The sequence below is a fragment of the Arachis ipaensis genome, chromosome B1 (genome assembly GCF_059453495.1).
Source record: "Arachis ipaensis isolate K30076 ecotype BB chromosome B1, ASM5945349v1, whole genome shotgun sequence".
Taxonomy (NCBI): Eukaryota; Viridiplantae; Streptophyta; class Magnoliopsida; order Fabales; family Fabaceae; genus Arachis; species Arachis ipaensis.
In genome coordinates this window covers 15,864,750-15,936,838 of record NC_142436.1, presented here as the reverse complement: position 1 = coordinate 15,936,838, position 72,089 = coordinate 15,864,750, and the positions used below count along the sequence as shown (strand labels likewise).

Sequence of the window (72,089 nt, the reverse complement as noted above, 5' to 3'; positions counted from 1 at the left end):
AGCTAACAATGCATAACAAAAAATAGGACATTATTAGAATAACATATTTATCCTTTCTTCACCCTCCCTTCCTTACAAGGTTTGTATTTTCTTTAAAATTTGTAATTGTTTTTAAAAATATTCTTCACCTTTATTTTCGTTTAAATTTTGTGCTTAATGTTTTTTGTTTATGGTAAAATTATTCCTGAATATTAACTCCATTTAAAATGTTTAGAGACAAAATTAAAAACATTTAAACATTTATGGGTAATTTTAACACAAATTAAAAATATTAGAGACAAAATTAAATAAATCGAAAATATGAGAGATAATGAATAAAATTAAATGTTAGAAGTTTTTTTTTTTAAAAGATCACAGATATTATGGGGAAAAATAAAAGTAATGTTGAACATGCATGAATTAAACTCATGTAAGATCTAAAGAATTACTTGGTACAGATGAAATCATGTCAAATTATTATTTTAGGGATTTATAATTTATAAAATGGTTAATTAAGTTCTCTTACAGATTGGCTAGAACTACCTGGATCAATGATCCTTCTTTTGGTGGTGGCCCCTGACTTCTTTGCTATCAAGATGAGGAACAACTGGGTTGGGTTGGCTATTGATCTTGCTGTTGGTTGTTACCTACTGCAAGAACATATTAGAGCTTCTGGTGGATTCAGGAATTCTTTCACACAAAAACATGGAATATCAAATACTCTTGGAATCCTCCTACTCTTAGTCTACCCTACATGGGCTTTAGTTATCCTTTGAGTATGAAAGGATTATTGTAATACTTACACTAGGTAGCGATGATTTCTCATCTATTAGTAAAAATAAATTTAATGTGGGCATAATCTTAAATATTTGTATTTGCCTACTTGCCTATAATTAAGCTATGAGTACTAAAGAATTTTATTTCTACACATCTTTAGTGTAAAAGAATTTTATTTAAACAATCAATCATATATTATCATACTAATAAAAATAACTAATTTTTAAATTTATTACTCAAAAAATTATTTAAATATATGAATCTGATTGGATGACTGTATAAAATATTTTACATTATTATTGTATTAAAATTAAATTTTATATATAAAATATAAAGTTTCTTTTAAATAAATTGTGATAATCTCTTGATGTTTTATTGATATTAAAGTACAAACAAATTTTTTAAATTAAATAAAACATTTATTATAATTTTTGTATTAACAAATATAATATATACTATTTATAAACACATTTTAAGAATATAGATCAAGAATAAAAATAAACACGTCGACACATAATGATATTTAGGTATGTTTAAATATGTTCAAAAAATTACTTTTTACTTTTATTTTTTATTAAAATATACTTAGACACAAAAAATACACCTAGGAATAAATATCATGTCTAAAATAAATTCAACATGCCGATACTATGGCTTAACCGCCTTAAGCAAGTGTTTGTATCCAATAACCACTAAGCACTAAGAAATGAAATGCAACAACTAGGGGTATTCATGAGTCGGGTGAAACCGGGTTGGATGTGACCCAGATCCGGTGCGAAATATATACCGGGACTATTTGTTAGACTCGGACCCGATCCTACACCCGATGAAACCTACACACTTTCAGGCCACAATTATATCGGGTAAAATCGGGTGAAAATCGGGCCGTTAACATTACATTACCTTGATACCTTCTTGTAAACTAGTATGTGAAAATATCCAAATTTTCAAGACTCTAACTATTATTTGACATGGTAAAATTCACTAAAAAAAATATAACAAGAACTAACCCTTCTTCAAAATTAAAGCATAACCACAATCAATACTAATATTGCCTAATAATACCAAATATTTAAGTCAATACAAATAACACAATATTATGCATTAGTCTAAAGTCTTATGCATTCTAAACATAAAACATTAACTTATAGTCTTATAATGACTAATAACACAAAATATTAACGTTTACAATACTTAAATTCTGTATAAGAATAGCCATCATCCATTCTAAACATAAAATATTAACATAAGAATATTAATTGTGTATGATTACCGAACCGGGTTCTGGTGACCCGAGCTATGGTCCGGTCCCAGTTTCACTCACTTTCCAGATTTCATTTCTTCTTCCCGGGTCAACTCCGGATCACTTCGGGCCCAGATCTTCATTGTCCATGATGAGTTTGAAAAATTCCAAATTAATTTGATGATGATCAAACATTATTAAAATAATTAACTACAAAATTATTAATTTGAATTTCAATTCACACTTGTTAATTGATAATTTTGTTACATGCAGATTGTGGTCTGGGCCGAAAAATAGCAAGTCCAACGTGAAGCTAAAGTTCAGCCTTGTACAAAATTGTTTAAGAATGTGTGGCTGAGTTATTTTGTTAATTGGGCCAGATTTGGTTGAACAAGCCCAAAAATAATCTTTGTTACATGACCAATAAAGCTTGGTCCGAAATTGAAGAAAAAGAGAAAGCAAAGGTTGTATGCTTTCAACGGATCCCACTTTTATCATTTGATGGATTTCAAATTTTGATTAAATGAATTTAATACAGGCATTGGTAACATGAGAAAAAAATTTCAAAATTGATTTGATTGCTATCATTACTCTCACACGTTACAAGGAAAGGGGTTTTGGAAACTTAATGCATTTTATTTCCTTTCTTAATTTCCTTTGAAACCTTTTCTGCATTCTCTCTCTTCTCTTTCTTCTCTGTTCGATGGTCACTTCACATAAAATATGGAAGAAAGAACAAGCTATCAGAAGAAAGAAGAAGAAGTTAGAAGCAAGGAAGAGGCCATTGTGATGATGGCATTAGCTAAAGAAAGATCCACAGTAGGGTGTGGCTGAGATCTTTGCCACTTATGGTAAGAAGTGATGAGGAAGTATCAAGCTCTCCATACCCGAAAATAGAAGAAATCCAACTCGGTCAGAGAAGAAGATCCTGAAGCATGGCTCGTCTCTACTTTGTGGTCACCCATCACAGAAGGTAGCTAGAGAGGCTACGTGAAGGAGGAAGCAAAGGTGGAGCAGGAGAAGCTATCAAGCATCAAGGACTCATCAAGGGCCAAGAATCCTTCTTGGGGAGCAAGTCAAGATGGAAGGCCCGGATTGATGAACATTGGTGAGAAGGGATGACACAGAGGTAATTGCATGTTGGTTTTTAGCATTCAGTTTTCTCTTCTCTCTCTTTGGCCAAATCGGTCTCGTTTGAAGAATAAGAAGATTAGCTCGGTTGGACCGGTTTCAACCTTGGAGACTTTCTCTTCTATAATAAGGGTGGACAGCCAAGGCTTGAAGCAAGGAGAAAAGAGTGAAAGCACAGAGTTCTCATAGCTACCCAAGCTAACAGAAATTCTTCTCCTTCAATGTGTTTCATGTTGTATTTTTCTGTTTAGTTTTGTCAGTCTTGAGTCTCATGAAAAAAGACAAACAGTAAGGTTTGTATGAAAAAAGTCATAGAGCAGAAAAAGACAGAGTATACAAAATTAAAAGAAAAATCTATAGATGTCCTAGGGATCCTTTGTACATCTGTGTTGTGTTTTATGATTCTGTGGGAATCCCCTTACAAGTTGGGTTAGCACTTAGCAGTTGAAAGCTTGGTAGATGACCAAGTCAAGTTCAGGATTGGGGATAGATTCTGAACTTGTCCCGGATAGGAAGGGTAGTTCCTAGGGAGAATTGGTTTCTATAATCTGTTTGATTATAGTGAAATTCCATCATTGTTGTGATGGAGACTTGATGTAGGCTGCATTGCACTTAGCAGCTGAACCAGGATACTTCTGGGTGTGATTCTCTCTCTCTCTCTCTTCTACTCAATTTCTAGTTCTATTCGTAGGAGACAAAATGAAAAATATCTCCTCATTGGTTACGAGACAAAAAAAAATGCCTCTTGACTAGTGACGAGACAAAAAGCAGAAATATCTCCTAAAACATTTTAAAAAGGCAACAAGTGTTATACAGCAAAAAGGGGCTAAGATTCAACCCCCTTCTCTTAGCCACAGATAAACCATCATCCAAAATTCTTCAAACTCGAGCCGGGTCTTCGGGCCGTGCACACCCCTAGCAACAACATAGAGCACACAGTACATCAATGAAAAGTGAAAACACTATGTATGCAATAGTTGCATCATATGACACATTCACCGTGTTTTCATTCTTCTCAAAGAGATGAAGGGAAAATATTTTGAGTAAAGGACAAATAGGTCCCTGACCTTTTTTTCGTGGACATTTTCGTCCTCAAGGAGGGGAAAATACATTCAAGTCCCTTACCCCCGAAAAACGTGGACACTTCAACCCTTCCGTTGAATTCAGGCGTTTGGACTGGACAGAAAGGTCTGACCTGGCAAAGGTGGCACTGACTTGGCCGTTACGAAGCCCACGTGGCAGGGAGTTTTTCGAAACAGGACATATAAGTCCCCGGAGATGAAAACGACGCCGTTTCGTTACCTCCCCAATCTTTCAAATTTCTCTGCCCTAATCCCTCGTCTGCACAGAAATGGAAAAATGGGTGTTGTGGGGAGTGGAGGAAGAAAGAAAATTCTTCCTTCCATGGCATCTGAAGGAGTATCATCAAGCTGGAGAAGAAGTGGAGGTTAGTTCGGCTCGAGCTCGCATCCTAAGGGAAGGATGGCAAAGATGGCGTCTCACCAAAGTGCTTCTGTGGAGAAAACGCAATCCTTTTCATGTCGAAGACGCGAAGCAATCTGGAAAGATTGTTTCTGGGCTGTCCCTTTTACAAGGTATGGTAACCAACTGTATGGAAGGTGTGCTTGAAGATGTGTAAGGGTTACTTTTTTTATTTTTGAATTATGTGGATTGATTTGCTGCAGGCAAGACAACCGTATTACAAATTTTTTTTTGTGGCTTGATGAGCACGTTGCTGGACTTGGATTGACAGAAACAAAGTATATGGGAGAGAAAGAATTTGTGGATGTTGAAGATTATCACGGGAAGCAGGACATGGAAATGAAGAGCACATGCTTGGAGAAGAGGATAGTAGCTCTAGAGAAGAAAAAAAATCCAATAAGATGGTGTATTTGTGTTATTGTCATTGTGTTAAGTTTTGCTGTTCTAAGTTGTAAGAATTGATAAAGGAATAAAAAAGTGTGTTGTATTGTTGCACCAAAAAAAATTTCACAGTGTCATTTATATGAATGATTGCATTGTCCTGTACGTGTTTTGCGAGGTGTGTACGAAATTAAAGTTGGTTAAGTAATAGATAACATAGCATTACATTACTGACAAAAAAAATTGTCATAATTAACATCCATGTTCATCTGACCCACAACGGGTGTTCAAAAAGCATGTAACAAAAAGGCAAATTGTATCTACTACTTGTTATGAACCATTACATATCCAAAAAGTTATCACAAAAGCACATAATGACAGAAGTCTTCACTCATTCGAGTCCTTCGTTGTTGATGAAGTTGGCAAATTTGGGGGTGGAGCTTCCTGATTCGGTGCTGCAGATGGGATGGTAGATGGAGTTGGCTGTTGTGTGTTAGGTGGGATTGTGCAGGCAGCAATTGAAGCTGGCGGCCTGAAGATCTTCTGCTTTGGTCTGAACCTGGACTGTTGTGGGCGAGCTATGTCATTGGCTTTCCCTGAAGGTTTAAATGGACGGCCTGTAGTTGGGGCTGGTGGCCTGGCTTGAGTAGTTGTTGGCCTTGGAGGTGAAATGACAAGTGTGGATCTTGTCACCCTTGTTGGAGCTGGTGGCATAGGTGGATTGCTTGGGGCAGGTGATTCCACAACAGTGGGGTTTAGGGTCAGGCTTGTGGAGCTGCCTGGTTGGCTGCTGGATGCATCCTGAAAATATGCATGTAATATGTAAACAGTTTGATAATGGGACATAACAGCACCTCATGAATAGTTAAACTAAGACATATTTAGCCCTAATATTTTGTATACTAAGACAGATTAGTCCCTAACCATAATAGTACTAAGACAAAATAGTCCCTAAAAGACAATGATAACAGTAGGGATCTTACCTCTGGTAGGGGAGCAGATTGTGACAGAGGAAGCCCAATCAGTGACTGGGAGGAGCTAGTTGCTGTCTTCTTAGAGCGCCTTGTCTTCGGCTTCCAATTTGGGTTGGAAGGAGCTCCCTTACATGTTTTGTAGTTGTGGCCCTTCTCACCACACTTGCTGCAGGATACAATGAATGATCTCTTCAGTTTTCCCCTTGCATGAGGGGCTCAGCAGTATCTTTTTTCCTATTATGAATCTTTGGCCGTCTAATTGGCCTTTTGATAATGGGTGGGTCTGGCTTCGAGAACTCAGTTCTTGCCCAAAATTCTAGACTTGGAACAGGCTTAATGCAGTGTGCATATGTCCTCCTGATGGATTCCATGCACAGCCAAGGGTGAACATAGTCATGAGGTGTGTCATGTCTCTTCCTAATGGCAGCTAGTGCATGTAAACAGGACATGCCTGAGGTGATGCAGCAAAGGTGAGTAATGGACCCAAAAAAACAGTAAAGCAGATTCATTTCAAAATAACCAAAAACTGACTCAAGTGAGAACAATAGTTACCAGTCAATTTCCATCTGTGGTTGCTTTGCGAGAAACCTCAAATCTCTTTCGTTCATTGTCACCAACCCATTCAGCCGTTCACTTGGTGCTAAGATTTAATAACTTCTCCAGCCTCTTTTCCTGAACTGGTGCTAGCTTCCCTGAGTGATTGTCCAATACCCGTTTATGATTCACCATCCTCCTCATTAGGTAACACCTGATCTCTTCCCACATGGTTAGGATAGGCTTGCAGCGATAGTTTACTATTTTAACATTAAAAACCTCGCACATATTGTTTGTGAGGTTATCCACTTTTGGTCCATGAGAGAAGTAAGCCTTAACCCATGTTACTGGTTCAAATTTACTGAGGTACTCCCAAGCACCCGGTTAATTGTCTTCAACTTCTCCATGCATTCCTTGAATTCAACAACAGTCGTGCATCTAGCACACTCCCACACAACCTGTCTAATGTACAAGTCCTTGTAGCGGTTTATGAAGTTTTTCCATATATGCATGACGCAATTGCGGAGCTTAGCATGTGGCATGACCTCTTTCAGCGCAGGCAGCAGACCCTGCATTAAAATTAATCAAACAGACAATAATGAAATTAACCAAATAGATAGCAATGAAGATCACCAAACAGATAGAAATCATCTTAACCAAATACAGAGCATTGAAAATAACCATAAACTACTTTCACCTTCTGTTGGTCTGATATGAAGGTCCAGCCATGGTTTGCATCGTCTCCTATGTCCCCTTGCAGATTGGTCAGGAACCACTTCCAGACATCCTTGGTCTCAGCCTTGACAACCCCATATGCAACAACATAAAACTGGTTGTTTGCATCCTGAGCAACTGCTGCTAGAAGCCAACAACCATAATATGTTTTCAGAAAGCAACCATCCAAATGAAACAAAGGACGACATCCATCTTTGAAATCTTGTTTACAGGCATCTAGGCAAATGTACAGTTTATCAAAAACAGGGGGAGCCTCTGGAGTTGGCATGAGCTCAAGCCTGGCTGATGAGCCTGGATTGCTCCTCAGTATTTCCTCACAATAATCCCTCGTTCTCTTGTATTGTTCTCTTTCATTTCCCATGATCTTGTCCCTAACCTCCTTCACTGATCTATAAATCATCTTAGGATGGGGACAGAGAAAAAATTCCTCTTTAAGGAAATCAGTCACCTCCTTCGTATTCATGTGTAGTTGGGTTGACATCAGCTTCTCAATTTTCTTACTTAGCCAGTGCTGATCAGCAGCGTTACTGCCCAAATCCCTTGCACAAGTGTGTTCTGGATGGTAGGTCTTCACTTGATAACACTGCAAACTTTTGTTGTATGACAAGTGAACCAAGTAAGGACACTCCTGATCCCCACACCTCACTCTCACTCTCTCTTTGTCATTTTTTATCCACTTCAATTCCCGCCCTTCAGCAATGAACGAATCTTTAACTACCTCCTTGAACCTGTCCACAGTGGCAAACCTAGTTCTTAACTCAAACCTGCCCTCACCATGAGCATAATCATCATCAAACTCTGGAAATTTATTACCTCTACCTTTATCATCAGATGATATGGGAGTATGCAAGTCTTCAGACTCATACTCAAACATGATTTCCTCCACCTCCGTTGGGAGCTCACTAACATAAAACCCACCCCCCACTGCATAATCAGGTTGGACATCAGGCACCTGATCCCCAGCTTCACCACGTGCATCATTCCCATTCCCACTGCCTTCCCCTCTTTCCTTAACCCTTGTGCCAAATTGTCTCTTCCTCTTCCCTTACTTCTTCGGAGTAACTACCTTCTTTCTTGGAGTAACTACCTTCTTCTTCAGAGTAACTACCTTTTTTACTCTTGACACATCTTTTCCTCTTCCCAGCAGTAGCCCCACCATTGCTGTCACTTTTCAGTACTATCACTCTCAATTCCAGCCGGTGGAGGTTTGTACAACACGTCCTTCGTGCTCTCGTACCCGTCATCAGATGAAGAGGATGCATTCAGTTTCTATGCAGTTTCATCCATCTCCCCTGCAGTATCTCTTTCCTGGGCAGCATCCTTAACAACCTCTGAAACCACATTGCCCTAACACAATCCCTCCCCCTAATCCTACAAAGGACACTTTACACCCCTTTTTCATATTATATATTACACTGTAAACATGCACACACATTGCCTTCCTACCTAAGCATCACAATCTTACCTTCTGACGAAGACAGCAACCACGACCTCAGAGCAAGCTTCTTCTCAGCTTCTGGCACCAACTTCAACCGGCACCTATTGCTCTTCTACATGTTGTATTTTTTGGAGGAAGAAACAGAGACGAAGGAGTTTGATCGTCTTTGGCTTAGGATTTTCAGTAATTCTCTCACTCAAGTATAGGTCTTCTGGGTATTGTATACGGGGATTCAACTGTGTTTGGAGGGGAGGTAACAAAACGGCGTCGTTTTTGTCTCCAAGGACTTATATGTCCTGTTTCGAAAAGTTCCCTGCCACGTAGGCTCTGTAACGGCCAGTTCAGCAACACCTCTGTCAAGTCAGACTTTTCCGTCCAGTCCAAATGCCTGAATTCAACGGAAGGGTTGAAATGTCCACGTTTTTTGTGGGTGAGGGACTTCAATATATTTTTCCTTCCTTGAGGACGAAAATGTCCACAAAAAAAAAGGTCAGGGACCTATGTGTCCTTTACTCAAATATTTTAGAAAAGGCAAACCATGAAGGAGGCACCGGTGAAGGGACGGTTGGTTTTCTCTCTCTTTGTTTTTTCTTAAGACTCAAAAAGTCATTTCAGTCCTTTTCATTTTTTTCTGATCCAAAAATTTTTCAGGTTCTAATTTAATCTAATTCTTCTGTTGATAGACGATTTTTAGATATTATGCTAATTCGGTTTTTATTTTTTTAAACGATTGAACCATATTTGATTCTAATTCTCGATTGAACCAGTTGGAACAACCAATTTGGCCCAATTTTTAAGGAAAAATTCGCCTCTAAAAAAATTAATAGTTCTCTAAATTAATTCTTAAAATTCTTTTTAAGTTAAATTGATCTTTCAAAAATTTTAAATTAATTATGTTAGTTCTTCTATTACTTTTTTTTTATCAAAATTTACAAATATAATAAGTTAATTGATACTACAACGCACACTTAAGAGTCTGAATTTACTATTAACATAATAAATTTACGAAATTAGATCAAATCAAAATCTAATTAATTAGATTTAATTTTACAACCTAATGATGTGAATAGTCAATTAGGACTACAAAATATGTGTTGTGATGTTATTCCGTTAGTAATGAAAATAATAGAAAGACTACTATAACTAATTTAAAATTTTTAAAAGACAAATTTAATTAAAAAAATATTTTAAAAATTAATTTAAAAAATAAGTAATCTTTCTAGAATTAATTTGGCTATTTACTTAATTTTAAAATCATACCTTTCAAGTTTTTTTTTTTTAACATTTTGAAGCCGCATTTAAAAACTATAGACAGAAATATAAAAGAAGTGGTTACAAAAATTCAGGATTTTTTATTTTAATAAATAAAATAAAAATAATAAATACCGATTTAAATAATTTAAAAAAAATTACCGAAATCCGCTCTCCTTACTTATCTCGTTTGTACTGTAAACGAGATAACTTTGCACATATCTCGTTTATACTGTAAACGAGATAAGCCACGTTAGCCTGACATGCGTATATCTCCTTTACAGTGTAAACGAAATATAAGAAGACAAATTACCAGCCGCTATAAAAGGATGTGTAACCCTTGGCCTTCTCCACACACATTTTATATCTTTTTTTGTCTCGTTTTTCTCACACAGCAAGTTTTCTGTGGAGACTAGTAGGGGTGTTCGCGGTGCAGTTTGGTTCAGTTTTAAGGGAAAAAGTCATCCGATCCGAACGCTTAATTTATGTGCGGTGCGGTTTAGATCGGTTTGATTTGCGATTTTTTAAATAAAAAAATTAAATACATATAACAAGTCTCAACATCAAATTTTAAATAATCAACAATGACATAACAAGTCTTAACAATATCTTAAAAAACTAACGATAACATAACAATAGTAATAAAATTATAAGTTAGTTAAAATAAATAAATAAATAACATTTTCAACATAAAATATTTATTAAATAATAATAATATATGAATAATAAAAAAATGTTTAACAAATTGAACATATTATAAGTATAATTGTAAATATAATAATAAAATAATAATATTATAGCACATTGTGCAGTTTGGATTGGATTAGATCGGTTATGAAAAGTAGATCCGAAATCCGATCCAATCCAGCGGTTTACAAAAAATAGAATCCAATCAAATCCGAATTAGTGCGGTTTTAATCGGTTTTCGGTTTGGATCGGATTGGATGAGCGGTTTAATTTGGATCGGTTTGGATTTGAACACCCCTAGAGACTAGGAGTAGCAAACAAGGAAAGAATGGCCAGTAACAGCGTATACATAGTTGTGTATGTTTATCCCAATTGTCGTATGAGAAATGGCGACAATGGGATGACGTTTGAGTGTGAGAATCTGATACTGTTGCGCACTCGGCGTGTAAGTACGTTGTGGGAGTTGAAGAGTTTGATATTGAGCAACCTTGGTGGTATAGAAGCAAGGGAGGTCGGAAGGGTGGGGTATAGTTTGCTAGCACCCATAGGTAATGGAGTTTTCCGGTTTCGACTATTTCACCTTCTAGGGGACGAGCATGTGCGACTCATATTTGACATCCATGAGAGGGTCATGGCGGAACAGGTGATGGAGCTTTTTCGCCGACGTTGGAGATATTGGTCATGGTGGTTCTGTACACTCGACCTATGTATACGACGACCGACTTCTCGCACTACCACCCATTCATGTTGCCATTCCAGTGGATAAGGTTGATGAGGGCAACGAGGAGTCAGACGAAGAATACATGGTGGATAATGCAGACAGTGATTCTTCCAAAGGGGGCGATGATGAAGAGTTTGTACCGGAGACACCTGCCCAGATTGTGGCGCGCCATATCTTGCCTTCACCTCACCCAATTTCGGCGCTATCGGCAGTGCCAAGTCACTATCATAGTTTGGATCTGGACGACATGCATGAGAGGACTCTATTTTCTGACACGAGAGAAGAGGATTACAACCTAGACGATGGGGTAGAGTTTCAGGTCGACCACAGGTTCAAATGCCGAGAGGGCAGTGCTACAGGGTGTGAAGAACTACAGTATTCGCAGGAGTGCTGAGTACCGGGTGATCGAATCGGACCGATTAAAGTACCATGTGCACTGCCATCAAGCTGGGAATGGGTGTCAATGGAGCATCCGTGTGGCCCTTAGGCAGAACTTCGGATACTGGTAAGTTCAACTTTAATAGTGCTTTTGAGTACTTCTGTGCAATATATTAAGTAGGTTTGAGATATGGCTGAACCAATACTGTTTTGTTGTGTTAGGGAGGTTCGGAGGGCTGGCGGAGCGCATAGTTGTTTAACACCCACCATGTCTCAAGACCATCGTCAGTTAGACAGCAATCTCATCTGCAGGGTTATATTGCCATTGATACAGTTCAACCCCTCCGTCAGCATTCCAGTGTTGCAAGGTGCGGTCTATGCTAGCTATCACTTCAAACCCTCCTATAGAAAGGTGTGGATGGTGAAGCAGAAGGCAATTGCACAGATCTACAGAGATTGAAAAGAGTCATACAACAAGGTGTCGAAGCTGCTTCAGGCACTGCAGAGCTGTTTTTCTAGAACCATTTGTGGCCTACGAGTGGAACCGTACTACGATGGACACCTTCTACTCAACAACTGTAGCATGTTCAACAAGGTATTTTGGGTTTTCCCCTCATGGAGGGTGATGGAGCTGATGGAGGGGTAACCTGAGGCTGTGCTGAGGTCAACAACACATCATAGCCGTAGGAGGGCGAGGTCGCAAACTGGCTACTCGGCCAAAGACCCGCCCCATACGAAGAGGTAGAAGCTGGTGATATCTGTGGCATCTAAAACGAGGTCTACGCAGGAAGATGGATGCTGGTACTGTTCGATACCCTGCTTCCTACCGGTCCAAAATGACTCGGCTATCCGATGCATCGATGCTGGATCGGCGGTGTGAAGCTAGAAGGCGTCATCAAAGAAGATTTCGTCAACCATCTCCTCCTTCTGGTGGACCCCGGATGGACCTGCGTCATGCCAGTCCGGTGGCGAAGTGTCCCAGACTGCCCTATGGTACGACCCTCCAGAACCGGATGGTGGACGCAGTGCGTGTGCCGGGGGAGGTGGAGGAGGTGGAGGAGGCAGACCCAGAGGTGAAGCCTCTCTGTCTAGTGGGATATCTCCGTGATCCTCCTGGCCGTCGAACTCTACCTCCTCGTCAGACTCTACATCCAGTCGAACCCTGACCCTCTCCCTCCTAACCGGCTTGCCTGGTCGACACTCTCTAGCACTTCTGTCCCTCCTAGTAGGTCGCCAGGTATCTGCCCTGACCTCCCTTGCACATCTACACCGATCCGGCACTCCCCGGGGAAGGTGGAGATCCTCCCTAGGCTGGCTGGCAGTGGGCTGTACGTCGGGGGCAACTCGACGAGTCTCGGATCCTCCAAAATCTCCTGACCGGACAGATGCCTAACACGGCAAGCCCCACGCCACCAATCATAGTACTCCCGATCGGCCTGGTGTCAAATGTATGATGTACAGAGATCCTGCAATTGGGATCAAATCGCCTACACCAACCGTCGTACCAATCTGCAAGTCGATCAGGCCACCAGACATCCTCACCGTGGCCAGTGGACGTCAAGAACCTTTCTAAAAAAACAGGAAATGTATAATGTACTGGGGTTTACTAAATTACACATCATAATTGGAATAAATGACATCTAAACTCAAGTTACCAATGATAAATAACATATCATTTATATCTGTCAAGGTTCACTGGAGGGTCAGGCACCTGCTGCTCTCCATTAAACTGCCGCTTCACCCGATCGACCTGGTGAAACTGCACAATGTTGAAGCAGACCAGGGGGACGGCTGACAATCATGTCCCCCACTCCTCCTCCTCAAGGAACCAAACAGGACGCATAGCCTACATAGCAAGGTCATCGTACGCTCTCCGTACAAACTGAAAGGACCGTAACAGACATATTGGTCAGCCACACTAAACAAGACAACATTAAGAAGTAAAATGAACATGTGGTGATGGTAAACGTGGAACTAACCTCATCGAATCGTAACCGGTCGATCGAAACCCTCCAATGCAGGACCTTGTCCTCATGCTGATCCCTGCTCTGCTGCTGCAATCCAACCAACCTGACAACAACCAAGAGGACAAAAGTAGTTTGTTTAGTAACAGGTTGTAAGAAGTTACAAATTTGTTTAACTAAATATAGAAATAAAGATTTGTTACCCCGCAGCCATAAGATACTGGTAGATTCCTCTATTTGGTGGATACCACTGAAAAAATCTGGTAGATCCAGGACATCAACAGCGGAATGCAGCCGGCGATGTCCGTGACGCCCTGCTGTGCCGCCTAACACAGTGACTGGTACGTCCAAGCAAGCACAGTCGAGCCCCAAGACAACGCCCGGCATTGCCTAAAGTCCCGAAGAAGAGGGAGCCAACGCAAGTGGACCAAGTTGTTGGACTTGTCCGTCATCAGATATCCTCCGATCAGTAGCATAATGTAGCACCTGGCGTACTATTAGAGAGTCTCCGGGTCATCTGTAGAGGGTCATCTAGTGGACACGATCCCGCAGTCAAACAAACTTGAGTGTGAACGACTCCTTCCTCTGCGCAGCCTGCTGTGGAGCCACCGGAGGCCTAGCACCAAGCAGCTACTCCCCCAACACCCACATCTCCATGTGGCACCACCTACCGAAGTCATGAAGGCACCCCAACTGAGGCCCCCTGTGCGCGTAGGCCTAGGTGGTACGCCACGTCCTGCAATGTGATAGTGACCTCACCCCACGAGAGATGAAACGTGTGCGTCTCCGAACGTCATCGCTCAACGAATACCGAAATTAGCGAATTGTCAAAAGTGAGATCCCTAAGGGACACCGTGTCGCCGAATCTAACCTCAACTAGATACGGGAAGATGGCATCGGGTGGAAGAAGGATATGACTCACTCGCCAAGGCAGTAGAAGGCGATGTCTCTGATAAAAAAAAATATATTCAGAATTATAGACATAAATTTTACACTTTTATTGAGTCTTCAACGTTTCCGGTCATTATATTTTATAGATTTAGTAAATAGGCCTCTATGTTTTTTTATTTGATTCTTACACTATTTTTAAATCAATATTTATTTCTAAGTTAAAAAGACTTCCAATTCAAAACTTATTTACATCCTTAATCACATGTTTTTGAGACAAATATTATTTAGTTAATTTTAAAATATATGCAACTACCTAAACCTAACTACAAAATTATAAGTCGTAACAACTTACAACAACTAAAATAGAGTTCAAAACTAACAATTATGCAGTAACAATCTACTACAATTAAATAGAGTTTCAAAATTCTACCAGCAACCTATTCGTAACGCTATACACGATATTCTAAGTCTTCGCAACTACCCTAACCATGACTACATACAAAAATATATCTATATAAGATTGCACAAATTTTACTGCAACAAGACTAACCTCAAAGTCGGCTGCCTCAGCGTAATGCGAAGTTTCATTCAGTCTGTCGATGTCTGCATCGTTTTCCGCCTGGCATGCCATCGCAGTATATGTCAATAATATGGTCAGAAAGGGGTGATAGAGAAGAGAAAGTGATTGACAAGGTCAATCTAGAGCCCAACAGCACGCTGTGAACGACATATACTTATAGGTGTCGACAGGCTTTATCTCGTTTACAGTATAAACGAGATACGTGTATGCACTGTAAACGAGATAAGCAAGGGGAGCGAATTTTCGTAATATTTTTTAGAATTATTTAATTCGGTAATTATTATATTTATTTTATTTATTAAAATAAAAAATCTCAAAAATTCATTTAATTGTGAAGATAGAAAGGAAAACATAAAACTTTCTATCTTAAATATAGAAAATTCATGTATTTCTGTGCTTTCTAAAACTGGAGATAGAAAACATCCATCTCTGTCTCTATACTTCTCTCTTGGAAGCAAAATCCAAACGCAGCGAAAGATACAATAACAAGAGCCTTGCTCTGACTCAGGATTTGTTTGAATGTTGAGAAATATTGGAAAATAAAGGAACGAAAGAGGAGTTGTTTTAGGTGTACTTTATGGAAGAAATTTTGCCACTTCTCTCTTCCCTCTATTTTATTTTCCATCCACTCCTCCTCAACCAAACAAAGCCCTGGAAATAACTCATGCTGCCATTAACAACACTGTAGCTACCTACGAACCTTGAAAAGTACATTTTCAAGTTGCCAGCAGAATCACAATGAACAATAAAATATTACGCCTCTCAATAACCCCTTAGTTTTTCCTGAGATCTGAAAATTTTAGCATCAAAGATGGAACTAAAAATGAAGGGAACTTCAACAAGACAACATATCAAACAGGCTAGAGGTAAAATGATTGTTCCCATGCTTGCTTAGAATGGCAGGACAGAGCAGCATTCTACACGGAAAAAAAATAATTTACTGTTTTATTTTGTGAATTGAAGTTATAGAAGGAAAGGAAGATTAGGACTTCAAGTGTAAAGTGCAGTCCCCATTTTAATCTTTAGGCCCGTCCCTTCCACCCTCCATTTCCATCCAAAACACCAACTCACAACCACACACTTTGAATCTTTGATTACTCAAAACCCTCAGTAAACTAATATATACAAAAGATGCTGTTTAATTTACCGATTCAAAAATGGATGTCACTTACAGAACACCTACCACCAAGAAGTTGCGGTCCAATTTGGCTTTATATAAATTAGTCACAAATAAGCAACCTGAAACACAGGAAACATAAATACATGCATGACGCACACAAGAACAAGGTCCCAAAGGGAGTACACAAAAGAGAGCGCATTAGCAGCAAACATGCTGGAACACTTGCAATAAGCATTTACACAAATTGAACATTCTCGTTTAGTTTTGACACATTCAACAAAGAACCCAATGGGGCAGCATTCTCGCGCATAAAATCCTTTGTTCTAAACCGTCGAACATGTATACACACACAAAAGCGCACACACGCTCGGACGATATATCGATTAAGACAGAAGATCTGCAGCTAAACATCCATTACAACACAAAAATGACGGTGATAAGTACAAGTAAACCAATCAACAAAAGCAGATTCTTCAGAGCATTGTCCTCAGGCCTCAGCTCTTGACGTGTCGCTGCCTGCGTAAAGCCTCGAGGATTACCACCTTGGTGTGAAGTAAACCCAAAAGGATACCCCGAAGTTGTTCCATAGACAGTGGCATCATGAAACGGTTGGAATTGAATGTTAAGCAGTGATGGGATAAACCCTCCAAAAGCAGTGGACAGTGTGAAGTTCCCAAATGTTGCCGTAGCCATAGGTATGAATCCGCCCATCAACCCAAACCCATAATTCCCGAACAAATTGGGCCCCGGCTGTTGGGGTGGCGGCTGTGGCGCTGTCTCCGGCCTCTGGCCGGAGGGACGGCGAGGAACCTCCATTCCAGGATAGCTCTTAGTCCTAGGATCAGTCTGAGCCTTACCCCTGCCATAAAGAGGAACCAGCTTCTCTTCCTGCACAAGGGCCTTGCACACAGGGCACTCTTGACATTGAGAGTGATGATGCAGCCACATATAAAGGCATGGCCAACAGAATAGGTGCCCACACAGTGTGATCACTGGATCTTGAGCCAAATCAAAGCATATGTTGCATTCAAAATCACCAGCATCATTAGAACCATTGTTCCCTGAGCAAGATGGGCTTGGATGAGACTCTCTTCTCGGCGTTGTTGTTGATTCCCCAAACCCACTAGCCATCAAATATTTTTCTTTTTCTTTTTCTTTTTTTTTTTTCCCTTCCTGACCACTCCTTTGAGGAAACTTTTTCCCCAAAAATGCACAAAACCGAAAACAAAAATTCCTGATCACAACAATTTAAATGGAAAAATAAACGCAGAAAACAACTGCGATATGGAAATCTACGTCAAGAGTTGAAGATAACAAGAGCGCAGTTTCTTCGACTAGATCGATCGAAGATGAAAACAATGAGATTACACGTAGATCCAGAATTGAATAATTAAGGGAAATAGGATTAAAAGATACTGGGAATAGGAAAACTTACGGCTTGGTTGAGAGGAAGATAATCGTTGGCGATGCGGAAAAAGGATTCGAATTCTCGAGTAACCTTCTCCAAAGCCCCAAATTCAAGGGTTACGAAATCCTTCTCGAAAACTCCAGTTGTTTCTGATATTCTTGAATTATTATCTTCTATTTTAGATTTTTCTTTTCTTTTTTTTTCTTTCTTCGTCGAAATTTCCTTTTTTTTGTCCACTGTCTTATTTTTATTATTTATTTATTTATAAGAAAATATTTTATTAACTCCACTTGAATTCATGATCTTTCAATTTTAGTGTAAAATATTAGAGTTTTTTTTTTAAATAAACATTTTAAATGTTTTATACTTTTATTTATCAGTATAGGTAATTTATATATTTTTGTGTCATATTACTTATCTTGTTTACGAATTAATTATAAGAATAATGCTACATATTTAAGTTTTTTTGTTAACCAAGTTCAACCAAATTAATTTAATATAACAAAAATCAGTTATAATTAAAATTAGTCTAAGTTTTATTATTTAATTTGGTTGAATTTAGTTCGAGAAAATATTCAGTTTGGTCCCTAAATTAGCGTTTGCTTTGAGGTATTGAGACAGAGACTGAGAGACTGAGACTCAGTATCATGTTTGTTGGTTCAGAGACTCGTACTAAAATTTCTGTTTCTGTCCCTAAAATTTCAATATTTTAGTACTTCGAAAAAGTAGGGACACAGTGGACTAAAATTTCCAAAGATGAACTGAAACTTTAATAACATTTTATACTTAAAATATCCTCATTTCAATTAATTAATTCCAATTTTATCTTTTGTACAAATTAAATTAGAATTTTATTCTTATTTCAATTTCTGTCTCCCACTTTGCACCAAATAGAATACTAAAATTTATTTTAATCTCTGTCTCTTAGTCTCTGTCTCTCAGTCTCGGTCTTTCCGTCTCTGTCTCTCCACCAAACACTACCTAAAGTTACACTCGAACCATAATTTAGTTCTTAACGTTTCAATTGTCTCTGTCTCTGTTTAGTCCCTAAACTTTATAAATTTTAATCACATTAGTCCATGCGGTGGTGTTTGCCACAAAGTCATTATCGGAGAGATGACGTGTACAACAGAATGCCACGCAGGACTCCACTAAAACGGCGTCGTTTTTATTTAGCGCTCAAATTAACAGCCCAAAACGACGACGTATCATGTTATATGAGAGGGCAAAAGTTTTAGTTAAACAAGCACTACACCATATTCTCCCCCATAATAGGATTGTTCTTCTTCTTTCTCTTCTCTTCAATGGCGTTGCGAATCTAACTTATTAGATTCGTTAAAGTCGCGATTCTCTTCTCTTCAACCACTTCACATTGCATCGGTCGTCTTTTCTTCACCTACGTTGACTAAGTTTGAGGTAAGTAAAATAGTGAACAAAAAAATTTCTATACCCATGATGATATTTTGTTTTTTTGATTCACTTTTGGTTCCTCCTCTTTTTTTTTTATGCATTCGAGCTAAATGCATTTTGTTTTGCATGTTAGTATAGGTTAGTTTTTGTGCTTATTCTCTGTTAGGGTTTATGTTTTTAGTGAATATCATTTAATTTCTTGGCTTATTAGTTAGATGTTCGATCATTTCCTGTTTCTGTACCATTAATTTGATTTTGAATATTTTAGGAGAAATTTTTTTGGGTTAGGGTTTCAACATGGGTGTGTTTGTCTGATAATCAATAGATTAAAAAATAAAAAGATGGAATCAGATTGTCATATGCAATATGTTACATTTGATTTTTCTTCTTTTTTATTTAAAAGAGAGGTGCAGTTTCATCAAAGTCTTAATCTCATTAAATCAATTGTTTATTGCATCTTGTAACATGGAGTAATTGATCTGATTTTCTAAATGAACTCGTTTTGGTCTATTGTTGTCTCATAACAACAATGCAATTTATGTTTTAGCAAGTCTAACTGAAGAGAGAAAAAATATTGAGGATAACCTTATGTACTCGTTATGTACTCTGTATGTACTCCTATTATAATTAATTATCATCAATATTAAATTAAGATGGACAATATTTATAACAATATTTGCATGGAGTAAAGCTTTTTTCAGTAATGTACCAAGATGGACAATATTTGCAACAATGTATTTTTAACTCACGAATCAAGGAGGTCATAGCCAAACCCATCATCACACTATTGGAAGAAGTTAGAATGTATGCTATGAGGACAATTGCTAGGAATAAGGTGAAGCTTAGGAGCCACATTGAAATTTTACCCCAATACAACGTAGTAGTAGGTTGGAGAAAATAAGGAATGAATCAAAGAGTTGGAATTCTGTATGGTCTGGAGACGAAAAGTATGAAAAGTTTGAAGTCATTTGTCACCCAACCAATATGGTAGTTGATTTGGAAGAGGGGCTATGTTCATGTGATTTTTGGCAACTAAGTGGTAGTTAATAAATTTTTTTTGTTACATGATCAAGATTCATCTTATATAATACCATGTTTTGGTTTTCTGATACAAATATATTTAATTATTATTAGTTGTATCCATTATAATTCTGTTTGCAAGGATGCCTTGTGTCCATGCTTGTGCTGCGTTGGATAGGATCGAAAAACGTCCTGATGAATTTTGCTACAAGTGGTGGACAATGGATTCATATAATGACACATATGCATTCTATTTAAATCCTATTCTTGGCCAAGCAATGTAAGAGAAGTCTCCATACATTAGACCACAAGCTCCGAAATTCAAAAAGATGCCACGGGTACCCAAGAAAAAACGTAGAAAGGATGCTAACGAAGACCCTGATGGAAGGAACAAGCAAAAGATCAAGATGAAGAGGATTTATAAAAAAGGTTCATGTCGCTATTGTGGAGAAAAAGCACACACCAAGAGAAACTGCCCAAAAAAAAAGGCTAAAGAAATGGCAGCTACTGCTAAAAGTGGTAATTCCAATCCTACTGTTCCTACCATTCTGCTCCAGTTGTGAATCCTACCCATGCTATTTCACCTGCTGATGTACCATCTCAAGTTGGTACACACCAAAAAATTCAGCATCAAGGCCAGGCTGAGGTTGAACTTGGCATGAGTCAAGTAATTATGTCTCAGAATGAAGATCAGGCTGAGGTTGAACTTGGCATGAGCCAACTAATTATGTCTCAGAATGAATATTCTCTACAGGTAATGATATATTTTAAATTACACCTTAAATTTAACCACTGCCAATTTATTTTTTGTTCAAATTTCACTAACTTCACATTTTTTATAGATGGAGACTAGTGTAATGTAACATAATGCAAGGCCCCAAAGTTTGCAACCAAAAGAATGGTGAACCAACCATCTAGTACTCCACCAACAATCAATATACCAGTTGATCCAATGCAAGGTGCATCTTTAGGGACAGCCACACGACTAGCTAGTTTCATGAAATTTGTCCCTACTCCCGGATTCAAACCTCCAAGAAAAAATAATTGAATTGTTGATCATTTTGTCTGTGGGAGCTTCATATGTAATAGGGCATTATACTTTTGGATTAGTTACCTTTTAGATTAGTTATCTTGTTTCTCTAAGTTTGGATAACTCTGTAACGATGACTTTTGGTTAGTTATACTTGGAGTGATTTTTTTTTGGATAATTTACTTTGTTTTGTTTGTGTTGTATCACACTAAAATTTTTAGTTGTGTTTGAATTTAGTATCAATGTGGATGTTTTATTAATGAATTATAAAGAAATTTGATGATATTTCTTATCTGAAATTGTTATATTTTATTTTGTGTTGTTTGATTTCTATTAACGCAGGTGCAAATTTTATTCATTGAGACTTAAAATAAAAATAGATACAACAATATATATAACAACATACGTTAATTTTTTTTCAAAACAGGCCAATCTTCACCATTTCCATAATAACATAGCAACTACAAGCAAATTTATTGTAACTAACAAAATCCTTCCCAATTTCAAAGCTCTAGCATCAGATTCTAAACTTCCAATCTTCCAAACAAAGTTCATCCTCCATTCTTCATCATTTTTATTTTTTGGTACTACTCTGCCTCTTGATTCTCCTTCTTTATGGAATTCATTAGCCCAAACAAACAACCCACACCACCTCTTGCCAACACTCTGCAAACAGATTCAGCGGAGATAGAAAAAGAATCAGATACTACAAGCTTTAGAAAAAGTTAAGAATAATCTTGCACTTACATTGTAGTTTGGACACCCAAAAAAGGTCTCCCTAGATTTGCATATGTTCCTGACCATCTCAGAACGGGTCTACACCCATACCCACACTACTCTGAAAATAGTTTTTTTCTGCTTCGAGTAGTTCTCCAACCTCCAGTAGAGTGTTGATTGCTGGAACTCCCAACGGATTTACTGCCGCTACCCATCACGGACTTCATAAAAACGTCTCCCAAAAGAGGAATAAGAATCGACGAAGAAGTTAAGGGACTTCAAATGAATTTGGGGATTAGGGACTAAATTGATGCAAAAGTTTCAAATGCTACGTAATATATCCGTTAGACATCCAGCGTGGCATTCTGTTGTACACGTCATCTCTCCGATAATGATTTTGTGGCGAAAATCACCGCAAGGACTAAGGTGATTAAAATTTATAAAGTTTAGAGACTAAATAGAGGCAATTGAAACGTCAATGATTAAATTGAGGCTTGAATGTAACTTTAGAGACCAAACTGAGTATTTGTCATAATTAATTCTCATTTACACTGTAAACGTAAATAAAATATTGATAATTTGATATTTGTAAATATAAAAATATAATTTTTTTAAATAATAAAAAAATTAATAATATAATTTGAACCAATAGAAAAATTAAGAATCAATATATTTTGTTATTATTTATATCGACTTTAATTAATTTATCTCTCATTAAAAATTTAAATTTAAAATCAATAACTTCTTCACTATTATTAAGTTTGTTTATGAATTTATTAAACTAGATTAAAAACTTTCTCACCACTGTTAATTTTTTTTATTATTAGTGGACAATTTCAAATCACTAATTTAAAATTAAAATGGAATTAAGGTAAAATTATAACCACTTTTAATTTTAATAATCCACTACCTTTGGTGTGTATTTTTTTAATTCACATTGAGAACGTCATTTTGTAGTTAATTTATAAATTGAATTACTAAAAAGTTGCTGTTAATTCATTTTCGTTATTATACCGTTAATTTGCAGTTGATTTATTTTTCAAATTTTAAACATATATAACTATTTTTTCTTTTGTTACATAATATATAACTAATAATACATGTTTAGTTATATATGTTAACTCATATATTATTCTTGATTTAAAATGATAGATTTAACAATTTATTTAGGAATAATCATAAAAGTAGTAAAAAGTAAAAACGTAATTTTAGTTTCTTTTATTTTTTATTTTATATATATATATATATATATATATATATATATATATATATATATATTAATTATTTGAATGAAAAATAAAAATTATTGTTCTTTAACGTAATAAAAGAAAAATTAAAAAAGAAAGCCATAACAACTAGGAGAGAAATAAATTCGCTGATAGGGGTAGGAAGTTACGGCAATTATTTTAATTTTTTAATTTAAAACTAATTCAATTTGATCTATAATTAATATAAATAGTAGTAAATTATATTTTTATAGTTATAAATATTTATATTTTATTTACATTGTAAATAAATTAATTATAAATACATTTCGTTTACACTTTAATTAATTATTTGTTTAAAATTTGTGTCTTATCTCGTATAAACGAGATATATTCATAATTAATTTATTTACACTATAAACGAGTTAAGTAATATGATACAAAAATATAAATTGAGTCTAAATTATTTATAGAGTAAATATCCTTTCCGATTCCTAATTATTTGCTCGATGGACTTTCCACCCCCTAAGAAATCTAAAAACCCAAATCGGTCCCTATGTACTTTGATATATGTATGCTCCAGTCCCTATCTACGTTCCAGTCCCTAGTTAGGGACCGAGAAGGACATTTATTCAAAGTAGATAGGGACTGGAACGTACATATATCAAAGTAGATTGGGACCGATTTGGGTTTTTAGATTTCTTAGGGTGTGGAAAGTCCATCGAACAAATGGTTAGGGATCGGAAATGACATTTACTCTTATTTATATAAGTAAATAAAATATTTTAAATATTTTAAAAAAACTTAAATATTTATCATAAAATTATTTTTATTATTTATTTAATATATAAAAATTTAATTAATAGATACATTATATAGAGGTTTATGATATAATTTGAATTAATTTTGGAGAAAATTTCAATCTAGTCCGAATTATATAATTTATCAGGGGAGTTCATGAATTGGATCGTATCCGCAGATTCACAGTAAATATTCGCATCCGATCCGAAAATTGCGGATACAATCTGATCCGCATATTGATCGGATCGGATCGCAAAAATCTACTCTACATCAACATATCCGATCCGCGATTCGCAAATCCGCACAATAATAATTAAAAATAAATATATATATATATATATTATATTTACTTGTTTATATGTTTTAGTTAGTAATTATTATTCATATATTATATTATTTTATTTTTGTTATTTAGAAAAAGTTTGATTAAAAATATTTTAGGAATAAATAAATTTAAAAGTGTGAAAGAAATATTTTTATAAAAATTTTTATATAAAAATATGATTAAAAAAAGAATGTTCAATTATGAGAAAATATCCGATATCCGGTCCGATCCGCATTACGGATCGAATCCGACACTAAAAAATGCGGATATCATACCCGATCCGATCAGGGACGGATATAAGGGGGGCGAGTGGCGGCCTCGGCCCCCCCCAACTTTTTTAATAATAATAAATTATTATGTATAATTTAATTTTTTTAAAAAAAATATTTAGTATTTAGTCTAATATAAATAAAAGTTCAGTCTAATTTAAATATTAATAATTTTTAATATCTAAAAAAATAAGTAACAATATTAAAAAAATCTGAAAAAGATATTATTACTAATATTTTTTAATTAAATAAAAATTTTTAAATCTCATAAAGTGAATTCTTTTTCTTCTTGTGGCCTTTTTTTTATTCGTTTGGTATTAATTCTTTCTGTTTCAACTACTACAATTAAGAAATCTTTTTCAACTATGAATATTGTGAAAAATAACTTAAGAAACAAAATAAAAGATGAATTTCTTGCTAATTGTCTTTTAATTATATTGAAAAGAAAATTATTAAAAATTTTGATACAAATTCTATTATCGGTGAATTTTATGATACGAAGAATCGACCACTTCGTTAGTAAAAAGTATACATATATTTTTTTTACTTTCAAATATATTCTCTATCCGTATATTCTTATAATACATCTTATATTATATAATTTTTTTACATAATTTTTAATATTATATGTTATTGGCCCCCCATAATATCATTTCTGAATCCGTCCTTGGATCCGATCCGATGAAAATTGTGCGGATCGGATCGAATATTCGGCTATATCCGATCCAATCCAGCCGCATACACCCCTATAATTTATTTAATCCGTGGTACAGTTTGAAATGAATTAATTTTATTTTATTTTTAAATCCAATAAAATCAAATCTAAACTATTACGATTTGAATTAATTTAGTTTATTCAATTTTTTAAAAATATAAGATTTAAAAATTTTATTATTAAAATATAGAAGTAGTTTTTTATTGAAATAAATAAATCCAATTATATATTCATAAAACCATCACTAAGTAATAATAATAATAATAATAATAAGATTTAATTATTTTGCCTCTATAATTTTATTGAATTTTCAATTAGATTTCTATCATATTTTTTTAATTGAGTTCCAGAAGTAATAATTTTTTTTCAATTAGGTCCCTACCATGACAAAACTGTTTGGTTTAACGGAATATTCTGTTCCCAAATTAAAGATACTCTCAATTTTTTCTAAATCCCTAATTGTATCACTCTTTTATTTTCATAAAGACAAAATTAACCCTCTCACTCCTCTTTTTCCTCCTCTCGGTCTCCTCCTCTACTCCTGCCTCTCCCTCTCCCATCCTCACTCCTCCCACCTCTGCCGCACCCTCCTTCCCCCTCCCTCCTCTCCAATTCTATCCCCGACGACCTCTCCTTCTACCTCTCAAGCTCGACCTTGATGACCAGAACACAAGGCCACCAATAAAACCTTCTTAGACAAAGTGAAGCCCAAACGCAATCAACTTTTTCAACTGCCATTTTTTTTTTAACTTTTCTGACTTGAAACTCGTTGCTTTATCCCAGTTCTTGGGGTCCCGGTGAATAGCCCAACCGTTGATAAGGATTATGGTGTCTTTTGGGACCGTGTAGCCTCCTATGGTGTACTCTTCGGTAGAGGAGTATGATAGCAGTAAGAGTGCTATGTATAAATAAAGTGTCTCGTTGATAACGTATTTGAGGTAAGTGAATTTTGGAATCTTGAATTCGTCTACTATGCGATCTTGACCAACATGAGTGCGACATTGTCATCTTCGACTTCTCCACTTTCATTGTAATCACGAGTCCGCTACTTCGATCTAGCAGGAACATCGTCGAATCCTTCTTTGGTCACCCTCCACGCCTTAAGAGAGAGAAAGACAGAACGAGAGAGACACCGAAAGAGAAATCATGTTGCGGGATCGAGAAAGAGTGAGGCAGCGAGGGTGACACTGCTGCTGCCATCATTGTTGGAAGAGGTCACTAACGAGCCGCTTCCTTCCCATTCGTTGTTGGTGTTTGCCGTCTCAGATCCGGCCTCCGTTTTGCTTCGTTTTGTTTTTACTTTTTTTTCTACTTCATTCTACTTCTATTTCTGTTTCATTTTGCTTTTTCTTCATCTACTTCTACTTTTGTTTTTGAATTGGTTTTACTTCTGCCCAATGATTATGTTAAAAAAATTTGATTGTGCTAAAAGATTCTGATTATGTGTGTTTACTTGTACTTAAAATGGTTATGTTATGACAAAAATTCAACTTCTGATCATGCTAAAAATTAATTAATTATGAAAAAAATTTTAGTTTTAAATTTGTATTGATTATGACAAAAAATCTGTCATGAAAAAAGGGAGCTTGTTGGTAGAGAGAGGGTGGTGACGAAAAAAGAGGGTGAGAAGATGGTGGAAGGCGGTGAAAGTGAAAGAAAGAAGGGAAATGGTGAAGGTAAATTAGTAAATTTATACTTCATAAGGACTTAATTAAAAAATCTAATATGGTATAGGGACTCAATTGAAAAGAAAAAAAAAGTATAAAGACCTAATTGAAAATTCGGTAAAACTATAGACACCGGCATAATAATAATAATAATAATAATAATAATAATAACATATTCACATTGTGTAGTTTGAATTTGATTAAATCAGGTCGATTTTGAGAAATAGATATAAAATCCAATCAAATTCTTATAATCAACTAAGAGCAGAGTTTGATTCAATCCAAATTAGTCCGATACTAATCGGGTTTTTATTTGGATTAGATTACATACAATTTTATTTAAATTGGTTTGGATTTGAACATCCGTAATATTATGTACAAGTATTTCTAAAATGATAATTCAAGTGTACTGACTAGGGGTGCACAAGACCCGGTCTGGTCCGAAAACCTGGACCGAGCCTGGCGACTTCGAAGCTAATTTGGCCCGGTTTCGTTATGGTCCGGTCAGACCCGAGATTTCAATAGATAGTCCCGGTTATTTATTAAATCGGGTTCGGGCCAAGGCTCGGGTCACCCGACCCGGCCCGTTGGACCCGTATAGGTGTGTAGTTAAAAAAAATATGCATTCTATTTGGCTTTGTGTTCAATGTTCACTCTTCACACTTCACACTTCACACTTCACAGTCCACAATGCTCAGGTGCTAGGGCACAACCCATACTCTCTCTCACTCAAACTCTTTTCCCTGAGGCGCAGCGCCGCATCCCCAACGGCCAGTGAAGAGCTCCTCCTTTACACTTCTATGCCATTTCTGCTTCTTAATCTTACCTCACTCTCTCCTTCACCACCAATCTTCTTTAGTTTTTCACTATCCTTTTTTCACCTTCTTCCTCTTTCTGCACCACGTTAGATCAACCACCACAGCAACTCACCGTCAATCACCACGCGTGCCAGCAACTCGCCGTCAACCTCCTTTCAGAGACTCAGAGTTCTCACCGACGCAGTGTTCATCGCAAGACATAGAGTAGGTAATTTTTTTGTTAAAAACCATTGATTTTTATTTTTTTTCTTGCAACTACTGGCCTACTGGGTGCTAAATAGTAAATACTTCACCGATTTTGTTTGCTTTGTTATTTTTTGGGAGAGAACTAATAAAATTGTTGATATTGTTCTTGCCATAATTAGTTTAATTTTGGAAAAAATTAACAAAATTGATTTTTTTTTTTTGTTTAATTTTTTTGTTTATATTTTAAATACTTCAATGATGAGAGTCACAGGTTAAACGAAAGTAGGAAAAAGTTGTTGATTAGAAATAGCAGTTAGCAAATCAGAGAAATTTGGATATATTGTGAATCTCTATTTAGGAAGTAGGAACAATAATTTAATTTTTGTAATTTATACCACCGATAATTATAATTGATTCTTTCAATTTCAAATTTGATGTTGTTTAAAAATCAAATTTCTTGATTTGTGCACTTTATGTTATTGTGAATAAATGCCAATAAATATTTCTAATTCATGTCAATATTAAAAAATATAATAAATGCCACCCTGTTCAGCAATGAAATATTCCAGTAAGAACTAGGCTAGTGATATAATCAATACTAAGATAATCAAAAGAAGTTATCCTGCATTATATTGTCTTTTTTAGAACAAAAGTTAAGTAAAAAGGGGTATACAAGCTTTCTTTTAAGTCTTATAATATGGTTGGGAGATAGGAAAATAAGGAGAAAGGATAATAAAGTGAACTAATTCCTTTGTTTTAGAGTTTGAAGGAGATAGGAAAATTAGTTCAACATGCCATGTTATAATAGGTAAGCTTTCTTTTAAGTCTTATAATATGCTTTGTTTCATTATATTGAATGACGGGATTAAAGAGCAACATGCCTCCATTGAAAGCATTTGGAATGCTGTTAGGTATGTTAGATCTTCTCCCCAAAGAATTAAAAAATTTAAAGAATGCATTGAAGCTGAGTTGATAGAGTCTAAAAGTCTTGTTTGTTTGAATGTTCCAACTAGATGGAATTCTATCTATCTAATGTTGGAACATGCTGAAAATTTGAAAAAACTTTTGATAGATTTTATGATCAAGAAACTGACATCTTTAGATGGTTTGGAGAGGATAGTGGGGGTAAAAAGAAAGTTGATCCACCTACGGCACTTGATTGGCAACATACTAGGCTATTCATTGATTTTTTGAGAATTTTCTATGAGATTACTTTGTGTTTCTCATCTTCTTTACATGTTACTTCAAACAAATGCTTTCATGAAATTGCATCTATACATTCTCAACTAACATCTTGGAGCCCCAACAATTCTAAATTATTGGAAACTATGGCATGCTCTATGAAGGCTAAATACGATAAATATTTGGGACCAGTTGACAAGTTTAATCCTTTGATACTTGTTGCCGTTGTTTCAGATCTTCGATACAAACTTGATTATCTTTCATGGTGTTTGGAGGATATATATGATAAGGAAGTGGCTACTAGTATGACTAGTTTTGTGAAATTTACATTGGAGACATTGTACAAATTATATTCAAAAGAAATTGTAGATGATAAAGTTCTTAATGATGTTGGCGGTCCCTCTAGAGATGTTTTGGATGATAAAGATACTGATCAGTCTAGTGCTAAGGGTGTTATTACAAATAGAATGAATTTGTGGAAAAAAACAAAAGAAGAAAAAAGCTAATGCAGATAGCAAATCAGACGTTGAGAAATATTTGGCCAAAGATCCTATGGACGTGGAAGATGAGAATTTTGATATATTGGTTTGGTAGAAATTAAATGGATCAAAATATAGAATTCTTTCTCCCATAGCTCGTGATGTCTTTGGTATTCCAGTTTCAACTGTCGCATCTGAGTCATGCTTTAGTACCGGTAGTTGTGTGGTTGATCTTTACCGTAGCTCTTTGTCACCAAAAATGGCAGAAGCTTTAATCTGCACTCAAAATTGATTGTATCCATCTAAGCAGATATTTGAAGAACTTGAGTTTGATCAATTTGACGGTAGTGACAAGATTGTTAATGGTATATTTACTTTATGATATTTTTATTCCTTCTTTATTGCTTAATTTAATTCATATAATAATCTTGAGAGACTAATTTTTATGTTTTGCGGATGTTACTAAAACATCCACACAACAAGAATCAAGTTCACAACCTTGAGAGCAAACTATGAATCAAATGCATTTTATTCTGTAGTTGTTTGCTACTTAATATTTTGTCGTTATTGGTTGGTATGACACTATAAATTATTATGTTAATCTTGTGTTGGTTGTTAACTTTATTTTAATTGTCTTTTGAACTTTGAATGTTTAGTGTGTAATTGACATAATTATTATTGTGAAAGTTTAAATTATTATTATTAGATTCTAAATTATTATGTGAATGTTGCGATGTTATGGAATAATTATTTTTCAAAACTTAGAGGTTTAAGAGATGTAGAATCCAACTTTTGGTGATGTCGTGATAAAGTTGATCAAGACCCGGGTTTCACCCGGTCTAGACTCGGTTTTAGTGTGGCCCGAAAGTAACACGATTTCTAGGGCTGCACACGGATCGGATCGGATCGGATATAGCCTAAAATTCTATCCGATCCGTACTGCATTCATCGGATCGGATCGGATATGATATCCACATTTTTTTAGGTCGGATCGGATATCGGGTATATCCGCATAATTAAAAAAAAATTTATTTTAAGATTCTATTTGACTGTTTTTATAAAAAAAAATCTAAAAAATTTATTTTTTATCTGTTTAAGCCTATTTACTCCTAAAATATTATCAATAATAATTTTTTTGAATAACAAAAACAAAATAATAACACAAGATTTAAGTTTAATTATTCTAAGTTGAAGTACAACATAAAAAATTAAAAACAAAATATCATAAAATTCATAAATAACACACTAAAATTCATATCACATTAGGGTTTATTTTCTTAAACTATGCTATTTATATGTGATGTGCGGATATGCGGATTTGCGGATTTGCGGATCAGATCCGCGGATATCACTGCCAAATCCGCAATCCGATCCAACCATAGTGCGGATCGGATAATATCCGCAAAATTCGGATCAGATGCGGATAATTACCGCGGATATGCGGATATTATCCGATCCATGTGCAGTCCTAACGATTTCATCGGATCTAAAACCGGATAAGAGTCTCATAAATAGACCCGGTCATTATTTAGAGTCGAGTCCGGGTCAACACGAACCCGGCTCCATGTACACCCCTAGTACTGACACAAAAAATCAACTTGTTATGCTTTCAATAGGTAGCATATTTTAAAGTTGCTGCGTGTGTGGGTTTAGGGTCCCTCTGGATCGCCGTTTAGTGCTACAGCGTGATGTGGGACCAAGGTTGCTTTTTCTGTTATTTGGATGGTTATTAATTAGGTATAATTAAGTTGTGTAATATAAGTGGATTGGGTCGCATAGACGATTGTGCGAACTTCGTTTTTTTTTTTTTTTGGTGAAAGGTGCACTGGATAGTTTTTTTATAAGTTTAAGGTTCAAGCAAAAATAAGGCTAGTGGCATTAGCCAATTCAAATATCATTATCACTCAAAATACATCAACCAATTCAAATATCATTATCACTCAACATACTATTCCAAACTCTATCCTCCATGATCCAAAAACGAAAACTCTACCCTTACATTATCAGTAGATATACAGTATATTCACTAGAGTCAAAACATACAAATTTTCCAAAAAATTATGTATCAGATAGACCAAAAAAATCATATAACCAAAAAAATCATATGCCATCTTTCTCCATTTATCTAAGTAAACTCAATTGTTCTTATTAGTTGAAATTACATGCCACTCACCTTGAAATTGCATGTGCAATGGGTAGTTGTACAGACTTAGAATTAGGCCTTATGAAAGAAAAAGTGTTGTCAAAGAATTTAGGTTCATTTTAATATCCAAAAATATAAAAGAGAAAATAAATCATTTTTACATGTGCTTTTTGATGATGAGAACAAAAATAAATTATTTTAAATATTGTTTTAATTTTAACCAAAGATGGAAGTAGAATTATGTTATTGTATTAAAGGAATGGATACAGAAAAACAGGAAGTGTGAGATAAAGAAAAAAACTTCTAAAAGATTTAATTATGTACTATAATTACAATTTGTTGCAATTTAATGGATAAATAGGGGTAATTGTTATGTTATATGGAAGTTAGTTATAAATGTTGATTATGTATATTAAAATTGGTTGGGTTCCTATTTTCATTATCTTCAGCTGCCTTTGAAGAGCACACAATGTCCTTTTTCCAACAACAAACTCATTTCTCTTTCTGACGGAAATTAGGCAAAATTACTTGGTCTCCAAATTCAACAACCTTAACAATTAACTAGTCTGGTCTACAATTCATAGCCCAGTAACATATAAATCATGTCCAGTCCAATCATGCCACTAATATAAACCCCTCATTAATACTATTAATCAAACATATTAAAAACAACAAAAAAATAATCATCCATAACGGTCTCCTATTATACGCAGTTCTCTTGGCAAGTGCTGCTATACACGTGTCACTTTAAAGTCACACCACATACAAACCGCATCACAAAATTACTTGGTCTCCAAATTCAACCACCTTAAAAATCAACTAGGAAGTCTACAATCCATGGTCCAGTAACATACAAATCATGTCCAGTCTAATCACGCTACTAATATAAATACCTCATTAATACTAGTAATCAAACATATCAAAAATGGAAAAGAAATAACCATCTGTAACGGTCTCCTATAATGTGCGGTCCATTTGGCAAGTGCTGCCATGCACGCATCACTTTAAAGGTAAACCCATTCACTATTTATGGAAGACCTAATCCGTCCCTTGTCCATTTTCACCAAAAACAAGGTGTCTTTTGTTCCAAAAAAAAAAAGGGATACTTAGGCCTTTAACTTTTTTATTTTAGGATAATACGGTCTTTTTATTAAAAAATGTTAAATTACACAGTTGGTCTCTGTACTTTTACTGAAATTGTAAATTGGTCCTTACACTTTAAAAGCTTGTAATTGGATCCCTAAAGAGAATTAAAATTTATAATTTAGTCCCTGAAGTTCAAAAAGTGTTTGATTTAATAGAATATTTTCAACATATTCTCTATTTTAAACATTTGAGCTGCACATGTTTGACAATAAGGACCAATTTGTAATTTTAATAAAATTATGGAGACCAACTATGTAATTTAACCATTTAAAAATGACCAAAAACTCCATAGGCTATCTAAACCCACCGGCCCCTCCCCAACTCTCTCACTCTCACTTTTCAAAATGGCACCCCAACTCTAGCGCTCTCTGTCTCTCACCTCGACTCACCATCGCTGTGCCTCTCGCCTCCGTCGCCGCACTGGATTCACTAATGAGTTGCTATTTTTATGTTGATTTGTTGCTATTTTTCTTAGACATTGAATTGTTCGTTTTGAGCATGTTTGGGATTGAAATTGTTCCCTTCCATTTATCGGTGTTCAGTATTGGGATTGGAAGAAAAGAAAAAGTCGTCGGATGAGAGAGGCGAGATGGAAGAAGGAGACGAGACCCAATTCGTGAGCACAAATACGGTGGATCTAGCGTGGCGACGGTGAACCAAGGTGAGAGACAAAGAGCACTGGGGTTGGGGTGTCGTTTTGGAAAATGAGAAAGTGAGAGTGAGAGAGTTGGGGAGGGGCGGGGTGGGTTCAGATAGTCTAGAGAGTTTTTGGTCATTTTCAAATGGTTAAATTACACATTTAATCCCATACTTTCACTAAAATTACAAATTGGTCCATATTGTCAAACATGTGTAGTTCACATGTTTAAAATAGAGAATATGCTAAGAATATTCTTTTAAATCAAACATTCTTTGAACGGCAGTGACTAAATTGTAAATTTTAATTTTCTTTAGGAACCCAATTATAAACTTTTAAAGTGTAAGGACCAATTTATAATTTTACTGAAAGTGTAGGGACCAACTGTGTAATTTAACCTATTAAAAAATCTGTTAACTAATAATGAAAATTAGTTTGTAGGTGTTTCATTTGTAATTTGTTGGGAGTTTTACTCCCACAAACTATTAATAAGTTTATTTTTGAAAAATTTCTTCACCAATGGTGGTTAAATGGAGAAAGTCCATTGTTGAAAATAATGTCGAAGAAAAAATATGTAATTGTTGTACGAAAAATTTTTAAAGGAAAAAAATAGCATAGAACAAGAAATGAAATAAGATAACATTAATGTTGAAGATATTTATATTGATGATGATGATATAGAGAAGATAACCATGGTAATAAAGTATGGTTACATAATAAAAATAATAGAGGTAGAAGTGATAATGATAAAAATGAAGACACTGATGGTAATAATAGTCATTATTGGTTATATTTTTGAAAAAATTCTGTGGGAGTTTAAATCCCCCACAAATTACAAATAAAACTTTCACAAAACTAATTTTTGTTATTATTTAATGAATTTTTTAAGATAAGAGTCGTATTGTCCTAAAATAAAAAAAAAATTAAAGACCAAAGTGTCTCTTTTTTTTTAACAAGAGGAGCCTTGTACTTAGTAAAATTGAACAGGGATCGAATTAGATCTTTATTCATCTTCATTGACGTGTGACTTTTAGACATAATTTTTTCCAACTAAAAGAAAGAATATGCATATATGTAGGTTTTCTTGATGTTAGGTTCCGTTTGGTTTGTATATGATTGAGACATAGACATTAAAATATATACACTTGAAACAAAGACATAAAATATTTGTGTTTGTGTATAGTATTTGGAAATAATAGACATGACACTAGTGTAGTGTCTAATATTATGTTTGGTTGCAAAATACAAGAACACTATATAACTAAAATGACTATTTTATCCTCATAAATTAAAAAGTAATTAATATTAAAAAAAAACTGAAATGAGAACTCTTCTCTTTAGAGTTTCTCGTCACTTATCCCTACCTTCAAAAAATTTCCTTCTCTTTAATTGCTCTTCTCCTTCGTAGATGGTCATCAAGTGAAGATACACAAAACTCCATTATCAGAGCAAGTTCAGAATTGAGAACAAGTACAAGAAGCTCTCAAATGGACTCAAACCTATATTTTTCTATCATCAAACTAATTCAAATTGAAACATAATACTCTCACCTTCTCTTTCTATTTATTATCATCAAACCTTGAGTTGAGTTTTCTAGCACAGATAAAGAAGAAAGATTGTGATAAAATAATAAAAAGTTTCACAAAATCAAGCAACACACACAAATGAAAAAGACACAAAGCTACAAAAAGCCAGAAACAAAAGAGAAGAGATTATAACTAGTTAAAATTTGTAAAAAAAGAGAAGAAAATTGTCATAAAATAATAAAAAGTTTCACAAAATCAACCAACACATACACACAATGAAGAATGCACGAAGTTTCAGAAACAGAAAAGAAGAAGTGAGAATTGATTAGGGTTTATAAAAGGAGAAAAAGATATTTAGAATTTTGAAAAATCAATGAAAATAAATAATCTAAAAGAAAAAATTCAGATCTGTGTTTATGATTTCAATTTCATGTCTCATTATTTTAGTGAGACATAAAGAACATGTATATTGTGTATGTTTATAGATATCTGTGTCTCTTTCATTTTTATGTCTCATAAACCGAGACATAAAGAACATGTATATTGTGTATGTTTATAGATATCTGTGTCTCTTTCATTTTTATGTCTCATAAACCAAACAAGTGACACGTTCTACCGTATCTATATCTTGGTCAGAGACACATACACTAAACAAACGCTTCCTTATGTAATAATTTTTCGACACAAAGATTCAAATCAAATTCCAATTCTTTTTCACTTATTTTCTTCTCTCATGACAATTTTTCTTTTTTAATATTCTCCAATGGGAACAACCTCTTTTTTTATATTCTCCAATGGAAACAACTGAACAAGTATAACAACACCGCACATAGCAGATAATTCACCCACTTACCAACGCGAACATTTGGAATTACCAACGCAACACATAAAAAATTAATACATAACAGACAGTAAATATTTGCTCTTTAATTTAATACATTTAATTAAATTATATTTTATTATAATTATATTAATATTTTTAAAAAAATAAAATTTAATATCAATAATATTCACAAATATCCATCTCCCCCATAAGAAAAAAAATAATCACAGACCAATAACAAAAAAAAAAGAGTAAAGACCCATTGACTTCCTTAATCATAATCTATTCTCAATTCGCTTTGCCAAGCCACCCTGAATTGTACTAATCAATTTTAAATTGCATTAGTTATATCCTCTAAGTGTGACTTTGCTTTTTCTTGGTTGGACTTAAATAGAAATGACTAATTTACTTTTTATCCATCATGCTTAAATCGATCTTAAGAAAGATTTTAGAGTATTTTAGTCATATTTTTATTTTTAATATTAGATTAATAATGGTATTTTTTTAAATTATAAATTGTTTAGATATTTTTCTAAAATGTGGAATGAGTTAATTTAGGGAGTAGAAATCCAATTGTTCGATTTTTAAGAGGCATAGAAATCGAATTGTCCGATTTTTAAGAGGCACAGAAATCGGACCGTCTGATTTTCAAGTACAAAAATCGAACCGTCTGATTTTTGTACTCGAACCCTCCGATTTGTGTACCCAAAATTTTTTAATTTTTTAAACACAAATCGAAGGGTCCAATTTGTGTACCTTCCATAATTTTAAAAAACACAAAAAATTACAATATTAAAGTATATTAATCATCCCACTTCCATATCTAAATTTTTAGCCTATTTTAATAAATTATTATAAATATCTGAAATTTTGAATTTCACTAATTTAAACTATCAAGACATATTTTTAAAATATAATAATAACATTTTTTTAATTTTTCATATACGAAAAATGTCAAAAAAATATTTTAAATTTTTCATATACTAAAAATATAAAAAATATATAATTTTAATAATTTTTAATAAAAATATGTTCTTTTATAGTATTATTAACATGTGCCTAAAGCAAATGGTTAATCATGTTGAACATACTCATAACCATCATTCAAAACCGCACCAATTGATGAATTGGAATAACATATCACTGCACGAAACTTCAATAGTACATTACAATATATGATATTTATTAAAAATTTTAAATCAATTTGTATGGATTAGAATCTTCATGAAACATGGTTAAAAAATTGAAGAAACAAAGTTTGAATTAAAAACAATAATCATCTATTTACTAGAAGATGTTAAAAATTTAAAGAATTATCAAAAATATTCAAGAGAGGTATTTGATTATTAAAAGAATGATAACAAAACATGCAAGCTCTACAAGATTCATGATCATCATCAATGTAGTCTTAGTTGTTAAGAAAAAGAAATTATTATTTTATTATGAATTTTAGTCTATATAAAGCTATACATGCTTTGTGTATTATGCGTATTCCAAATAATAAAATTGTGTTATGAGAATTGAGAGCACCTCTTTTGTTTTATGATTGTTAGTTAGTTTGAGAGAAGAAAAATATGATAGCATTATTTATGTGAGTGAGTGATTCTGGAGCAATTAAGTGTGGGTATTATACTAATATTTGGTATCAGAGCTGATTAATCTAGTGTTTGGTATTTGAGAGTTTGTGAGGTGTGAGAGAGTTCTCACATAGTTGTTTATTCATAGAGTCAGTATAGCAAATATTTTTAATATTGTGTGGTTCAGTCCCAAGTTAGATGAAAAACTTGATTATAGTTATTGAGAGACTTTGATGTCTACCCATTTGAAAGTCCAGAACCTGTAGAATTTCATTGAATCGGATTTGCAAGAAGGAGCAGATGCTGCCCAACAGAGGAGAGATCAATCGACGCTATCTCAAATTCATCAAAGTGTAGATTATACGATGTTTGACAAAATAGCAAATGCCAAAAGTACAAAAGAGGCATGGAACACGTTGAAGCTGTCATATAAAGGCATTGAAATAGCTCAGAAAGCAAAATTACAGTCTTTCGGAAGAGAATATGAATGGTACGAGATGTCTAGCTCAGAAACTGTTGAGCAATATTTTGCTCGTGTTACAGATCTTGTCAATAAGATGAGAATCTATGGAGAAGATATGTCCGATAGCAAAGTGGTAGAGAAAATTCTTCGCACCATGCTGATGAAGTATGATCATGTAATGACTATGATCAGGGACGGATCCAGAAATGTTGTCATGGGGGCCAATAATATATATAATATTAAAAATATATATAAATAAATTATAATGTAAGATGCATTACAAAAATATACCGATAGAGAATATATTTAAAGTACAAAAAAATATGTATACTTTTTACTAACGAAGTGGTACACGTCGATTCTTCATATCATAAAATTCATCGATAATAGAATCGGTGTCAAATCTTTCAGCAATCTTCTTCTCAATATAAATCAAAAGACAATTAGCACGAAATTCATCTTCCATTTTGTTTCTGAGTCTATTCTTCACAATATTCATAGCTGAAAAAGATCTCTCAGTTGTAGCAGTTGAAACAGGGAGAGTTAATACCAAGCGAATCAAACGATCAATCAAAGGATATGTTAAAGACTTTCCTGTCTTCGTTAATCCTTGACATAACTCCGAAATTGTGCACAAGTTAGTTAACTCAATATGATTAGGAACATCAAGTTTATAATGTTGAGCTTGCATTCTAATGTGAAATTTCTCTTGGTCACTGAAGTCGCCTGGATAAAACCGTTCTACTAATTCACATACTTTGTTGACACTGAAGAGCTTATAATTTTCTCTGGGATCTAAAGTTGAACTTAAAGTAAGCAATTCCACCATATTATCATTGAATCTTCCATTAATCTCTTGCAACTGTGTATCAATTACAGCCAGAAATAAATTAACACGGTAATGATGCTCCACTAAAATTCGGTCAACAATTTTGCGAGTTCGGCCTCTTCTAGGAATATGCATTGCATTCATATCAGGAACTTCAACTTCATGTTTCTCACAAAATAATATAACTTCTTTTGTGAAAGCTTCCCAACTTGATTCTCTCATTCGTTGGATTAAAGTCTTGGTAGTAGAAACCAGAGTTAAAGCATTCAATATGTCTTGATTTTTTCGTTGCAAAGCTTGACAAAGATCATGACTAACTTCCAAAATATTTCTCATCAAATGCAAAACAAAGACAAATTCAAAGGATGTGATAGCATCATAAGCAGCACTAGCATCACCACGAGTGGAGAAATTACCTTCTTCACTGCTTTTTTCAAGAACTTCACAAGTAGCATCAAACATGCATAGCAAGCTACGTACAGAATTCAAATGAGACCCCCATCTAGTATCTCCAGCTCTTTGCAAAGTACCAATTTGATTAAGTCCACTACCTGTCACAATTTGATCATTGGCAATTAAGTTTGCAACATTATTTGCTTGAGCAACCCTTAACTGATCATGACGTTTAGGAGAAACAGTCACAACATTCACAATTAGGGTAAGTTTTGAAAAGAATTGATGAACATAACAAACTTCTTTGGCTGCAGAAACAAGTGCTAATTGTAATCGATGAGCAAGACAATGAATGTAATAAGCAAAAGGGCAATCTTTCAAAAATAGAGCTTGCAATCCATTCCATTCACCACGCATATTACTAGCTCCATCATACCCTTGCCCCCTAAGATTTTGAACATCAAGATTATGACGAGAAAGAACTGATGAAATTTCTGTTTTCAATGTCAAAGAACACGTATCAGAAACATGTATAAGATCAAAAAATCTTTCTTGAACACAACCGTGCTTGTCTACAAATCTCAAAACCACAGACATTTGTTCTCGCTTTGACTCATCTCTTGCTTCATCAATAATTATACAAAATTTAGAATCACCAATTTCTTCTCGAATTGTTGCACGCACTTTTCTAGCAAAGATATGCAATATATCTTTTTGAACACCGGGAGATATATATTGAGCATTTCCAAGAGCATTTTCAAGGACAACATTATTAACATTCTGATTGCATGAAGCTAAAAGCTTAATTAACTCAATAAAATTTCCTCTATTCAAAGATCCAGGACTTTCATCGTCGCCTCTAAATGCACATGCTTGAAATGCAAGCCATCGAATAGCATCAATAGATGTCTTCAACCTTAAGCGATTATTTGCAATAGTTTCATCACTATGCCTATCAAGAACTTTGTCTATATGCTTAGAATGAGCCATTAAATCATCACAAGATTTCACACATAAATTATGGGGAGAATTAGGAATAGAACCCTCGTGACATACAAATGCACAATTCACTCCATTGTTTACTTTCTTCCAATTACTAAATCCTAACTCTGAAAATGCATTTTTTCCATCATTGCGAGCACCATAATGTTTACTAAACAAGTAGCAAGGCAAACAATAAGCAGCATCTTTTTCTGGTGAATATTCTAACCAACTTGAAAATTTCTTAAACCAAGAAGATTGAAAATATCGACGGTGATTGTTATTACCAGAAGCTGGATAACTAATATTTGTTGGTTGGTATGGCCCAGCTATTATGTATGCTCTACGAATCTTATCATGTTCATTGACATTATACTGCCAAATTGGACGTCGCTTTCCTGGATCCCTTTCTAGTAAAGAGATATCAACATCTCTTTCTAATCTTGGAACTTTGGATTCATGTTGATGTGCATTTTGAGTAAGATTAGAGAGTTCACTTACTTGAACTTCTTGTGAAATAAGATTAGAGGGTTGACTTGTTTGAACTCCAACATTATCAGCAGCTTTTCTCTTAAAAATTGCATCAATTTTACTTTGCTTTTTCATCATAAAATGTTCTAGTTTCTTTTTACCTGAAAAAAATTCAAATAATTATATACTCATATAAATAAATAAAGTCTAAATATTTTTTATTAATTAAACATCAATAAAAAATTAATAATATTTTTTTTACTAAATCACTATCAATTTTACTAAAAATAAAAAATAAAAAAACTACTAGACAAATTAATAATATACACAATCACACCGTAGTACAGTACATAGAGTCATAGAGATATTCAGATATATCAACAAGAACAATAAATCTGCATAGTAATTATTTAAGATATATAATAACAAATTTAAAATTTAAAATATATAATAAAATGTACCTTGTGAGATAGTAGTCACTAACTGAGTGGAGTAGAGGACTAGAGGGCATCGCGCGTCAGTCGTCACTATGGCTTCAATTCAAAAGGAATGCTAAGCGTCAAAACCAAAAGGAATAAAAGAAGAATAGTGTTTTCACTGTTTTTGTTTAGTCAATTTAGGTTTTTAAAAAAATTTTAAAAATTATTATATTTTATGGATTGGGCTTCTTAAATTTTACTACTAATTTTTTTTTTTGTAAAAAGCAGGGGGGCCCAGGCCTCCACTTGCCCCCATGTATCCGTCCCTGACTATGATACTAGAGTCCCACGATATGGATACCATGACGATTGTAGAGTTTCAAAGAAACATAGAAAGCCACATCAGCAGGACATTGGAGAAGTTAGAAAAATCAACCGAAGAAGTCCTGAAAAGTCGGATGAATTTAAACAATGTTGCAAAATCAAGCTACACACAAGAAGGACGATGTCGTGATTTCAATCTTCAAAATAGAGGTAGAGGAAGTTTCAAAGGTAGAGGTCGTGGCAATTATAACCAAGGAAGTTATAATAATTTTATACCACCTAATCAATGAAGAGGTGGAACGAATTTCAGGCCTATCAACCGAGGAAGAGGTCGAGACCATTTTTATCAAGAAAGAGCCAATTTCAACTGCTTTTATTGTGGAAAGTATGGACACAAAGCAGCAGATTGTAGATTCAAAATACTGATGATAATCCGAGTACTCAGACTTTATTTTTTACAAGTAATTCATGTACTGAAAATAAAAATATATGGTATTTGGATAATGCATGTAGTAATCATATATCTGGTAGAAAGGAGTTGTTTTCTTCATTAGATGATTCAGTTAAACTATTATTGAATTTTGGTAATAGTATAAAGATCCCTATTGAAGGAAAAAGGCACATACCAATTAGATTGAACGATGGTTCTCTGAGTTATATTTCTGATATTTTCTATGCTCCTGAATTTGATTACAATTTACTAAGTATATGGCAATTATCTGAGAAGGAATATAAGATGATAACTTATCGTGGATACTGCACTGTGTTTGACAACAACGGAAGGTTCATAGATAAAGCAAAGATGACTTAAAACATAATATTTTCGTTAAAAGTTCAACATGTTAATCCCTCTTGCTTGAGTTCTGTGATACTTGATGATAATTGGTTGTGGCACATGTGGTTTGGGCATTTTTATTTTTCTGGCATAAACTACCTGTCAAGAAAAAGACTTGTTTCTGGACTACCACGTGTTCATATTCCTAATTGTGTTTGTAAGATTTGTCAATTGGAAAAGAAGCACAGTGATCCATTTCCTACAGGAAAGTCATAAAGAGCCAAAAGATTACTTGAAATTATGCATTCAGATATCTGTTCTGTTGAAGTTTCAAGCAATAGTGGTAGCAGGTATTTTATCACTTTTACTGATGATTTTAGTAGATATATATGGGTATACTTTCTGAAACAAAAATCAGAAGCATGTGATACCTTCAAGACATTCAAGCCGTTTGTCGAAAAACAAAGTGGCTGTAAAATCAAAATTTTCAGAACAAACAGAGAAACAGAATATCTTGCGTGTTCAGATTACTTTAAGCAACACAGAATTCAACATCAACTAACAACTAGATATACTCCTCAACAAAATGGAATTTCTGAAAGAAAGAATAGAACCATCATGGATATGGTCAGATGCATGCTCAAGTCAAAACAAATGCCGAAAGAGTTTTGGGCAAAAGCAGTCGCAACGGCAGTTCATATTTTAAACAGGTGTCCAACAAAGAGTGTTCGAGATAAAACTCTAGAGGAAGCTTGGAGTGGAAAGCGTCCTTCCATCCATCATTTCAGAGTCTTTGGGTGTATAGCTTATCCCCACGTACCATATCAATTAAGAAAGAAGTTAGATGACAAAGGCGAAAAGTATATCTTTATCGGCTATAGCATAGACTCAAGCATACAAGTTGTACAATTCAAAAACAAAAAAAGTAATCATCAGTAGAGACGTGACATTTGATGAGAAAGCCATGTGGGACTAGGACATAAAGACAAAAAAGCAATCGATTGTAATTTCAAATACATGTGATAATGAAGAAGAAAGATAACCGGGTACAACCCAACCATCAGAATCATCTAGAAGACCTCAAAGAGAGCGGAGACTACCTGCTAGATTAGCATATTATGAAGTTGGCAATGACAACGATTCGTCTAATGAAGAAATCATAATATTTGCTCTATTTTCATATTGTAAGCCATTGAACTTTGAAGAAGCCTCTAATGACAACAATTGGAAGAAAGCAATGGATGAAGAGATTCATGCCATTGAGAAGAATAACACATGGGAGCTGACAGATTTACCAGCACAAAAGAAGTAGATTGGAATAAAGTGGGTTTACAAAACTAAGTACAAATCCAACGGTGAAGTTGATCGTTTTAAAGCAAGATTAGTTGCTAAGGAATACAAACAAAAGTCAGAAGAGAAAGTGTACATTGAGCAACCTGCAGAATGTAAAGTTCTTGAAGAAGAAGATAAAGTTTACAAATTGAAGAAAGCTTTGTATGGGTTAAAGCAAGCACCAAGAGTGTGGTACAATAAGATTGATTCTTATTTCACTCAGAATGGTTTCAAAATATGTCCATTTGAACATACTCTTTATATCAAGTTCGTTGAACCTGGAGATATTTTATCTTGATCGTGTGTCTTTAAGTTGACGATTTCATCTTTACTGGCAAAAATTTGAAGATAATTACAGAATTCAGGGAGGCTATGATAAAACACTTTGAAATGACAGATATGGACTTGATGTTTTATTTTTTTGGCATCGAAGTTTTTCAAAAAGATGATAAAATTTTCATTTCTCAAAGGAAATATGCAAATGATATATTGAAGAAATTTCAAATGGAACACTGAAAACCAATTTCTACTCCGGTCGAAGAGAAGTTCAAATTGTTGAGAGAAAATAAAGAAAGAATAGTAAATTCTACATATTACAAAAACTCAATTGAAAGTCTGAGGTACTTAACTGCAACTAGATCAAATATTGTGTTTGGAGTTGGTTTGCTTAGCAAATTCATGGAGGAACCTTGTACCAACCATTTACAAACGGCAAAACAAATTCTTCAATATATCAAAAGTACTTTAAATGATGGTATTTATTATGAAAATATTAATGAAGTGAATCTTGTCAGTTACACTGATAGTGATTGGGTTTATATTTCATCTTGGTTCTGGTGTAATTTCATGATTTAAAAAGAAAACAATCAATAGTTGCTCTTTCTACAACAAAAGTAAATATATAACAGCAAGTTGTGCAACAATTTGGCTAAGAAGAATTTATATATCGGGAGAGTATATTGGCTAAGAAGAATTTATATATCGGGAGAGTATATTGTTATGGTATATTGTATTTGGCTAAGAAGAATTTATATATCGGGAAAGTATATTGTTATGGTATATTGTGAAACATAAAAACAAATCTAAAAAAAATCATTACAAGGGATTTCTTTGATACTGATATCTTTTTTTGAATTCTTACCCTTCTTTGCAAAAAGATAAGAAGTATAGATTTCTGAAGATATCTTTTTTTTTTCCAGTTCTGTTATTTTTGAAATTCTTTCTAACATTAATTGTATTTTTCAATTTCCTTTCTTTACTTTTTGAACGTTACTTTTTAATATCAAAGGGCAAAGGAGTGTTTGGCCTAAAAGAAATAAAAAAACACTAAAAAGTTGAGCCACTTCCTTCTTTAGAATCGCATTAAGATATTTTTTTTAGAATTATGTCAGAATGGTAGAATTTATTAGAAATATATTTCACTATTGAAAAATATTTTCACCCATTTTATTTACTTTATTTCATCTATATTGGATATCCAGATTTTGTAAAATCTAAAATAATTGTATTATTTCTATATTCGCAATTTAATATAAATAAATACCATCTATCTATATTTTTTTTAAACCACCTTCTATAATCTTTTTTTATACAATTTGTAATACTCGAAAGATCAATTCTTTCTCTTTCTTTCAGTTAGTAATTGGAATATTCTTTTAATTATTTCAAATAAAATAAAAATTCAATAGAGATATCAAATTAATAATTACTTTTTACAATTCATTCTGTATATAAATTAAAAAATTTTATTTTATATAAATTTAATTAATTTAAAGATATAAATATATAATTAAATCTATATATAATTTGAGAATTTATATAATTTGAAAATCTTTATAAAAGATTTCAAATAAATTTAAAATTTAATAAATTCATAGATTAATAAAATATATAAATCTAAATATATTATTCCTATTGAATATTTAAATTTAGTTTTCTATTACTAATTTTTTTATTTTGTGATTTGATTCTATAAATTTAATTATATTGAATGGATAGATTTTAATAATTATATTCATAATCATCACCTATGTAATCTTAGTTGTTAAGAAAAAAAATTATTTTATTAAATTTAGTCTATATAAAACTACAGATGCTTTGTGTATTATGCTGTGTTCTAAATAATAAGTTTTATGAGAATCGAGAAATAGTCCTTTATTTTATGAGTATTAGTAAATTTAAAAAATTGAAAAATATAATAACATTATTTATATAAGTGATTTTGGAAGCAATTAACTCAAGTATTATACTTACATATGACCAAATGGTATTTATATTAAACCAAAAGGAAAAAAAATAATATTTTTTCATATTGTTAAAATCATACAAGATGGTAACTTTTTCAATCATTTATAGAGGATAATTACACTCTTCTTTTAATAAAACTATTAATTAAAGGATTAAATACGGAATAATTTGATACAGAACAATATATTGATATAAATCAACGTGTTATAAACTTATAATAAAAAAGGTTTCTAAAGTACTAAGAAACTAAAACATCACAGAATCTTAATTGAAGCGTTCATAGAAAGATATTATCCAATAAAAATGATATTAAAATAAAATGGCATTCAGAATGAGTAGGAGGATTATCTTTCATCACATGAATAATCATAAGATGACAATAAACATATTCCTCATCATGCCGGAAAAGAAATACGAAAAAAAGTATTCAAAAAAGAAAAAAGAAATGAAAGGAAAAAAAGAAAATGCAAAAACAGAAGGAAATGGAAGAGTGGAATCCTCTCAGACAAATGCCTCGATTTGTCGTCAGCTTTGTTAAGAATGGATATCGGACTCGTCATCAATAATTTAATCATCACTGAGAATACCACACAACACTCATCGTGTTCGTTCAAAACTTGCACAAAACTATAATATTCAGAAAGAATAAAAAGAATCAAATAAAAAAATAGACGGAAAAAGAAAAAGAAAAAGGCGATGGGAGGGAGGGGAGAACAAAGAGATTGAAGAACTATCTCAACGTATCAACCGAATTTGGGGTTTTCGCCCTTCCAGAGCCGATAAAAATTGAGATTGGCTTCTCCATTTTGCAATTTATAGAGAAATGAGAGTGACTGTGAGCACCTGTTATTTAGGGTTTGCGAGTCGTAAGGGTGGCTGTGAGCTCATATTATTTAGGGTTTATTGGGCCTCACCTTCCAACATTAATGGGTCAGCATCTAGAACTAATATAAAACAAAATGCAACTAATTGGGCTCATAAAAGAAATTTCAGTGATGTAACAAAAAAAATTCAATAGATCGCCCTCTTTAAAGTAAGGTTACCCTAACCATTTCTTTACGGTTCCACATGGGTAGTGGGTTACTCCCCATGACCCCATCCCCTTGTAACAAGACTCTTTCCATCTCGTCATGTAATAATCATGATGGGTAATGGGTATCCGTCACCTCTCGAATACTAAAATCCTCACGATATTTGTGGGTTTCAAAAAAAATGAAAAAGTCAAATCAAATTAATTTTATTCGGCCAGATAAATTAATCTAAGAAATTTTACTTAATATCAAAAGTAAACATCAAAACAACCTAAATAGCCAAATTGGTATAAAAAAAACTAAATCGAAAATGAAATATTTAAAAAAAAAAAAAAGAGTGAGGAAATGAGAAGTGGTGATCGTGGCAATCTACACAAATGAGGCAAAGGCGGAGTATGAGAGACGGAGGCAACGGTATAGAGGTATGGGCACCGCAAAAGGCAGATCTGCGTGAGATAGAGGCAGAGGCATTTGTATAGGCAAGGGTGCTAGGGAGTGGCGATGACATGCGGAGGTGTTGAGGTAGTGCACAATAAGAATAACAATAACAACAAAATCTTGTCCCATCAGGTGGGGTCGGCTACATGAATCAAATGATGCTGTTATGTTCTGTTATGTATCATGTTTAGAGAGAAATTGTTTACGTGTAGATCTCGTTTGACTATCTCATGGATGGTCTTTTCAAGTCTTCCTTTGCCTTTCACCATTTGTCCATCGTCCATCTCATCCACCCTCCTGACTGGGTGTTCTGTCGGTCTTCTTCTTACATGTCCAAACCACCTGAGACGTGATTCAACCATCTTTTTTCACAATTGATGCTACTCCAACTCTCTCCCTTATATCTTCGTTTCTTATTTTATCCAATCGCATATGACTATTCATCCATCTCAACATCTTCATCTCTGCCACACTCATCCGCTTATGTTCGTGCTCCTTTTTGACTGCCCAACACTCCGTACCAAAAAGCATAGCCGGTGCAATAGAATTTACCTTTAAGTTTTAAAGACATTTTTTTGTCGCATATAAAACCAAATGCACTTCGCCATTTTGACCAACCTGCTTGGATCCTATGATTTACATCCTGTTCAATCTCTCCATTATCCTATATGATGCACCCAAGATACTTAAAACTTTTAACTTTTCGTAGGATGTTTTTTCCAATTTTCACCTCTATATTAGGGTTTTTCCTTTTCAGACTGAACTTACATTCCATATATTCCGTCTTGCTACGATTTATGCGCAGACCGAAAAAGAAAAAGAAAAAAAAATATAGAAAAACAAAAATAATTGTGAACAATGAATTAAAAAAATTAAAATAAAAAATTAGATTATTAATTAATTATTTAATTTCAAATTTTAAAATTTGAAAAATTAGGATTAATATTTAAATGCATTCATATTAGATACGATTATTTCTAATCTCACCGTCGCCGTCATCGTTCTCTGATCTTCACGTCGCGCCACTGTACTCCGCCGGCCGCACCGATGCGGCCGCAGCCTCCTTCCGTAGCAAAGGCTGACAAACTCTATATTATGTAAGTTCCATTGCTCTTACACATAAAAACACTATAATTGATGATTGAGCATTGTTGCTAGCTAAGTTCTAAGTGAAATTTGAACATCAGAAAAAGGGGAAGGGACGAAGGTAGAAAAAGAAGCAGAAGCATCACAATAACCACGTAAATAATGGGCTTCCTGAGGAGTGATGCCCAAGGAAGTGAGCAACGCAGGCTAGCAATTATGCGTGATGAGGGTGATTGTAGAGCAACAGTTGTAGCTAATATGAGTGACGCCGCCAATGCTAAAGTAAAGGAGCACGCTGCATAGCAACTCCGGTAACGGAGGTGGCACGTGCACCCACAAGCTGTCCAAGGGTTAACAATGTCTCATATCCAATGAGGAGGGTGTGGAGTGAAGGGGGCTTGATCATGGTTGCTTCTTTTGTCTATTCATTTCCTTCTTCTTATATTTCAATGGCTAGTTTAGGATGGTCATTTGATGTGAATGATTATTTTGATTGGATTGGGTTTAGTTATATATAATTAAAATATGTTGGATGTTCATTTTATTAGTTACACAAATGATTATTTTTATACTTAAGTGGATGGTTATTTTTACTAGGGGTGAGCGACATCGGTGGCAACATGTGGCAAGTCAAGCAGCGACGGTGAAGTTGGATAATTATTGATGAATGTGAGGATGGTAGTCGGTTGAGAAAGAAGAGGATATTAGAGTGAAATGCTTTGGTAAATTAAGGTTTGGGATGGTTATTTTTTTAATAACTAAGTAGATTTTTTTATTTAGATAATTTATGGTGTATTTTTTATTTTTTACATGTATTGGGCTAAATCTACAGCTCATTGTTTACATTGTTTAGATTTTCTATTGTCTCTCTATCAGAGTTGTAAAAAAAATTGTCTTTAGCGGCAATATATACTAACACTTTTATCAACAATTAAACATGAGTTGTATTACTTTTTATCGCTAAAAGATTTTAGTGTCGATAAAAAATTTTTTAATAGCTACAAATCCTATCATTTTTAGCAACCATTATTCTCACAAATTTATATGGCCACTAAAACTAATTGTAGAATTTTTCATTTTGTTCACTTTTAGTTATTATTATTATTTTATCTAAAACTTTAAAAACCTTTTAATTATATTATAGTAATTGTTTTTACATAAAAAAAATATACAAATAAAATAATTATAACTGAATAGAAAATTTCATTAATTTTCAAGTAACATTGTAATTTGTCACCAAATCTAAATATCTTTCCTGTTGAGTTTTACTTCAATCTTTATCGTTGCTTAAAGTGAATCAAGTTACAGAACATGCTTAGTGCACATTTAAAATGCGGCTTTTTTATTGAAATAAATAAACAAAAAACATTATTTCTTTAAATACGCACCTCTGAAAATTATTACTTAAATACGCACTACCATTTCTTGGTCACCACCCACAAAATGAATTTAGTCTCTATTTCATATATGCCACCCACGAAATGGAGCCAAAACTGATATAAGAAGTGTTGACCACCATCTCAATCCTGCAACCCGCGAAATGGAGCCAAAGCTGACATGAGCCAAGTGTCCTTTTTCTCCCACCACGCAATTATTTTTTCACTCCCATTCCATTTAGTTTCACCATTTTACCCCCTTGCACATAAATATTTTTATCACCAGACTTCATAATAAAATATTTTTAAAAAATTAATAATTAAATTATTTTTTTTAAAATACCTATTTTTTAATAATTTTTTAATTATTAAATTATGATTTTACTAAAATTTTTGTTAATAATTATTTTTATATTTTACTATTAATTTTCGATATCAATATATATTATTTTAACATTAAATAAAAGTTTTTTTATTATTATTAATATGTATAACAATTAATATATATTGATATTCAAAAATAATCTTATTAAAATTTTTTATTTAATGTTAAAATAATATATATAGATATCAAAAGTTAATAGTAAAATATAAAAAAAAAATTTAAAGGGTATTTTAGTAAAATTATAATTTAATAATTAAAACATTATAGAAGGATATTTTAGAAAAAAAATAATATAATTATTAAATTTTTTTAAAAATACAATTTAATCAATAAAATGATAATTTATTAAGAAGTATTTTAGTAAGCAAAATTTAATGAAGAAAAATAAAACTTTTGTTAATAGATATTTTTTTTAAAAATAATATATTTTTTCAACTAGGTATCCTTTAAAAATGACACAATATTCAGCCTTTTATTACAATAATTAAAAAAATTAAAATAAACACATCTAAAAATTATGAATAGATTTACTATCTTTTTAAAATTAATACACATTCAAAATACAAACTAAATAAAACTGAAATTTTAAATTTACTGTGTAATTTCTATATTTTGGAAGTGTTTCAAAAATATTTTTTGTATAACTTTATAATTTTAGATGTGTTACAATTATTTTTTAATGTTTAAGTTTAAATTTTAGATTTATGATTTTGGATGTGTTTTAAAAATAATTTCTATATAACTTCATAATTTTAGATTTATGATTTTGGATGTGTTTTAAAAATATTTTTTGTATAATTTAATAATTTTAGATGTGTTACAATTAAAAAAATTACAATTAAAAATATTTTAGTTTGTATAAATAATTGTATTCGATCATTCATCACTACAAAATCGTAAAACAGATCCTGCATTTTATCAAAGGTACAATAAGTAAGGGATTAATTTTTTTTTAAATGCACTGACTTTGAATTCTTTTTTTCTCCAGATACAAATTAGAATATTGTAGCACAACAGACGAAAGAAAAAACGTAAAAAAAGAAAATAATAACTAATTATGAAGTAGGTAGGAAGTTAGAGAAATTTTAGTTTTTAAAATTTAAATTAATTTTAATTATAAATGTGTATCCTAAAAAATAGGAATATGTTTTAATTAAATAATATTAAAGACTGACCAAACACTAAATTTTGTTCTACAATTAGCATTTTCCTAAAATGATATAATATGCTACGGTAATGGTAGAACTACACCAACTCGAATATGTCAGGAGCGGGATGCTCCATTTCGCATGCGCCGCCCTTGATGTCGCCATTTCGCTGCTGCCTCCAATGATGTGCAGTTCTCCATTTCGTGGGTGACAGAATTGAAATGGTGGTCAATGCTTCTCATGTGAGTCTTGGTTTCATTTCGTGGATGGCATTTATGAAATGGATGCTAAACCCATTTTGTGGCTGATGATCAAGAGGTGGTGCTGCGTATTTAGATAATAATTTTCAGGGATGCGTATTTAGGGAAATAATGTTTTTTGATTATTTATTTCAATAAAAAAGCCTTTAAAATGCTATGAGAATTGAAGACAAGCTGAAGGAAGATCATATTAAAATACCAAATCTAGCAATTTTAACTTGTGTTCTTAGAATATAAATGAGCTAAACCCATTAAATATTAAAGACTTAAAAGAGAGGAGCATTGATTGCCACGACCCACGAGTTTACAACTTTTTGAACTAATAGATACTCACAGAACACTACAAAGATTTTCTGGTCCGTTATGCAATCAACAAATTTTTGTCTCTGCATATCAAATAATTTGAGAGTAATTTGGTTTATTCTGTATACCTTTAATTAAAGCAATCAGAGACTACTTTATGGCGTGTCGGAGCAATCAAACACTTGTACTATTCATTGTGTAAATTATTTCCGTTGCTAGAGTTATAAGAAATTGACAATTCCCCTTGACTAAATTAATTTGACATGTCTTAGATTTTATATAATGCCGATCGAGGTAAATGAAATTATTAGGATCATATTGATAGTAATGCTTATTAATTTAACTATGTTAGTATCAAGGAAGTTGCACACATTTAGATACTTGACGGAAGCACAAAACATTGAACACTGATGATGTTAGTATGTTACATTAATTATGTCACAAGAAAAATTTTCTAATGGATTTGGATATATGAATCGTAGAGGATAAGAACTCTTTAGATATGAAAGATAGTAAATCACCAATATAACTTATATATCGGTACAAAAATGTAACAAATCCTCAATGAGAAAAACAAAACAAGGAAATATCATCGGTTAATGCAATTAGTAAAAATGATGGTGGTTAAAATCGAATAGGTAATCGAACCGATTAAATTATTAGTTTATTAATTTATTGATTTAATTGGTATTAGTTAAACTGATAAAATTAATTTTACATAAATAAAAAATATAAAATAATTAAAAATTTAAAATTAAAATTTAAAATATATATATTCATTAATTTTTTTTAAATTAGTCAAATTTTAACAAATTATAATCAATAAATTATAATCTGATAATTATTAAATAAGTATATAAAATTTTAGTATTTTTCATAATAAAAATTTTTTATTTTATTTTTATATTAAAGTAACTATTTTTTATTTTAATAACTAACTAATTAGTTTATATTTATTATAATGTTATATAATATATGTATTTTTTGAAAAATAATATTTATAAATATCATATAAATAAAAAATAATTATATTATAATTAATAAAAATATTTGATATTTTTTATTTATACATATTTAAAAATATTTATATTAATAGCTATGGATAATAAAAAATATAATTAATTTAAATATAAGTGAGTATAAAAAAATTAAAATAACATCTAAAATAATTAATCATTAGCATATAAAATAATAAAGAAGAACATAATTTAGTGGCCAAGAAAGCATACAATTATAAAAAAGACTTAAATTTAAACCACATTTTTATTAATTTTAGAATTTTGTTTCAAACAGTTTAATTGAATCGATTTTGATTGATTCTTATCCTTAAATAGTTTTAAAATTGGATCGGACCATTTGACAGTTTGATTTACTAATTTTTCGGTCGAATCGATCAATCCGATCTAATTTTTACAACTATGATAAAAACAGCAAATACATAGTAAGGCATCATGTCATATTTATTCATGAGATATATAAATCATATTAGAGGAGAAACTAAGCACAAGGTAGTAATGAGCAAATTACCTTTGTAACCTTAGGACGGAGCTACCTAGCTTTTATAATAAGTTTTTAATAATAGTTGCATAGTAATACTTTGTCTCAAAAAGTTACTCCATTACTTTATTGAATTTTAATTTTTCCATAATAATATATACTAGCTTCATATAATTAGTTGCAAAACAAATTAATTTGTAATAATACTAACAAAATAATAATAGTAATACAAAATATTGCACCATCAATTTGTTGCAACACAAATTAACAAGAAGTTAGAAAAATAGATTGAATAGAATAAAGACGAGAAAATGCTTAATAAAATCAAGATTCACATTGAGAAGAAAATTAGAATCTAAAACACGATTCAAATTTTAATAAAACAGAAAAAGTTTGATTGCGAAAAAAATTTAGATATTCATTAAGATTGAAAAGAAAACCAAAAAAAATTTGAGCTATAATAAAAAAGATGGAATAACGAAGATAAAAAAAATTAAAAAATAGATAAAGTAACATATATAAAGATGTAATAGAAAGGACAGAAAAAAAGAAGGAGATGAAAGTAGAGAAGAGGATGGAGATAAACATCCGAAAAAGATAATATGTTATTTTCAAAGAGAATAACAAATACTTAATCACTTGTTTGTAAATAAGTGGTTGAGTGTTTTTATTATTTTTAAAATCTTTTATTTTTATAGTGTCAATTTTAAATTGTCATTACAATCTTTAGTATTAATGACAAATGTATGATTGTTAATTTGTTATCAAAAAATGATTTTCAAAAGATAAATTATGACAGTAACATTATTGTCACAAAAAAAAAAAATATTTTTTCCCTTTTGTAATGATGACGATGACATGTAGTGGGCAGAGAAGAAAAAAAAGGCTCGAACAAGAAGCACGGTAGAAATCAAAAGAACAAAAATGTGAGACAGTGAGAGAGAAGGATTATCTATGCAATTGAGATAGAGACTCAGAAAGAAATGGATCGGAGGAGGGTATGAGAGACGAAAAAAGTGAAAAAAAAATTGCAAAGAGAATTAAGAGGATTTGAGAAGAAAGAGAGAGAGTGAAAAAGTGAAAAAACAAGACAGAGAGAATTTAGATGATTTAAGAATTAAAATTTAACAACTAATATATATTAAGAATTTTGAAGTAATTTTATTTTATTATCTATTTTTCTCTCCATCTCTTTGTTTTTTTTTCTCACTATATTTAGAATCTGATATCTTTATTTTTAACAAATTGTTAGCTAAACCTTTCTTTTATTATAATATAACTATTTTAATTAAATCTTAGAACTTTTGAATATATAATCTAAATAGATTAAAATCTTTTTTTATTTTCAAAAGTTTTAAAAATATTACTCTCTATATTTCGGGCCTCTTATTAGTTAAAATTTGGTTAAAAGTTAACTCTACACCTAATATTACTCTTAATTATACAAAAATATTTAGAAAACAATAAAAAATAATTTAAAATAACATAAAATTATTTTATTTTATAAATGATTAATTATTACTAAAATAATTAAAATATTATTAAATTAAACAAATAATTTTAAAATGTTATTTCTATCTCTATCGTTATCTAATGACTAATGCAAGACAAGATGCGACAACCAGTTGTTTCATGTTTGCAGCTTGTCAACGAAACGACGTTTCTCATTCTCTTCTCAATCTTTTCCAGTTTTTCGTAATTGGCGCAGACTTCAACATGTTCCATACGTTGCTGCTTCTGATCGATTTTTTCCCTCCATATTATAATCTACGATAATGACATCTTAATTTTGTGTGATAAATTCCTAAATCATATTGAATTAGGTGCACACTCATTTGATTCAAATATTATGAAATAATTCTTTTTCAAAACTTTAGTCTGCTAGATAAATTAAGATATGTATGTGATTACTTTACTTTTATGCTGGTTGACATGTTTTTTGTTCATTTTCTTTTTCTAAATTTAAGGTATAGACTACACAAATTCTTCTGTATTTTGTGCTTAAAATTATTTATTTTTATTAAGAAGAATAAAAATAAGAAAATTTAACCTATTTTATATTTTAATTATAAAAATTCTTATATCATATTACAAACTAATTCTCCTAAACCAAAAAACAGTTACATTGAACTACAAGATTAACTTTGTATCTTATAATTAATTTGTTTGTAAAAACAGAGTGTCGTAAAATTATTTATGTGTGATTATACATAACTATATGTTATTTTATATGATAAAACTATTTATTTTAAAAATTAAATTATTAAATAAAATCACATAAATATTATGTACCTAACAAATGTATGATAAATCTGTGTGTGGGCCTCTACGTTCATTTGATAGATTTTGCTGGAACTATGTAAGATATATGATATGATTGAACCGTAATTGGTTAGAGCATTAAAGCCTAAAGGTGATGAGTCAATAATGGTGTCAATTTGATATTAAAAATAATAAAGAATAAAAATAAGTACACTTAGAATATATCAGCTTAATTTTAATATATTAATAATATAAAATGTTTTATATAATTATTTAATTCATAAATTATATTATTAGATTAGTTTAATTTTGATGTACTGATAGTATAAAGCGTTTTATTAAGTCGTATAATCATATTTATTTTTTTAAATGACTATTCACACAGTCAGTAATCGGTATAAGAGATAATTATTTTTATTATGTAGTATTACATAATTAAATATAAATATAAAATTATTTTATACAGTACATCAAAATTAAATTTTAATTTGATATATATAAAAAATTATTTTATATTAATTCTATATGGAATTTAAATTCAAAATATATACGACAAATTTCCAATCAATATTATGTGCTCGGGAGGAAATGGATAACAACGAAGGCAACATGAACAAGATCACTTTGCAGACGTGGTATATAACTTTAATGACCAAGTTGCAGCGCACCGTCGCCGTTTCTTTAAAATTTGTTGTCCTGTTTGGCTGTTTTTTATTTCATGATTGCAACGCACTAACGCATTCGTTGATGACACTCGAGCAGTGTCTTATTCGTTCTGTCGTTCTAATCATATCCTTCTAGTTGTGTTGGTTTGATTTTGATATAAAACGTCTTGAATATTAGCCCCACAAGAATAAAAATTTGCTAAGGCGGTGTCCTACATCTAACAATCATAGAGGCCCAAAAAGTTCCACATTCACCAAGGGACATCCTCAATTTTATCTTTCATTATCTGTATTGCCTTAGCCCTTAGGCTTCTGTTCTACTGGAACATTGTTATGACTGGTAGCCTTTCTAATGAATAGAGTATTATTCACAAATTAGGCACGCCTTCCTTTTAATTTAGTCGAACTCTATTAGTGAAAGATTTATAATTTTTTTCTGAGTTTAATTTTAATGCATTAATTTTTTAAATAACTATTTATATTGTCAAGATAAAAAATAGTTATTTTCATTTTATTTTATTTTTCTTTTAACGAAGATAGAGATATTCGAATCCGTAACCTCTTAAATGAATATAAGGAGACTATGCTATTTGAGTTATAATTCATTGACAAATAATTATTTTTATTAATATAATGATATGTAATTAAATGTACGTATAAAACTGTTGAGTAAATATCCCATCCGACCCTTGTCCATTTTTACGAAGGACAAGACGTCTGTGTAAAAAAAAGGGGACATTTCAGTTCTCAACCTTTTTATTTTAGGACAATATGACTCCTTTATTAAAAAATATGTTAAATAGTAACAAAATTAATTTTGTGGGAGTTTTATTTGTAATTTGGGGGGTTTTAAACACTTACAAACTATTAATAAATTATTTTTAAAAAATTCCTTCACCGATGGTTAAGTGGAGAAAGATCATTGCTGAAAATGATATCGCAGGAGAAAAAAGTAATTGCAGCACGAAGACTTTTTAAAGAGAAAAAATAACATCGAACAATAAATGAAATAAGATAATATTAATATTGATGATATTTGTATTGGTGACGATGAAAGTAAAAGAAATAACAATGGTGACAAAATATGGTTATACAACATAAATGGTAGAGGTAAAATTGATAATGATGAGAATAAAGAAGATGGTGATAATAGTGATCATAGTTGATTATATCATTGAAAAAATATTTGTGGAAGATTTAAAACTCCCCACAAATTACAAATAAAACTTCTACAAAATTAATTTCCATTATTATTTAATAAATATTTTGACAGAAGAATCACATTATCCTAAAATAAAAAAGTTAGAAGATCGAAATATCCCTTTTTTTATAAACAATAAACACCTTATACTTTGTGAAAACAAACCGCAAGTTAGGTCTTTACTCATGAAATGTTAGTATAAAAGAGTAATACAATAGAATCAACAAAATTTATCATTTTTAACCAATATTTAATTAATTATAAATTTTAATAATATAAAAATAAAATATTGATTCAAAATATTCATTAATATTGATAAAAAAAATTAATTCTAATATTTTTCATAATATAATCCGGTTTTAATAGAGAGTGAACTCTTCTTTAACTAACAATGAGCATAAAGTAATAAGTAGCAAAAAAAAAAAAAAAAAAAAGAAATATTAGTTGATTATTAATTAAAAATTGGTTTCTAATCTTCTACCAATATGATAACAGTGAAACAAAAAATATCGATGAAATGTTTTTTTTTATGATTACAAATTCACATATCTCTAAAGAAGGAAGTAGAAAAAAATAATGATGAAACCTATATGAAACTTTTAATAACTCATTTATATAGACATGATCTTTAATGAATTATATAACTAATAATGCTAAATGGCCAACAGATTTTATTATTTTTTGTTAGCATTTTTAGTTAATGATCTAATTTCTTTTATTTAATAATCTAACAATATATTTTTAATTTATATTTTTAAATATTATTAATTAATTACTAATAAAAAATAAATAAATTTTACTAATTCTCTAATATTTCTTTTATACAATAACGAGTCAAACTGAGTTCTTCACTTTTAAGGCTAAAAGACTCAAGTTGAAAACCTTAGATGTTCAAGAATCAACATCATATATAAAACTAAAAATAAATTGTTACAAAGTTATTGACATAAGCCTTATTACAAATTAAAAATCTCTTGTTACAAAAAAGATGTTATATTTTAAAAATAAGTATATTTTGTAACAAAATTTTTAACAAAAGATGTTATGAATTCAGATATTTTTTGTATTACAAAACTTTGAGAATCATGCAACAGTATAAAAAGACAATATATGATACAACAAAGTCAACTCCAAAATTATTAAGATCTTGGCATATAAGATCTTATCATATCCATTCACATTATTCTTTTTCCAAATTTGCTTTTATGTAGTTTAGTTTATAGAAATAATTGTTGTGATGACAAATATAATTGTTGGATTAAGAATATAGCCCAAATTATTTTGTGATTTAATGTGTGTGTTAAGTGTAACAGGTTACAGGTATGACTTAAGTTCATGAGAAGAGCTGTTAGATAATTCATTCTGACGAAGCAACAATAATGTGATCAAAATAATGGCTTAGATTATATTAGTTCCAACTTGGTGAAAAAGAAAAGAAAATGATAGAATTAGAGCACTAATCATTAGCAAAGACAAGGGGATCGGAAATCAAGATAGTACACTTGGCACCAATCAAGCGGAAACAATGATATTAGAATTGGTGATTTTGTTGCTGGCATAACAATGGAAAAAGATAGAGTTGTGGAACAGAATTTGAATTACGAAAAGAAACTGTTGGAGTGTTACTTAACAGCAAAAACAACAGCACAAATTTGAGAAGAGACACAGGATTTAAAGCACACTCCACATGAGAGTCATTCTTCCTCTTTTTTCTAAGTTATTAAGTGAGGGCTAATTTTTTGAGGGCTAATTTTTTTTTTTTTTATATTATTTATCAATATATGTAATTTAGGAAATATTTATTAATTTATGTAATATTATTTAGAATAATTACTTAAATTAGTTCTCGAAATTTTTAAGATTGGATATTTTAGCCTTTCAATTTTTAAAACACATACAAAATTCTCCCAAATTTAACTTTGCCAGATAAATTAATTCTTGTCTTTGTTTCTCCATCAATGACAAACAAAAATGCTGACATGGAGGCATGAATAAGCACACATAGACAGTTCAATTGTTTGCATATACAAATAGGATAAATTAGTCCCTAAACTTAAGGTTTCAAAACTATGTCGTTTTTAATCTATCTCAAATTATTAGGCTTTTTTTTTTCATTCTCAAAAAGATAATAACACCCTTCGTTCATTGATTCTGCATTTCTAATAATCAAATATTTTCTTCTGAAACCAATCTCACTGTCATAAATTCAAACTTCTCTTCCATCAAACTCAAGCTCTTTCAAACCACAAGGACATTTGAATGAAAGAAACAACTAATGAACCAAAGTACTAATACAACAACCACCACCAATTAACGTGAGAAATAAAAAACCAATTTAAAACAAGCAATCACCACCGATCAACAACTAAAAACGTGTTAGGATTTGGTTGAATTAGTCCCACATTGCTTAGGATAGCAAATGGAGTGGGTGGCCTAGGCTATAAATATGAGGCTAAGTTCTCCATTTGTTTTTGCACCAGTCAGAAACACTTTAAGCTTGTATCTGATTTTTCTTTTCCTCTGTACTCTTTGAATAGAGAGTGTTGTGAGGTGTAGTTAGATATTTGCTTTGAGAGAGTGTGGGTGTACTGGGGTGCCGGTGTTAAAGAGAAAGAAGTCTATGTGTTGTAACAATTTTCACATAGTGATATTCTCTGGTTGTCATTTGACAACGGCCGTGGTTTTTTCTCCGGTAATTGGAGTTTTCACGTTAAATTCTTGTATTGTGATTGTGTCCATTTTATTCCTCTGTCAAAGGTGTTTTCTCAAGGGGGAATGGTGTTTTATTCCCAACAAGTGGTATCAAGAGCTTCGGTTCGGTGGGATTTATTCTTAGTATGCTTTGTAGTTGCAGCCTAGTCTGACCTTCCACATCAGAAAAGAATTTTGTCCTGTGGCTTGAGGTTGATCTTTGGTTGCTGTTGTTGTTGCTGGAAGGCAGTGTGACACTGTGAGAGTGCAGTTTGGAAAGGTTCTGGCTAAGGAAAGACTTGATATTTAAGTGTGTCCATTGTGACCCACCTCTCTTTCCTGGGGACCCTTCCTAGTGCACGGTTGAGTTATACTATTCCAGTATACGGTTGCAACAATGTCAGGATATTCAAGTGCTGTGAAGCTTGAAATAGAGAAATTTGATGGAAGAATCAATTTTGGCTTGTGGCAAATACAAGTCAAGGATGTGTTGATACAATCAGGTTTGCACAAGGCGTTGAAGGAGAAGATCTCTGGTTGCTCTCTCTATGAGAGAAGATGATGTTCTCTAGAAGACAAGAAGTATCCTCATGGTATTACCGCACTGCCATGGATAAGGATGAGTTGTGACAATCGGGTCCACAATTGCACACGGACATTGGTTGGCGTTGAGATGCAAGGTGTGTGGCGGAGTTAGGTCGATGGCTGAAGAACTTCCAGGAAAAGCCAATTTGGAAGTTGCACCATGAATTTTCAGCAAGGTTTCGATCTGTACCAAGGTGAAATGCTTGGAGTGGTCTAATTCCAAGTGAGTATACTTTCATGGTGGAGTATGATAGTTCTCTGAACTATGATTGTCGGTATAGACAATGGCAGCAAAGAATTGTCGGTGTTGACAATGGAAGCTGAAGATGTGTGACTATTTCAATCAAGGTGGAGATTGTTAGGATTTGGTTGAATTAGTCCCACATTGCTTAGGATAGCAAATGGAGTGGGTGGCCTAGGCTATAAATATGAGGCTAAGTTCTCCATTTGTTTTTGCACCAGTCAGAAACACTTTAAGCTTGTATCTGATTTTTCTTTTCCTCTGTACTCTTTGAATAGAGAGTGTTGTGAGGTGTAGTTAGATATTTGCTTTGAGAGAGTGTGGGTGTACTGGGGTGCCGGTGTTAGAGAGAAAGAAGTCTATGTGTTGTAACAATTTTCACATAGTGATATTCTCTGGTTGTCATTTGACAATGGCCGTGGTTTTTTCTCCGGTAATTGGAGTTTCCACGTTAAATTCTTGTGTTGTGATTGTGTCCATTTTATTTCTCTGTCAAAGGTGTTTTCTCAAGGGGGAATGGTGTTTTATTCCCAAGAAAACGAAATAAAAATTCAATTGAAAATCTTTCTGAGAAACTTAAGGAAGGAAAGGAACGAGAAGTTAGGCTTACATGAGAAAGAAGGCTTTGATGGTAATGGCTGGAAAAGGAGGAAGATGGGAAGCCACATTCGAAAAATCTTTCTGTTATGTTCTTCCTATTCAGGTGGCTAGATGACGTGAACCCAGCAGCGACATCTAGAACTGGAAGGTATGTCTGGAGGCGAGCGCGATGTGAAGAGGAAGACGATGAGAAGGCGACAGCGATTGCAGGTCAGTAAACTAGAACTGAAATCGCGACTTCAAGTTCAGGGAGAGGAAGAATGGCGGAACAGATAGCTGGATAAGGGAAAGAGCCGCAGAAGTGAGAATGGTGACCGGGAGGAAAATGGAGGAAGAACTATAAAATTTTGAAGTCCTAAGCCTAGGGACTAATTTGTCATATTGCACACGTGGATAACTAAGTGCCATATGTTTGTGTTCATGCCTCCATGTCAGCTTTTTTCATTTGTCATTGACAGAAAAAGACCAGCGATTGATTTGTCTGCTGGAGTTAAACTTGAGGAAGTTGTTTTGCATTTTTAAAAAGTTGGGAGACTAAAGTATTCGATCTTAAAAACTTCGGGGACTAATTTAAATAATTACTCTATTATTTATCTTATGTACAGCGTAAACGAGATAAGTCATAATTTTATTTAGCTTTATCTCATTTGCAACCAGATATATAGAGTTTGAAAAAAATATCTTGTTTACACTGTAAAGGAAATATGTGAATTATTATTAAAAAAATTTACGATTTAAATAATATCAATTTATTTTTTATTTTTAAATTAATTCAAACTTTTAGCATGTAGTTACTAATATCTTAACACAGTTACTAATATCTTAAAATGATTATATTATGTGTTTCAATACAATTTAATTTTATAAAACATTTTCAATTTGAATTTTGTTTAATCCAATTAGTACTTAAAAATATAAAAATTTGTGGAAGAGATTAAAACGATGGATATATTTGAGCAATTAGTACTAAAAAAATAAGTAGTTTCTACATACTCTCATTCTTTTAAAACAAGATTATTACTCTCCACTCTTTTTCTATTTTATTTACCCCATCAACCTCGCGCTTCATTCAATTTAATAACTTCCTACCCCTTATTTTTTTTCACTCACTAAATCTTTTAATTTTTAAGAGTGGCTACAATTATCACACTCCTTTCTTATCATGGAACCTGAACATTTTTTTCTTCCTTTTTTTTTTTAATTTAAATCAATTTAATTTACTTTATAATTTAATTTAAAAATTTTTATGTACTCTTTTTAAATACTAATTCAAATGTGTTGGTTTATAAGAAAATAATGTGCTAGTTTCAAATCACTGGTTTTAAAATAGTGAAGAGATACAATTCACTTACAAAAAATCACTCGCGATCAAATTAGACCAGATTCAAAATAGTAACAAAATATATCGATTTTTACTTTTTAAATTGATTCAAATTAAATTATTAATACTTTTTTATAATTTTGAAAAATTATATTTTTATACCTATAAAATATAATTTTTATACCTATAAATACATATATCTCGTTTACAATATAAACGGTAAAAGAGATATATTGAGTACATTAACTCCCACATATTACGGGTGCACCCTTTTTATTTGTCTAAAATTTGTACTCGTTTACAGTGTAAATGAGATATAATGTATAAACGAGATATATTCATAATTAATTTGTTTACACTATAAATGAAATAAATAATAGAATACAAAAATATAAATTGTGTCCAAATTACCTATATCGATAAATAAAATATTTAAAATATTTATTTTAAAAAAATCTCATTTTTGATTTATGTCTTAGGTTTTTAGGATTTCTTCTTCTCCTTCTTTCTATACAAAGAAAAAGCTAATATACTATATGAGAAAAACATGAAAAAGCTATAAGAGAAAGAGAGATTAGAAAGAAAATCTAACATTTACTTCTTTAGTTTTTATCTTGGTGATTAGGTAATTCTGGTACGGAGTTGGTTTAACGTGATAGGAATCTTTTGTTTAAAACTTCATGGAGCTTTCTTCAGTGATGAAAGTATAATTTAGCCCTTCAGAAGGACCAAATAACAAATTGAATTTACTTTAAAAGGAGGGACCGATTCACAAATAGCCTTTTGTGGTAAGAAAGTTTATACACAATGGGTACAACCCGAGGGAATTTATGGAACACTTTCAACATTATCTTGAGTTTATAACTAATGCTTTTTCTCAGTATTTCACAAAATGAGAAATACAAGAACAAAAAAAAGTTGTTTAATCTACCTACTCCATTACAGTTGTTCATATAGATTAGTCACAACTTTACTTTTTCTTTTAATTTAAATTATTGTTAATAGAAAATTTTAATTATCATACACACTTCATTGTTCTTAGGACTATCTGGACTAGATAATGGGTTTCATGCTGTCTGCTCAAGCCTTTTTTCTACGATAAAAGGAAGCCCGTGAAAATCAAATAAAAAAAACCAACAACCAACTATTTCGGCCCAAGTCCACAACGCAAAGTGGAATAGACTACACAAGAGAGAGAATCTATATACACTTGCCCCCCTTTTTGACTATCTGTCTTTATCCACAATCTTCATCACCTAAAGAGTCTACTTCAATGCTTTGCCTCCCACCAAAAAGTCTTTTAGACTCTCCTTGATGCCATTTTGTAACTGCACCACCTACGATTGATCAGGTAATCCATGCTGCTTTACTCACTTAATATCTCATAATCGTTGTGCTCTTCTCGTCTCCATGTCCATTTCATAGAGAATTGAAAAAACAAAACCCCATATGACATATAATGGCTCATTCTTAGTTTTTTTTAATCAACAATAGTCATTTTTAGTTGTATGTTTGTTTGTATTCTTTCTTTTTTTACACTTTCAGTAAACCTTAATTGCAGTGTTTTAGAAATGAAATGGGATCTCTCCCTCATTTTTTTTATGCTTTTAGTAAATCCAAATTGCACTATTTGAAAAAATAAAACGGGAGTTTTCCTTCCTTATTTTTCTTACGCTTTCAGTAGATCTTGAATTCCATTCTCATGCTGATTTGTATTACGTGCACATGTCTTCCTCTAGCGGTAAGCAACCAGCAACAAGTGTTCAAAGTCACCACCAATAAGATCATCTGTGTTTTTTAAAGCCAGTAATCAAGTTAAGCTCCTTCAAACTGGCAAGCCATAACCCCAAACCGTAATTCCCCTCCAAAACTGCTTTGGTATGACCTGCTAAGCTACTTCACAACAAAATTAGTTTTTCCTACAATGCTCAATGTCTTAACCATAGTTGTATGTTGTTGAACAGTCCCTTTTGATCACTCTAGATGCGCTACCGAACTGGAACCCCTAGATTAACCTAGTAGTCCCTGATGGAAGGAGTATCCATATTTAGTACTACTGGATACTACAGGAAGATGGCAACATCGCATTGACGTGAGGTTTGTCATAGTTCTACCGAATGTAACAAATCATTCAAGACTCCATTCTCTTTTTTAATCACAAAGGCAACTCCGATTTCCAAATCTGTATCTTTAATTTTGGTAGTCTCGAAAATACCTACCAGCCCCACCAGTTCGAAGGACAACCCTCTGAAACTAGAGGTAAGTTCAAGGGTAGCAAATGTATCATCAATCCTTCATCTGAGAGGGCTAAAGCTATTGTCGTAAAATTCAACACCAAATGCCTCTTCTTTGTAATGGATCTAACTAGCTCCATATTGTGCTCACACTTGTTGGTAAGTCAAACTAACCACAACTTCTTTTTTTAATACTAATTTTACATTGTATGCCTACACTAATTTATACTCATATATGTGCTTTTTGCTTTACTATCTATCTGTTACTAATTTGTTCTTGTGCTGCAATCAGCCAAACATGCCGCACCTGAGTCATTTCACATGTCAAAAGCACTCAATCCAACTTGCACATGGCCACATTGAGGTTACAACACGCTACACCAGATACAGTTGTAGAAGAGACAGTAGCTTTGGGGTAATTTCTGGAGTGTGGGCAGATTTTGCTCGCTTGTGCAACTTCAAGCTCGGATGTGTTGGAGTGTTCGAGGTTGTCATCCTCAGACCGGTGACAATCCATATGGTCCAAACCTTCTTGGCAGTTGGAAGCTAATGAATATATACATCCTTTTCGTACTTTATAAGACTCTCAATATGTAGGTTACACTATTATTTAACTTCGACATTGCTGCTGATACACTACATTAAGTATTTTAGAAAACTATCTCACTAGTTACAGGCGGTTTGTTTCCTCTTGTTTATGGCCATTACAGCCTAAATTACTAAGAAAATATGATTTATAAAACTTACCAGCCTAGTGTGGTCCATCTTCTGTTCTCTTCTTCTATGATTACACTAGTTATTGTACCAAATAAGTTACGTAATACAAGTCCTACACATTAGATATATGTGATTATACTTTATTAATCTTTTGCACCATTTCTTTAACAAAATTGCAACTACCTAAGTTATTATTATCTGTCTACATTATTGGTGCGAAATTAGAATACCACAACTGAACCGACAAGTGCACCGAGTCGTACTAAGTAATACCTCAGGTGAGTGAGGTTCGATCCCACGAGGATTGATGGATCAAGAAACAATGATTGAGTGATTTACTTAGTCAAACAAGCAGAAAATGATATTTTGAGAGTTTAATTGCATTAAATAGTAAATTCAGAGAATTGGAAGGCAAACAGTAAACTTGGTGTGAAAACTATGAGAGAAAACAGTTAAGGTTTCAGAGTTATTTATTTTTTGGAATTCTATTTCTTACCAACTATTTTAATCATACAAGATTTAATTCATGGCAAACTATATTTGACTAAATCCTATTTCTTAGTAATTTATTCTCCTCTAACCTAGTTAATCGCCAATTCCTTGGTCACTTAATTTTGATTAGAGGTTTAAGTCCAGTTCTAGTTTATTAACCACAAAAATCCTAATTACGCAAATATAAGAGGATTATATGTCACGTATCCCGTTAAGTCCAGATAATTAGTGTTTAGGAGGAATTGTTTTTGAGCTGTTGTTCAAGTAAATTACTTTTCCAAGATTTAACAAGAACTCAAATAGAACAAAGGTTATTCTTTCGATATACCCAAATCCCTAAGATGAAGAAGGAAAACAAATCCTTGAAATTGGAACAAATACATTAATCAAAATAGAATGGCAATAGTATTAATCCATAGAATAAACAGAGCTCCTAAACTTAATAGGGGAGGTTTAGTTGCTCATGGAGAAAGTAAACCCTAGTAGAGAAAAAGTGTCCGATTCTGAAAAGTGCGGAAGAAGAAAAGAATAAATCCTAGGCTAAGATCTCTTCTCCTTTTTTATCTAATCCTAATTAATGTAAAATATATTTTCTAAAACAAAATAATATATATTCTTATTGTAAACAAAATAAAGTTTTAATCAAAATCCTTAGAAGATCACGTTGCTGGACTCTTTGAGATGTGGGGACCACCAAAGAATCTGAAGCTGGCACCAAACTTGGGCCGGGCCAAGTTTGGTGCCACCCTACCTGCGAGAGTTACATGTCAATGATTGATCCTAGCACCAAACTTGGAATTCCCAAGTTTGGTGCCACCATGCCAGCATGAATGGAAGCCTTCCTTGATGATTATGGCACCAAACTTGGAGGTTGTCAAGTTTGGCGCCACCTTCTTGTGTTGTCCAGGTTCTGTTTCTTCCTTCTAAACTCTGTCAAATTCGTTTGAATGCTACCTGAAATAAACCAAATTGCACACAACTCAAAATAGCATTCATAGTGGCTTAAAATTCTTAAATCTTGATTAAACTTAACAAATTCAAATGCAAATTCAGTAGAAAAAGATAAGAAAGATGCTCACGCATCACAACACCAAACTTGAATTATTGCTTGTCCTCAAGCAACCGAAAATAATATAAGCTTAAGATGTGAATTTGCATGAGTTGAGTGTTCAATTAAGCTCCTATTTGTCTCAAAGTGGGGTTAACAATACTGAAACACCGAATAGTTTCGGCGTATCACTATCCTTTGAATCTTAGGAGTGTTAATGTCATTCGGAATTAGAATCCGGATAACATTATAAATTATCTTGCCTTTTTACTTCGGATTAATCCTTGAACACAGCATTTTTCTTTTCTTTTCTCTGGTGCTTTGCACCTTAAGCCTAGCTGTGACTTTAAATGCTTTGTCTCAAGCTTTACTTGACACAAAAATACCACAAGCACTTAACTGGGGAAATCTTTGAGTTCTAATTTCTCTTTTAGTTGCTCCCAGACAGTAGTGCTCAAAGCCTTTGGCATACTCTGTATTTGCACTTGGTCTCGACTCTTAGTGCTCTGTCTCAAGGATTACTTGACACATTCACACCACAAGCATATGGCAAGGAAAATAACTCTTTGAGCTTTAAATCATACTTGACCTTCCTAGTTGATGCTCAGAGCCTTGGACCTTGCCTTTTATTTTCTTTTTCTTTTTGCTGTTTCTTTTGCTTCAAGGATCAATTTCTTGTTTAATTAAAAGAATTCATAATAGTTATCTAAATTTCTGTTCCTCATGCATCAACATCCTTTGATCCAAATTCAAATATGCATTGTTCATATCATGCATTCAAAGTCATAGATAATACCACTACATTTAAGTAAATAAGACTACTCTTAAATATAAACTTAATTCCTCATGTAATACATCACTTCTTTTCTTTTTCTTTTTAGATTCAAGCTCCGTGAGCGATACATGAGACATCTTCTCAAATTAAAAATAAACAACTGAATTAAACTAAAATCTTGAGATTGAAAATACTAAAGATCATGCAACAAAATAAGCACAGCAACAGAAAACAGGAATTTAATATAACAGTAACGGAAGGAAATAGGAAGTGAAAAAGGAACTAAACTACCTCAGTCCTCCAGGTGAGGTTCTCTCTCTTTAGGTTGCGGTCCATATAGTCCTCTCAAGTGTCCAAAGTCATGCCTTAGCTGAAAAAGCTCATGGCGCTGAATATCTTGCTCCGCCGCCAACTGATGGAGAAGAGTGCTCTAACTGTCCTGTACTGCCCTCATCTGATCGAGGGAGGAAGTAAGCTGCTCCTAGGGGTGGCAGCAGGCCTAAACCCGCCGGCTTGGCCCGCGTAACCCGCCAAAAAAGGTGGGCTGGGCTAAAAAATTGGGACCGCCAAATAGCAAAAGCCCGCCTAACCCGCACTGCGGGTTTTGGCGGGACGGGGCGGGCTTCCCCCCGGGCTTAGTATTTTTTTTGGCAAGGGGTATTTTTACAATTTTTTTTGCCAAAATCCAACTTCCCCCAACCCAACTTACAAGAGAATGAAGATGAAAATTAAGTGTTTTAGATTATGTTTATTTTGTTTTAGAGACAATATTATAATTATGTTTTGGATTATGTTTATTTTGCTTTGGAAACAATATTTATAATTATGTTTTGGATGAAAACTTGGTTTATAATTATGTTTATTAGATATTTATAATTACAAAGACTTTAATATTTGTGAATATAAAAATTATAATTTGTTTATACTTTTAGAAATTATAATAGTTAAAAGTAAAAATGGAAGAGATTTTTTTATTCCTTTATATATATTATTTAATAGTTAAAGTAAAAAAAAAAAGAGGATATTTGGCGGGCTGGGATTCTGGGACCGCCTCACTAGGCGGGGTGGGCTTCTGGCGGGGTGGGGTGGGGCGGGGCGGACTTCCCCGCTTGCCACCCCTAGCTGCTCCCAGCGGCTATACTGTGTCATCCTCATCTGCTCAAGAGAGGATGTGAGCTGCTGCCAGTACTCCTGAGGCGGAAAATAGTATCCTTGAGGTGATGGAGGCTGGTCTTACTGAGGCTCTTCTTCGGCTTGCTCTCCTATGTGAATCCTTTGGTATTCCCTAACATATTCCATAGTCTTTTTGGTGATAGGCCTTTCAACTAGAACAGGAAAATCATTTTCCACATTCACCCTAGCGGTTTCACAGAGGCGGTAGATGAGATGTGGGAAGCCCAGCCTAGCATGTGAAGAGGAGTTAGAGGCAATGCTATAAATTTACTGTGCAATGATGCCATCTACCTCCACCTCTTCTCTCATCATAATGCAGTGAATCATAATAGCTCGGTCTATAGTACATTCGGACCGGTTGCTAGTAGGCACGATAGGCCTCCGGATGAAGGTCACTGCTCTTAAGTTGGTACGGTCTCCCTTTCGAACCTATTCTCTACTGGGCCCCCGGAATGCATATCTCAGCGAACACTTGGTCTAATTGCTGATCTCGATTCACCCTTTTGCTGTAGCACTCTGCCATATGATCAGGGGATGGCAAATGGAGTGTTTGTCGGATGCTCCTTGGACTTAATTCAAGGATTCTTTCTCTCACAAAGCTTTGGTGGTTCTTCTTATTGACCTTGACAACATCCTTATAAGTGATCCAAAGATTGCCATAAAATTCTTGAACCATCAATTCTCCGACCTCAATGTGTGGATAGCACAAAAATTGCCACCTCGTCTCTGAATCTGAAACTATAATTCTGGATACTCGTCCGGTTGAAGTACAATTTTCACTTCTGGAATCACAGTCCTCTTGGATATGACCTCATAAAAATGCTACTGATGTAATTTAGAGTGGAATCTCCTTGAATCATAAGAACCGGTGGCCGGTTTCTTTCCTTTCTTCTTTCTTGAGGCCTTAGCGGCCTTCGGTGTCATAGAATTAAACAGAAAACAAGCAAAGCGACAACAGCAAACTTGAACCTTTGCTCATCGTCGAGCAAAATAAAATGGAGTTAGGAGGAAGAAAGAGGGGAGAATGATGAGAGGGATGGTGGAAGGGTCTATGGGAGGAAGAGGAAAAGAAAATAATAATAAAAAGGGGAAGGAGAAGATATATAAGAAATAAATAAAAAATGTGTATGAAATAAGATATATAAGAAATAAAGAAAATAAGGAGAAGGGAGGGGGTGGGTACTTCAAACTACAGGGAGAGAAGGAGGGGATGGGGTTTCTTTTCTTGCACTACTAGGGTGGGAAAGGGGGTTTGAAAAAGTGTGGGTAGTGTGGGTATGGTTAAGGGGGAGGGGCTTTATATAGAGATTGGGGGTATAGTGTAGGGATGGGATTGGTGGGGGGAGTTCGGTCAAAGAGTGGGGGTGTTGGAAAGGGGTTTGTGATGGGAGTGGATGGAGTTTAGGGAAGGAAAAAGAGAAGGTTGGATGGGATTGTGGAGGAGATTTGGGGAATATGCAACTATCGGGGGGTTGGGGAACGAATCATTGAGATTCGTTTGCAAAATCCCAAAGATTTTGACGAAGGGGTAAAAATAATGGAGTTATTGCCAAACTTGGGGAAGTTGGCATTTGGCGCTGCATGCCCAGTGCCCATTTCACTTGAAGACAACCCTCCTGGCACCAAACACCAGTGATGCGGCGTTTGGCGCTGAAACGCCATTTTTTTCTCCTTACGTTGGTAGGTGGCGCTAAACGCCAGGGGGGCCAAGTTTGGCACCACCCTGGCATAGAATTTGGCCTTTTTTCCTTTATTGGTGGTGCCAAACTCCAGCAATTTAAGTTTGGTGCCACCCTTCCAACGAAACTTCTCAAATGTTGCGTAGCACCTGGCGCCAAACTTGGAAATTTCAAGTTTGGAACCACCCCTCCAAGGAAAATAGCTCCAATTTGCTTCATATGTGGCGCCAAACTTGGACTGGTCAAGTTTGGCGCCACCCAACTCTAACCAAACTCCTCCAGGGTGGCCAAAATTCCTTCTGATTGTACCTGTTCTTGTTCTAATCACTCTGCATGATCAAAATATACATAAAACAAAGGAAAACTACAGAGTTATCATCAAAAGATAAATATAAAGGAGAAAAGTAAACTGAGCATGAAATCAAAGAATATTATAGTTGGATTGCCTCCTAACAAGCGCTTCTTTACCCTCACTAGCTTGACGGTTAGTTCTGCTAAGTCAGCAGATGAGTGGACCTTTGGCGATCAATCTTGCCTCCAAGATAATGTTTCAACCTTTGGCCATTAACTGTGAATCTTCTATCAAAATTTGCTTCCTGAAGTTCCACATGACCATATGGTGACACTCTGGTTACCATGAAAGGTCCTGACCACTGGGACTTCAGCTTCCCGGGAAAGAGCTTGAGCCTTGGATTGAACAATAACACTTACTGGCCTGGCTCAAAAGCTCTTGTGGCTATCTTCTTCATGCCACATCTTAGTCTTTTCCTTGTAGAGCTTGGCATTCTCATAAGTAAAGTTTTAAAACTCATCAAGCTCATTCAGTTGGAGCAATCTCTTTTCTCCTGGAGCCTTGCTATCAAAGTTCGAGAACTTTGTTGCCCAATATGCTCTGTGTTCCAACTCCACTGGCAAGTGAGAGACCTTACCATAGACTAAGGGATGGCAATTTCCTCCAACAGGGCGAGTATCCGTGGGAATTTACCTGCCGAGGGACAGAATTGGGGGATATTTTTCCCTCGCAGGAGGCGGGTACGGGTCCCAGTTTAATTAACAGGGAGGGGTGGGGGGAGAGGTACCCACCCCTTGGATATCCGTTTATATGAAATTACGTAAATGTCCTCCTATATATATATATATATATATATATATGAAAACCTAATTTTTGACTACTCCAGTGCCTCCCTCGTCATTTCCTCACCTCGCTCACCCAGTCACTTTCCCTGCATCACCCAGACACTTTCCTTCCCCCTCATCCTCTCAAACAACTTGGTGCGTCACTGGCGATGCTCTAGCC

General features: G+C 33.3%; 4 protein-coding genes and 2 non-coding genes across 7 annotated transcripts in view; 1 reads left to right on the top strand and 5 right to left on the bottom strand.

The window, feature by feature from the left end:
* Positions 1–755, top strand: part of LOC107616810 (cold-regulated 413 plasma membrane protein 2) — a 2,642-nt gene extending 1,887 nt beyond the window's left edge. The window contains exon 4 of the mRNA XM_016318733.3: positions 508–755. Within this exon, the coding sequence (XP_016174219.1) occupies positions 508–755 (248 nt within the window). The remainder of the gene's footprint in view (positions 1–507) is intronic.
* A 4,443-nt stretch (positions 756–5,198) lies between these two features.
* On the bottom strand, positions 5,199–8,213 carry LOC148575812 (uncharacterized). The gene is made up of 4 exons (XM_088503254.1): positions 7,199–8,213; positions 6,520–7,070; positions 5,977–6,418; positions 5,199–5,794 (listed from the first exon to the last, which is right to left on the bottom strand). Exons 1-2 carry the CDS (start codon positions 8,108–8,110, stop codon positions 6,846–6,848), a joined length of 1,137 nt encoding a protein of 378 aa, XP_088359380.1. The 5' UTR covers positions 8,111–8,213; the 3' UTR covers positions 5,199–5,794; positions 5,977–6,418; positions 6,520–6,845.
* Positions 8,214–16,464: 8,251 nt separating this feature from the next.
* LOC107626078 (uncharacterized) lies at positions 16,465–17,883 on the bottom strand. 2 transcript variants are annotated; one of them, XM_016328861.3, is made up of 2 exons: positions 17,702–17,883; positions 16,465–17,500 (listed from the first exon to the last, which is right to left on the bottom strand). In XM_016328861.3, the coding sequence occupies exon 2, from the start codon at positions 17,395–17,397 to the stop codon at positions 16,681–16,683; it is 717 nt and encodes a 238-aa protein (XP_016184347.1). In that variant the 5' UTR covers positions 17,398–17,500; positions 17,702–17,883; the 3' UTR covers positions 16,465–16,680. The 2 variants fall into 2 exon arrangements, with proteins under 2 accessions (XP_016184347.1, XP_016184352.1); XM_016328866.3 differs by having other exon boundaries at positions 16,465–17,460; positions 17,702–17,874.
* Positions 17,884–38,150: 20,267 nt separating this feature from the next.
* On the bottom strand, positions 38,151–40,622 carry LOC148575811 (uncharacterized). Its single transcript, XM_088502564.1, has one exon. It carries the CDS (start codon positions 40,620–40,622, stop codon positions 38,151–38,153), a length of 2,472 nt encoding a protein of 823 aa, XP_088358690.1.
* Positions 40,623–45,910: 5,288 nt separating this feature from the next.
* Positions 45,911–45,988, bottom strand: LOC148575810 (small nucleolar RNA Z105). The gene has a single exon (XR_015904435.1). It is a non-coding gene; the product is annotated as a small nucleolar RNA Z105 (small nucleolar RNA).
* A 92-nt stretch (positions 45,989–46,080) lies between these two features.
* On the bottom strand, positions 46,081–46,167 carry LOC148575809 (small nucleolar RNA SNOR75). The gene has a single exon (XR_015904394.1). It is a non-coding gene; the product is annotated as a small nucleolar RNA SNOR75 (small nucleolar RNA).
* Between the last annotated feature and the right edge of the window lie 25,922 nt (positions 46,168–72,089).

Coding starts and splice junctions, on each gene's coding strand:
- LOC148575812 (XM_088503254.1), bottom strand. CDS start 8,110: ATGTTTGAGTATGAGTCTGAAGACTTGCATACTCCCATATCATCTGAT. Junction 7,071..7,198: donor TCATATCAGACCAACAGAAG/GTGAAAGTAGTT, acceptor ATTTTAATGCAG/GGTCTGCTGCCTGCGCTGAA.
- LOC107626078 (XM_016328861.3), bottom strand. CDS start 17,397: ATGGCTAGTGGGTTTGGGGAATCAACAACAACGCCGAGAAGAGAGTCT.
- LOC148575811 (XM_088502564.1), bottom strand. CDS start 40,622: ATGAAAAAGCAAAGTAAAATTGATGCAATTTTTAAGAGAAAAGCTGCT.